Raw genomic sequence first — 62901 nt, 5'->3', positions numbered from 1 at the left:
ACGGTTTTCACGTTTTTGGCACGTTTAACACGTTTTTAACATAACTAACACGTTAACAATTTTTGATAAGTTTAACACGGTTTTCACGTTTTTGACACGTTTAACACGTTTTGATATGCTTCTGCGCAGTAGGGGACCAGCAGACGGACGCCTCCAACGACGTCAGCCCAGACGCGCGCGGACCACTCATCGCCAACGGAATTCCCAGCGTCCGCGCTTAGGCCCAAAACGTCGTCATTTTGGCCCTCTCTCGACGCTCACACGCAAAAGCTCGAAACAGAGTCATTTCACCCTACGTCTTCGTCTTCCTCGTGACGAAGAATAGATAAACATCCGCAACCATCTTTGATTTCTCAAATATGGAACTTTATCGTTTCTCCACCTTTTGACTTCGTTCAAAAGGTTAAATGATCACCTTACTCAGGTGATCATTTCCCTTACACTTAGGAGCATCATTTCTGCCTATACTGGCAACTGGCCGGAGAACAGCCAAAATTTCATTAATAGTTGTTTGACTTAATCCAGCCCACTTGGTCGATGAACCGACTTTGGGAGGCTATAAATAATCTCCTTGAGAAAACTGAAGGCAAGAGAGTTCTAAGTAAAATCCGCCATTAAAGCTTCAAGTTTTTTCTGAAAATCTGGAATTTTCGTGCAAGGCCTTAAGACTCTGATTAAGGATGAAACTTCCCTAAGAGAGCTAATGACTGTTCTCCAACTCCAAGTAAGTTTCCAATCACACTATAATTCAAATTACCAATTTGAATTGAATTTTTTTTAATTTTAGTTTACTAGTTTCATATACTGCTTTATTATTTGATTTCTTGATTGGGAAATAATCTTATGATCATTTGGAGCTTTCTGTTGAAGTAAAATCCGATCAATCAACCTAAATCAGAAACCTCTAAATTTGAATTTGAGAATTTTCAAAATTGGGTTTACTGTTTTTGAGTTCTTGCTCAAGAACAGCAGCCTAGTAAACTTTTCAACATATTTCTAATGATGTTGTGAATCTATTTGGACTAGTTCCAATCTATCCCAATCATGTTTGATCAAAAACTAATTTTTTATAAAATATAAAATGTTCAGTTCTTGATTTGATCCAAATGATCAATCAATTTAAATGTTTTAGTTTCATTCAATCGTATGAGGCCTAAGGAAGCTATTGATAAGCTCCTTACGCTTCATCAGAACCTCAAAACCAAAAATACGTTTTTTTGTACCAAAACTGTTTGGTTTAAATGAAACTTCTTCCCGATCAAATGATGCATCGGAAGATGTTATAAGAAGCTATGTGAAGCTCTCCATGCCCTTGGATCAAAGGTTTTGAGTCTCAAATGAAATAATCAAACCTGCAGTTTGATGTTCTTGAGGACCGAGAAACCTAGCCTAGGTTTAGCCAGGACAGAGTGTTCTTCATGAAAAGGAACGGTAAAAGTTATCCCAAGGCTAACCTAGGACAAATATTCTTCATGCCAAGGACCGAATAAAGTTAGCCCGAGGCTAACTTAGGACCGAGAATTTCCACACCTGGCTGATAATTCCTACACCCGACCAAGGGACTTCAGTCTTCAGCACCTCGACCGAGAATTCTGCATTCGGTTGAGGGACTTCAGCACCCCGACCGAGAATTCTCACATCCGACCGAGGGACTTCAGCACCCCAACCAAGAATTCTCGTACCTGATTGATGGACTTCAACAACCCGACCGAGAATTCTCGTATCCGACTAAGGGACTTCAACACCCCGACCGAGAATCCCCGCACCTCGACTGAGGGGTTCCGACCCAAGACCGAGAGTTTTAGCCCCTATCGATGGAAATCGCACCTAAGACCGAGAGCACCGGTCCTAGGGCCTGTTTGGTTCCATTTTTTAAATTCCAAAATTATTTTGGTAATTTTGGGATCTTAAACTATTTTCTAAAATCAAAAAAAAAAGATAGAAAATGATTTCAAAACATTTTTTTAGAATATTTTCAAAAAAATATATTTTGATAAGAACTTATTTGGGATTTATTTTTTAAACCCTAATGTCTTTAGCTGATATTCTTCAGGTACATTCCTCCCTAGTCGTCGTCATTAGCTAAATGTACCAGCATTTAAATATTGTTGTTACAATTTTTTTAAATACCAAGAAAAAACTTGTGTATGCCTAGGATGTGGAGAATAATTAGTTAAAATAAAAGTTATAAAATTAATTTTCAAAAGCCAAGATTTTATAAAGTAGAGACCGTTTTTAACGGGTATGGAGGATGTAGCGCGAAAACTTTTACCCAAATATTACCAAACTACGAATCAACAAAACTTTTATTAAAAGTATGTTTGTATACGTATATGTTTTATTGATTTTAAACTAAAAATCAATTTGTGATTTTTTATTAAATAAATAATATTTTAAATTAATTTAAGAAAAGATTTCTTTAATCAAATTTTTATTTGATTATTTTAAATAGATTATTTAAAATTGGATAAAAAATTAATTTTATTATAATTCATTTTAAAAAGTCAAAAATAATGTTTATTTAAAAAGATATCGCAAACATTTTCTTGGTTACAGTTATGAATCATTTTTGACTTTAACATTAATTTAAATGGTTAGTTAGTTTACCGATTGATCCCATAAATAGGGTTTACAATCTTAAAATATGACCAAACAAAATAATAATGAATACAAATTAACTAAAACTTTAGTACTAATATATATATAATAGTAGTATTCAATATCACAACTAAATGACCAGGAAATTTATAGCCAACCAGGGCACAAACTATATAGTTATTGTAACATGTTTATATATATAATTATATGTTATATATAAGTGATATGAGCTTTTGGGCAGTATATACAACATAATTCAATTACTGATGATTCTATATAGGAATTTAAACCCAGACTTGATTTACTCTAAGTATATATGTATGAATATATATATATATATATATATATAGCTCAATTTCTTCATATCCAAGATTGGATTGAATAGTTGCATTTGAGGGAGTTCACTCCGCTAATATGCGCAAAAATGTCTGAAGAATCCACCATGTCTTCCTCTTCTTTCACGGCTACCTGTCAAGGAAAACGATTACAAATGATTTTTTGTTTTTGTTTTATAAGAGGATCTTTTTTTGGCTCATACAAGTACCCTTTCTTTTTCTTTATAACATGGGAAAAAGAATGATTAGACCTTTATATGAGAATATCATGTCTGGAAATAATAGCTAGAATATTTTAGAGAATATAAAGTCACTTTTGAATAATTGAGTTTTCATTATAATGTTACTACCTTTTGAGTTTTTCTAGGCGGTTGGAGATGATCGCTGCCCAATTGGTTTGAGACGAAAGTTGAACCCTGAGAAGTCCCTACCGGCCATAGAAATGGGTCATCTTCGCCGCCCCCGCAGCTTGTGGCATGCTGAGTTCCTCAACAAGGGACACAACAATGGACATTTGTTAGATTAGTCATGAAATAGTTGATAACAAAACATTTCAATTATGTGCCCATTTTTTGAAATACTTTTTTCAATAGTGATCTAATGAGATACTAACAAAAAATACATGTTTTCAAATAAGCTTGTGTAGTGTTGTACATTGAAAAAGAAAAAAGACTTACATCATCACATGTGTCATCATCAAGACTCCCACAAGTTGCTCTTGAGACTTCCCCAAATTCATCGTTCTTAGCAAACCTTCCTCGGACTCTTGGCCTGCTGTCTGCTAACGTTTTGCGGCAAGCATACTGCGTCGGTTATCATAGTAGTATTTCCATTACATATGGGATGAAGAAACTAAGAGACAAAAGATAAAGATTCTACCTTTATTTTCTTGCTGAAATTCCTCTCATTTCTCTTCTTCATGTATCTATGAATCTTCTCCTTCCTCTGTTCTGCAGAAAGCTTCCCAACTTTGAATGTGGAATCATCTAAACTCGTTAGCTCTGATGCTAAACCACTTGAATTCCCAATTCCACTCACAAGATGTTGGCTCTCACTATTCATAGCCTTAATTTATGATCCAAATGTTAGAACAAGCATTAATGTATGAGCTGGATTGAGCTAGAGTTAATTACCTGCAACTCATTCGAGTTAAAAATCCGAGACAGGGGATCAGTGCAGAAGATTCCACCGTTTTCGCTATGAAAGTCCAAATCTTGATTATGCATATCATTACCACCCACAAACATGTTTCCATGGAACATTGCAGCATTCTCAGCAGACATTGTGGAACCCAAGTTGTTTTGAAGTTGATAAGAACCTGTTGACGCGTCGAGAAATGACCCTGAAGCCGAAGAACACGAAGGGTTGGACCGAATGTTATAAGGAGGCACGAGAGGGAGACAATCATCTTCGAAGACGGATGATAATGGTAGGCCTAACAGAGGAACAATGGATTGATCGGAATGATATTGTTGGACTTGGAGTTGATGATGTGATTGAAGAGAAGACGGGTCAAATTGGTTTTGTTGATGAGGATCTAAAGATGAAGGAAGATGGAATTGTGTGGCCGTGGAAAAATCTATTGAAGCTGAGATGTCGTTTTGGACTTCTTCCTCGGACGAATCAAATATTATCGAGACATCGTTGATGTTGTTGATGTCGAGGTTGTTGTTATTGTTATTGTTCTCGTCGTTGTTGTTGTTTTCCATGTTTGAAGGAATATTGGCGGTTGTTGTGGCTGTGGCTGAGACATCAGCAGCAAGTGTCATGCTATTGCTATCGGTAATACTTGGGAACCTTATGATGTCTGTGGGGGCAAATTCGAGATTTGACATGTAAGAGTTAGGGTTGTCGTTGTAACAACAATTAGGGCTAGAAGAGTCGTCGGAGTTTTGTAGAGCTCCTGAGAATAAATCGGGGTAGCATAGATCGAAGAAGTGGCCATTGAAAGGGCTTGATATGTCTTCCTGAAAAATAACATTGTTTAGATTATGCACATAAAAAATCATGCAACTTTTGTGTTTAATGTGGATGGTGAAAACAATATATTCAAATAAAATGTCATGAAAGACACAAATGAATTTCTCAAGATTTTCATGTTTATGAATCAAAACTAGCTTTCTTATTGGTCTTGATTAAAGATGCAATGCCTAGTTAAAAAGGAATACACTAAGAGTAAGGTAAAAAAAATGTTGCAAGTCCTCGAAAAGATATTAATGGGCGATGTTCGCTTAATATAAACGCACAAAGCAAGGTAAAATCAATTTGGTACGTAAAATCTTTACGAACCACGATAAAATCTTTCATTCCATGATATTGCTCCGTCGAATCATGGCGAGGAAGGGAAAGCACATGAATTTGTTTTAACTTTTACTTTATAAAGTAAGATTAGTAGTGTTTTTCCATATTTAGACAAGCAATGGGAACCCAATAGCACTTACAAATACCTCATTGTGTCAAAACATCATGTGAAGTGCTGCCCACTGAATTCAATTCCTCCTTCAATGGAATCACCACTTAGAAAGATCACAAAATATTTATGCACCCCTAGATTGTTTCCCATCGTTCTACTCTCGATTCTTAACAATAATTCGACCCTAATCTTTTTGCTTTTCATTTTTCAAAAACAATAAATTTACATTTGTTTAACAATATTAAAGGAAAGAGAGAGAGATTATACATCTATTTCAATCATAAATATTAGAAACATGATATATTAATGGAGCTAGCCAACACATAACATATGAAAGATGAATCATATATAAAGATTGGAAGGAGGAATTGACATATAGGTTTTTGAATGATGCATGAATGAAATCTGGTAAACTTTTGAAATAGAAACTTACCATGTTGTTAATTCCTGTTTGGATAGATGAATGCAGAAAGAGGAACACGGGTCAATAGCTGACCTACAAAGTACGAGGAACCAAACCTGTCGTTATATCTGAAACGATGAAGGTAGAAATCTCCATGGAAATTATAAAGATTTGTAGAGAGAGAAATAAAGAGAGAGAAAGAGAGTTGTTAGTCCTTTTTTGAGGAAATGCTTTACATAGATTTGTCCAAAATAACAAAGTTGGTTATATATATTTATAAGGTGGTTTGGACCTACGAACGCCACGTCACATGTCCGAGGTTTTTGCCTAACCATTCAATTCACTCTCTCTCTCCACGTGGCACCTAATTGGTCTACGTGGCAGAGGCATCCTATTGGCATTGTCACTGCTGGCTCATCTATTTAACTTAGGTTTGACTATTATTGGAACAATATTTTGGCATGTCACAGCAAATGTTGTAAAATGTGTTGACCATTTATCTGTTAATTGAAATATTTTTTTTTTTACCCCATTTAGATTACAATAATAGGGGTAATATAAGTAATTATATAATTTAATACAATAGAAAATTCATAAACATCATTTGCTTTAATTAAATAGATTTTGAGTTTTTTTGACCATTAATTGATTATCAAATTACAATAATATATATATATATAGGGCATAGGGTTGGTCAAGATTGGAATAGAAGTATTAGTAAATTAGAAAAGAAAATTATTTTATTTCTACTCTTCAATTATTTGGCATAAAATGAGCATAATTAGTTAGCAAGATTGACATAAAAGCTCTCATTGACAATTTTTTTATTCTATATTATATTCCTTTATGTTTTATTTATTTTTCCATAAAATGAAATTAGCTAGAAATGATAGATGAATATAGAAAATATGGTAAGATATTTTACAAATCTCTGAATTTATTTTGTCAACCTCAAAAAGAAAAATGGTATTATACAAAGAAGGTTAGTATAATCTACGATTTTTATTTTATTTAAAATGTTTTTAGTGGAAATCGATTAAAATATTAAAAAAAGTTAAGCAAAAAAAATTCAGTTGAATTACTCTTTTGTAAGTTAGCCACATATTCTTTTGTAAAGATATTTTGAGAAACTCTATCTATCTATATATATATATATATATATATATATATATATATATATATATATATAGTAACATGCATGATCTATAAAATTGTGAATTAATTTTGGCTAGGCTCTTTCCGATCCTCAAAATATAGCATCAAAATAAATGAGAAAATATGAGATTCAATAACTCAAACATAATTTCAATTTAGAAAGACTTAAGTTGAAAGGACTAAAACAACTAAAATAATTTATTGAAAATAGTTGAAATTATATTTTAATCAAAGTTTGGAGACAAATATGATCAAAAATAAATTATGGGTCGATTTGTCCCCCAATTTGTTTTATTTAAAAAAAAAGAAAGAATAAGCTAGGGATTAAATATGCTTCTTCTTCAATAGAAAATATATTTCATATAGATAATTAATAATTAAGCTTACCCGCGTGTGATGTTCAACGATGAAATTGATCGGCTTCTGGACCGTGTCTCGAACAAATCCGATGTGAGAAAGCTTCAAGAGAGGAAAAAGTGTAGGATCTTTTAGGAAATGACATACCAAAACCGAAAAACATTAGAGATAATGATCGACAAATGATTGATATAATTTTTTCGATTTTTTTATACATTTGGGCGATATAGAATTTGAAGAACCGCGATGAATTGAAGGCGGGGAGGGTTGTGGAAAGCTTCTAGGGTTGGCTTGTGTCGTGTTGGATACTTTTGACTAGAATGGGTATTGGTATTTACACTAGAAGAGAATGTTATACAAATTTGAATTTTTTTTGAATTTTGAGATTGTTTACAATTTCACATTTTGGTATATTTAACCATTCAATTGTATTTTAAAATGATTCGTGAATCTTTTCCTATCAATCCTAAAAGAAACGTGTTAAATGGATAAAACATAACAACACAAAAAAGAAGAAAAAAGACTTCTCTTAATATATATATAAAAAAAAAAATTCTTTATTTTGAAATTAAAACATGTTTTGATGAAGATTTGGATTAATTTATGGTGAGAACAAATTTATAAATGATAATGAATGAGAAAGAAATTTGCAACAATGCATTTTTTTTGTGATCAACATTGGCAAGGGGGTAAGTTTTTTTTAAATATTTTGTTTTGGTTTGCTAGTCCAATCAACGCTCTACATTATTAGAATTAAAAATAACGCAGATGATGGTGTGACGAGTTATCATGTGTTGAATGATTTTATAGAACGTGTGACGATGTTGGAGAGGCTTAGCGAGCTCTAGTGCGTTGCATCTGCATGGAACGCGAACAGCTGGGATCGCGCAAGTCGCAGCGTACTCGGGTGTGCGATCAGTCTTGAACGTGGATTGTCTTTGTATTATTATTTGTATTTTTGAAGTTTGTTTATTTATTTTTATTTTTTTGTTTGAACTTTGATTTCTACAATTATTAGACTACTGTTTAAAGTATGTGATTCAGAAATGTACCACTTAATCTTTTCCAAAAATAATTATGAAGAGTTAGAATTGTTTTTAATTAAATGATAAGTATTGTTTTCAGAAATTATATTGGCGAAATAAAAAATTAACAAAAATCTAACTAAAATTCGGTAAAAAAAATGAGTCTACTCATGATCTTATAAACTATCATATTTATAATATCAAGCTCTATCGCAACATTTACCTTGAATAAATTCAAATAATAAATAGATGAAATTACTATAACACTGATAATAAATGTACCTAAATTTGACAATTAAACCAAATAACCTAATTATTCTATCTTTTATAGATTTGTCGAGATAAGCCAGTTTCTTTTAATGAGATTGGACCAAAGAATGAGTTTAGGCACAATTTAAAAACAGTTTTTTTTTTATCTGAATTATTAGGATTTGGCTCAAAGAAAACATAGTTCAAACTAATCAAGGATAACAATGGTGCGGTTCTGGGTCGGGGGTGGTATCTCGGTCTCCGCCCCGATTCCCTTGAACTCTACCATCTCCCGTCTCCGTATAGATTCCTGATGAGAATTTTTTATTATACAACATTCATGTCCCGATCAGGACGGAGATTATCTGCGTTGCACCAATATTACAATGATATAAACAAATATTTACTAATACTTATTTTGAATAGCCCGGAAAAAAAAGAGATTCACTTTACTTTATTTGTTGAACTTATAAAATAAGACTAGGAAGAAGAGAAGAGATGAAGTATTTGTTTATTTACTTCTAGTTAAAAACTAGTTTGATCGGTTATGATATTTATTTTTATTAATTATGTTGATTAGGATTTAATTAGATTAAATTGAGCAAACTTTTATTTTACTTTTATCTTAAAAATTATAATACAAATATATTTATTCGTATAATAATAATATATCTAATGACATTATTATAATTTGGTGTATTCAAGGCGGGGAGAGTAGAATGAGCCTAAGAATTATCAACCCTAGTTCAAACCCTATATTATTAAATAAATATATTGGCTCATATGAATAATTCATGAGTTAACTCACAAACACGGTCCAATTCTATACAGATTATTTCTCTTAACTCGCTAGTCTTGGTTTTCTAGTTCACTCGAGAACGAGTCACTCTAAATCTCTAATATGATATAATTTGTTTGTCTCTCTTTTCCATTGCATTTATTTTCTTCTATAGATTGATTAGAGAATATTCAAAAGTTGAAATAATCAACCAAAATGAAATCACAAATTATATAAATATGATCATGGATGAACGAATTTGACAGTAATATAAAATTAAAGATAAACAATGATTAAATAATTCAAGAAAATGAAATCAAATCTTCAAAGACATAAATAATAACTCATGTGAACGTTAATGAATACATGCATGCAAATAATGATTTACCATTACAAGTGAACTCACTTGAGAAGAGAAATCCCCAGACAAATTCGAAGAATCCGAATCGAAAATTTCGATAGTTTCTTCTTATAAAATTCTCTCTAAAAATATGTCTCTCCTTTCCTCTATCTAAAATATTTTCTCCTTCTTAAAGGCCTCTTTCCTCCCTATTTATCTCAACATTATTCTTATATCTATTTATAGTCTAATTAGGGGTTAAAGCTATGCTGTTTAATCCAAAACAAGCGTGGGCATAGGATCGAACGAAGAGATCTTCTTAATTTCTCACTTTCATTTAATTTTATTCGATATTTTTAATAATTAATTCGATAAAATATTGATACGACGTCGGTATCGAATTATCTAATCAATAAAATGGTCATACAAAGACAATTTTTTTTGGTTTGAGTCTTTTAATTTTTTAATTTTTTTTAAAAAATAATTAAAAATACTTAAATTAAAAATGTCCAAAAAATAAAAAATGAAATAATATTTTGGTTGAGCAAAACATATTTAAAATTTTCAAACCAAATTAATCAATTAAATCGAAATGTTAATTATAAACTTTACATAAAATGAATCTATGTAGCTTGTGTTATAATGAATGTGGTTATTCTGATTTTGGCATAATACATGTTTTTTTTTTTGTTCTATTGAGTGATCAAGACTTTTCTTTAGGTGAGTGATGTTGTACACATTTGTTTAAATATTTCATTATGTATGTATGTTTGTTTAATTCTTGGAAAAAAAATCTTGCATTTCTTTCTTAGGAGATTTAGTTTGAGTTTTAAACATTATATATTGAGAAACAAATGAGTGTTTATATAATGTCTTGTCCTACTAGGGATGTTTAATATTTTGTCTGAACCGAACATCTAACCGAATTTAAATTTATTTTTGGTTTTAAATCGAATTTTAAATCGATACGAATTCAAATACGGTTTTCGATTTGATTTTCGAATTGTGTTTCAACTCGAAAACGAAACCGAGATCCGAATTCATTTTTTATTGTTTATTTTAATTATATATTATATAATTTGTTATATATATATATAATTAAATAATTATATATAATATATTAATAAAATCGAATTTGGTTCGGTATTCGATTTGACTAAAAAACAATTCGAAAAACATGAACCGAAGAACTCGAATAACCCGATAACCGAATCGATAAACACTCTTATGTCCGACAATGAGCTTATAGAAAAATATTTTTTAAATAAATTTGTTAGCTTAATATTAAAAATTCTAGTTTGATAATTAAAATGTGCATACCTATGAAATAATTATTTTTCTTCATATTTATTTTATTTTTTATTTTTTATTAAATTTAAATTTTAAATATAAAAAAAAATATATTTTAATAATTTATTTTAAACAAATCTCAATTTGTATTTTTATCCAACAAAGTTTATTTTATATAGAATTCTAAAAAACCCAAAATCAAACTAACACAGATTTAATATGATTTTTTTTTTTAGATTTTACCTGATTAAAAAAAAATTCTCAATCCATTATCTCGTTATCATTCTAATAATCAAATAACGTATTTTATCAACTAAAATGACTATACTTTAATTTTATTAATTTTAAATATCAAACAAATTAAAAACTCAAATTATTTTATTTTATTTTTACAAAAACTATAAACAAAAATCATCAAATAATTAAGATCAAACAAGCTCTTAGGGTTTGTTTGAGGAAAGAGTTTTTTTGGTTTTACCCGAGTTTTATCCTAAAATATTTGTTTGGTAAAATTAGGAAAAAACTGGTTTTTAAAATTTGAAGACTAATTACCCTTTGACTTTAGAGGATATGGTGTAGGTGAGAGAACGATGGTTTAGAGAGAGAATGATGGTTTAGAAAGGGGGATAAAATTAGAGAATAGTTTTAGTATTTAAATGATAAAATTATTTGATTTGATGATGGATAAGATGTTTGAATTTTAGAATAAAAACTGAATTTTATCTCAAAAACTCTTTAATCAAACGAGCTCTTGGAGTACACATGAACAGTACAGAATCAATCTGCACGTGCTGATGTGGGACAAAATTTTGCTCATGTTGATGCTGTTGAGGTCAAGAGTCGATCACCCAGAAAGGAAATTGCAATATCTCTCCTTTAATACTTGTTTTGGAACAAAATTCCATTCGAATTTCTTAATTGGAGTTTCCTATATTGTTACATGAGATTCTTAATTAAGGAACAAGCTTGGTTATTTAAATAATTTATATATAATTCTCTTATCTATCTTTTTATTATTAAATTAATTAATTTATCATTTTTTTTTATTAAATATTAATTAATATCCTTTACATTTTTCACCAATAACTCAACTTTTTATTAATTTTGTACACAACAAAATTATTTAAATAAATCAGATAAATTATTTAAATAATTCAAACAAGGCTTTAAAGACAGCTAAAATATCTACACTTGTTTTGGAATCGAAATATTATGTTCCAATCTTGGAGTGTTTAATTTTCCATGTTCTCTCTGGTGTTTTTGAAGAAAGAACATAAATTATTAATGTTGTGGGAACCGAATGTCAAATCATAACAAAATGAACACTAATATAAGGACTGAATTATGAATAGTGTTAATTTGGATATCAACTATTTTGATGTAAGTCCAATCTAATCAGCCTATTCTAATAGATTATGATTCTTTCAACATTAATATTCTTTATTATTTAGAGATAATTTTAGGGTACAACACAAATACACAATATATAAATATGGAGGAAACGAATGGGTAACGACATCCAAAGCCGACCCCGAGGTTTGGGCTGCCCAAGCTCTGGTAGAAAAATGTCGATATATGTTTTGTTGCCCTAGGTCTAGTTTAAAGAATTGTTAAAAACAATATATGTTTTTAGCAAGATTCGAACCCATAACCATATAAAAATTCTAATTTTTTAAATTAAACCACATCCATTTATATTTAAAAATATAATAAATGTAATAAAATGGTATATATTTTTAACAAATGGGACATCATTGTCAGTGGCGGACCTACAAGGAGGGCCTTGGGGGGCTCGGGCCTCCCCCAACCAGGGTAAAACTTTTAAGATATTATATATATATGTTTATCAAATAAGGCTTTGGCTCAGTGATTTTGGAGTTGAAATGTATAGTAGAGGTCAGGTGATCAAACCCTGCCTCTACTATAATTTTATTTTATACAAAAAAATATTTTCTAAAATACAATATTTATAATAATACATAAATTTTAGTTAATATATAAATAACATTTATTTATATAAGTTAAAATATAAAGAATTATATATAAAATAATGAAAATCATATAATATTATTATTTATTTTAAAACTACATTTATATTATAATTTAATTATATATATATTTTATTAATTTTAATATAATTAATAATACAAATTACTTATATTTATAAAGGTAAAATAACCATTTATATAAATATAGGAGTAAAATATTATTTTATATTTCTTAATTTTAAATTAATTTTAAATTATTTCAACAAATAAATGTATTTGTTAGATTTTATTTAGGGGTTGTGACACATATTTATTTTTAATCATTTATTTTATGTAGGATATAGAATAATGAAGATGTTCTATAAACGAATTTGTACTTCTACATCACATGACCAACATGAGTCTTCTCAATTAATTAATGAGTTTACTAATGAGTCTAATGTTACAAATATACATGGTTAGAATATAGCATATCAAAAGATGCATCATTTTGTTTTTGGTGTTATCTTTTCAAACCTTTAAATAGAGAAAACGTAGATGATACATTTATAGGAGATGAGTACAAAAATTGGAAAAGAGTATTAGAAAGATTCAATCGTCATATGAGAACTTCAAATAGTTGTCATAATGAAGCTAGAATTCAATTTGAATCATTTTAAGATCAAAGACATAACGTGAGAAACGTTTTACGTACACATGGTCGTGATATAGAAATAAATTATCACACATGTTTAACGACAATATTTGATGTAACACGCTTTCTACTGAGGCAAGGATTACCTTTTCGAGGACATGATGAGTCAAGTAGTTCATCAAATAAAGGAAATTTTCTTGAATTGATTGATTGGTATAATCAACGTAATGAAGATATTTGTCTTCTTTTGTACCGACTCATGGATAAGAATAATTTAGTAATTGTGCTTATTAGTATTTTTATGTAATTATCGAGTAAAATTTTAATTAAAAAATGCATTTATTTGATAGCCAAAAAATGCTACTTTATTATGTATTTGGCCCCCCCGAGAAAATATTTCTGGGTCCGCCACTGATCATTGTCGCCTTAGTCTACAACATCTTTGTCTAAAAATGAAACATACTAGATGCGTCATCTTTTAAAAATGAAGTTAAAGGAGTAATCTCAAGACGAATGTGGAAGTTTACCGACAATAGGACTTAGAGAATAAAATGGACACACCTCACGTATAAAAGGAATTTGTGCATATTTTTCAACACAAAATAATAATTTTATAACATTTTAAATGATTTTAAATATTTAGGGTATAAATTCAAACAAAAATAAATGTACAACAAACAAGATAATGTATAGGGATCTCCTCTTTAAACTTAACGACAATAAGAGTTCCTTAAGAGTTCATGTATTTGAGCCCGTCAGACGACAAGTTCTGTTCGCTTGATTAGTTTGTTAAGTGTATTTGCGGGTTATGTGCTTAACTCGCGGGAATTAATCGCATTTCGAAAAAGAACAAAAACCAATGTTGATAAAATTATATAATATAAAGATAAATAAATATACAATTAATATCATATATTTATTTAATTTTATTAGTATTTGAAGATGTTACATATACCAACTTCAATCTCAGTTTGAAAATAGCCAAAATGGATTATAATGTTGTAGGGTATCAAATGTCCAAATCCATGTAACTTGAAAACAAAAATACAACAATTGTATTATTAAAAAAAGAGAGGCATATTTAACATTGAAAACAACTAATTAAGAATTAATTAAATATGAAAAACAAAACGAACTCTCTGCTCCCCGAGCTTGTTCCATTGATTGATCCAACCCAGAATTTTTTGCCAATATCAGAAACATGTAATTAAAAAAAAACAATTCAAACAAGCCTAGAAAAAATTGACATTGGAAGCATAATTAGAGCTTAACACGTAAAACATAGAAGAAGACGTCACTTAGAAATATATATAAATATTCTGATTTGGATAATGAAATGACTAATCATAGTGGTTTAGTCAACCCTAGAGATGATTACTAGAAAATCAATCATTCGACCAGAAGATTATCTTCAACTACATCCTTTATTTTTAGAATACTTAGTTGACGAACATATCCACCCAAAAATCAAACATTGGATTAGATTAGACAATTCATAGATTGGGAGTTTCGTGTTTAAATTTGACCTACTCAAAACCACAAATCTTTCATAAAACAAGAGAGATCCCCACCAAAACATCCAAAGAAAACATAAAAAAAAAGGGGGCTGGATTATATTCATGTTTTTAATAAATTAAAAGTTAAGAAATCGTTCAAATATTTGGTAATGGTATTGGTTCTAAATTATTATTTTTTTATTTATATTAAAAATGATAATAATCGTTTAAGCACGTAACAAAAAAAAATGATATTAGAAAATAATAAAAATAAATAAAAGTCACAAAACATGAAAAATAATACAAACACGTTATTCAAAAGTTATCGAGTTTATAGATAAAAAAACGAATAACTCTCCAACCAACTCCATCGAATTTTCGGAACGAATATTAAAAAGCATTATAATAATAGAATTATGAATGATACGAATCAGACGACTACGATCATATAAAGTTCGATGATTTCTTTCCAACTAGATAGTCCACCATAAAATAATCGGAATATCATAATCTGGCTCATAATTCACTAATTTCTCATCGGATACATCGTGAATGAAAATTGATAATTCATTATTTTTAATTTTAGAATAAAGGAATATAATATGAATTGCTTGATTATATCTTCCACATATGACCAACATCCATTTTTACTTAATCAATCGTTTATTGTTCAGATAACAAATCCGAAATAAGATGGGTCGATGACCTCAACATTTGATACTACACCATCGGTAATATTTTACACGATCTTGTGACTAGAGTAGAGTCGTCCGAAATTACGTTCAAATCAGACTCGACAATGTAAAATGGGGACCCTTCTTGGTCCCTAGAAATCACTTGCATGCACTCCTTTTTTTTGATACCTTAAGTGGCATCATCACCTGAATGTTGTGAAGACGAATACTCTATGTCAGCCTCACAAAAATCTATTGACTCATTTATTCCCTCTCCAGCTTGCACGACAACCCACCTGCCCATATCAAATCTCTCCAAATTTATCATCTCAACAACTAGCATTTCAGTATCCACAAGGCCATCCATATAGATCCGATCAACATAAATTGGAGTTATCACATATTCTCTTGTTTGCCTAAATGAAGTCGATGACTCCAGCATAAGCGGATTTGATGTGTTTGTTCCTGATGAAGGAGACATGACAATAAACGGCCATATCATCACTTTATACACTTGTGTTCCATTATCAACACATATAAACTTTGGGTAACGAATATGTGAATTGGAGTGATGCACACTTATTCTAACCTGATCGGTCTCCTACAATAATTGAGTGATCTCATCGAACTCAATAAATTCCCCAAGATCATTACCCGTTCAACTAAAAAGATTATGATTTCACATATTTATTAGCATTTCAAACAATAAAAACAATATACTCTCCATATCTACGTGGGGTCTTATGATGTGTTTGGGTGCAACAACATGTGGATTATTAATATTAACCGACAAACAAGTTGTCGGATTCATTCCTCGACTAAGGATTTAACACACTTATAAATTGGCATGATATATGTTGTTTTAAATTTGTTACATAGAGTAACATATCTTTCTCAAGAATTAAAGCCATACTAAAATACGCCATGCCCTAATTAGGTCTGAGACGCCCTCAGTTCCAAGACAACGTCTGAAAATCCTGACATAATAGCTTTAATTAGTTTAAGTCTACCTCAATTGTTCTTCTTTTTTCGTTGAGATAACTATAACTCTGGGGCACGCTCCAATGTTTGAAATTCAAAAGATTTGGGTATAAAATGAATTGTATTTCTCTAGTCTACCCAAACAGTCCGCCTTTTGACGCCTACCACTACTGCAAATGTTTGAGCTTAGATCACACGAGTTTTCGAATGCACCACTCAGGACCTAGTTTGTTGCCTAAGTTGTGTCTACCAGAGACCTCTCTCTCATTTGGTTTTGGAACGGAGTCTAGTCGAGAACCAACCCCTTTTTGGAGCTCTCCATCTACCATTAATGACATAAATAGTACAACACATAACCTCCTTAAACTCGGACTCTTCTCATGAGGTGACCGTAGGGGTGCTGAGAAAGCCGATTGAAGACCGATGACCCTTTTACTCCCTTGACCCTCTCACAATTATATACGCTACTTGAATCACGTAAGCATAAAAAATAGAACTTCAATAACTAATTTGAGAGTGACTTTACACATTTCCTCCCTCATATTTTTATACAAATATTCAAGTTTTAATTCTGAAAGTAGATTCTAAATTGAATAGTAGTGAGTTACACGTGACTTTGTTGAAGCACGGTCTTCTTTCTTCTCTAGGGAAAAACTTATATTTTGAAAAAAAAAATTCCTTTTATTAATAATGAATAAAGATTTATACTTTTTTTTGTAATGACATGTTAATATGCTTAGTTCTCATTTAAAAATAATAAAAATGTAGTAATATACCTCATAGAATTTACAAATTGAATATCTAATCTAGCCTAATCAACTCATATATTTTATCAATTAATATTTAATCTAGTATAATGTATAGCTAAATTATCTAGACTGTTGAGTGTATCCAATAAAATGACAAATGGTATCAATATTGTTAGCCTGTCCTTTTCTCCACATGGTTGAGAAGTCAAATTCTCATTTACTTTTCTGATAGCTCATTGTGTAGTACATGGTAAGGGGCTGCTGGTGATGCCTGCTTCAGTTTCAAGTTTTGCGAGGCTCGATTGTGTCGGTTATGTTGGTGCAAGATGGTTTTGATAGCCCTTATAATGCACTACTCTTTTTGCCTTTTGAGTGTAAATGTTGTGTGGCCCCTTAGTTGTTTATTTTTGATGTGTTTGTTCTTGTGCAACAAACCCTAATACTCTATCAAAATGTGTCTCCATCCACAATTTGGATCTAATACAAGGCTTTAAACTATTGAAAAAGGACCAAAATAGTCCCACCTATCACATAAAGACCGACATCTCCTATTTCTACCAACAAAGCAACTAAATAATCGAGAAAATCCACAAAACTTATAGCTATTGCTAGTTGCATGAATAGATAAAATAGTATTGTAATTTTTTTTGGGTTGGTGGAGGACTTGAAGCATGTAACAAACAAAAATGAGGAAATAATACTTAGCTTTTGGGAAAGAGATTTTTCATTGGGGATTAAGAACTATTCCTTTTGTCTTTTAATGTGTTTGAGGGCCGATCAAAGTGCAAGCTTTATTACATTCCAAGATTCATCTTGCTTTTCCTTTTCTTCCTTGTCCTCTCTTTCAAAGAGAATTACATATATGCCCATTTTCTCAACTGAGTTGAGTCAACTTTCATGCAATATTCTTGCACCATTCAACACACTGTCTAAGTCTGTCTTTCCTTTCTGATGCATAATTCATGTGCATAAGCATCGGCTGGATATGGATAAGAAAAATATTGGAACAATACATGTGACTTGACATGCCTGTTACATGTCACATGTATCGAATGTATACAAAAGTTAAAGATACCAAGCCACGACTAATGCTGTGAGCTCATTTTGCTTCATAAAGTTATTAAATTTGTGTACAGATAACTTAAGAACATAACAAAAACTTAAGGGTAGTAATTTGATTCATTTTAAAAAGTTCATGCAAATTGAGAAAGCAAAATAAACTTCTATCAGAATAAATAGATCTTGTCCAATGATCATGACATAATCACACAATAACTTCTAAACTGTACTTGACTAGCAGAATCAAACAGTCATAGAGCTATAGTTGAATTAAAATTTGGTGAAAACAATCAAAAGATGACTCGAAGGAAGTTTGAGTTCTCTGATTTCTCATACGACTATTTTTTCTCGGGTATTTTCTTTGCATACTATTGAAAAGAGGAGTTTCTTTACTGAAAAGTCTTTCTAGTTGTTTACATTCTTGAAGATGAACTCAATTTCAAGATCAGTCAAGCATAGCACAAGGAAATAACATCAGATGATAACAGTTCATGAAATTGCAACCAGATTCAACATTTTCAGGGAAAGCCCTAATTAGAAGGTGAAAAAGAAACAATACCCCTATGGTTTTACACTCAATAAAATCATTTAGAAACAATCTTTCACACAAATTTCTCAAAAAAGGATGATGATTCACCCACCATTAACATACAATTGAAACAAAACAACTAAGAAGAAACAGGATCTATTCTCAATTTCAAAAACTTCATCAGATAAACAAGAAAAAATCATTGCCCAATTACAGACTTTTTGTTTGTTATAGCATGAAGATCAATCAATAGTCAGCAATGCAACTTACTATTCATATATTGTAAAGGGAAAACAAATTCAGCAATTAAAGAAACTAAGAAATTCGAATACATTTTAGGCAAAGTAAAAACCTGCACTAACAACATATTATCCTTATTTCAGAAAATGAAAACAACAAACCTCAACGCAAGCCCTCAATAGTATTACTTTTCATTAACATATATCATAAACCCTAAACCAAGAATCACATGGGTGACAGGCCTCATACCTCAAATTGAAAGAACCCAATCTGCATTTGAATAAAAGTAATCACTTTGGTGGACCTGGAGTACCAAGGAGACTGGCCTGTTGCAAATCGAGTTCGTTGAGCTGCTGTTCGCGGTCCATCTCGATAATGAGAGGCACGATCAAGATAAGGAAGGTCGTTCCGGCGATCCACGCAGCTTTTCCGGTGCTCATTAGGAGACGCTTGGCGACGTAACCGGCGTCCGAAGCTGCTTGCTTTCCACGGTAGACAATTGGAGATTGGGAAACAGCGCTTGAAACCCTAGAAAGGATTCCGCCTTCGCTATCGCTACTGCTGGATCTGCTGATTGAGAGTCGTTTCTTCCCGCCCTGAGACGCCATTGGAGAGGGAAAGGAAGAAGGAAAGAGGTAAGAACGGGAAGAAGAAGAAGAAATCGCGAGGGTTTCATTTGCTTTTATTGGGCCTTGAATTGGGTTTAATCTAAAGCCTGTTATTTTATTCGGGTCGGATTCATTATTCGGGTTGCTTACTATATTTAGGTTTTCACTAATTACATGCCTTTTTAATGGTTAGAAAAAAGAAAAATGATAAACTTAGTTAAATCAATTAAAATATGAGAGGAAGTAAGTCCACGAATTAACATGGAATTTTACGTTAGTAGGAAAGAGAAATTTTAAAAATGTTTTGAAATTCTTATTTCTGGTCCCGAAACGCACATGAGTAGAAGATAGAAAAATGAAAATGTCTTGAAACGATCATTTGGGGACAAAAAAAAATTGATCTCGAAATGAGTGTTTCGGGACGTGGGGCAACGAGGCAGGCCACGTCAGATTCGTGGTCTTATTTTCGTTGTCCCTTTCGCTGAGTCATTCCTCTAAAAAAAAGTAATAATAATCTGATTAAATTTGTTACAAGATTAGTTAGGCAAAAATACATAAGAAATACCATTAATGAAATTGTGAATACATAATCATGTATGAGGCCAGTTCCCCGATATTTGTGAAATGGGCGAAGTCATTTTAAGTTGGATTGTTAACTCAAAACTTAGTTTTTATTTATTTATTTTGAGAAGGTTGGGTCCGCTTCTCTATTGGAGTGCGATTAATCTCTGCGGCTTAAGTGCATAATCCGTTAATACACTTAACTATTTAATCAGACACAGAACTTATCGTCTGACGGGCTCAGACCCAAGACATCAGAGATGCTGGTATCGACTTCTTGTTGTTATCGCTATAAGTGGTTTCGTTATAGAAATAACTTTTCTAATTGAGATGGACTCTATAAATGTGAGGAATTCAAAGACAAGAAAAATCACTTTGACAAACTTATTAATGATTTTTGATCAATTTTATTTTCAAGTTTATTGAGAATGTTTTTACCTTATCACGACTCTTTGTTAAGCGAAAAGTTAGTCGATTCGGTGTGGCCGATCATTTCTTTAGACTTGCAATTATTATTTTTTTTTGCTTATGGTGTTTTTAAAGTAAAAAATAAATTCGAGATTTATTTCCACTATTAACATTTTAACTATCCTAAAACTATTTGGATATGGAGTTTTTCAATTGATTAGGACTCAAAAAAGAGAGAAGGTTAACATGTTTTATGAATTTGGGATTCTTTCTCGATTCTATTTTATATGTTTCGTGTTTACAGGGAAGGGACAAATCAATAAATATTATTTTTTAAAAATTTTAGAATTTGTGAAAGGAAACACATGGGGTTTTTATGATTGGAGATTCTAAAATTTTTGTGATAACTCTATTAATATTAATAAATAATAACACTCTTATATGCATATATAAAAGACAACCAACAACTAATCAAAGTTAATTTCATCTTGTAAATGGTTGGGCAAAAACCACACTTGCTTATTAATCTATTTTTCTTTTCAATATCAAAGAATTGAAAATATAAGAAAAACAATTAGTAAAATGAAGCAAATTTGACTAGTCTCATCTCCATTTCAGCATAAGCCCTTGACTTCCACAAGTATTTACAAAATAACTCCTCAACTTAATAATCTATTTATGCCAAGAGCCAAAAATTTCTATGGGTTTTTGTGTTGAGAATAAAGCCATTCTGGCCTTTCCTTTGAACTGCAACACAATTGCATCTGCTATTTTCAATTAAATATTCTGCTGTGTCTATTCCTCCTGTCCCTCTGAATGATCCATTTTTTCTTTGCCTGAAAAAAAAAAAACAATATTTTTTTTCAATATATAGGAGTGTTCTAATTTGAAAGTTTTAATTAAGCTTACCCTAATATAGCATTAGATAGACCTCTCCTTTGCCCGATGACAAGTAGATCTACCGAATGATATGTGCTATAGTGAAGGATTAAGTTAGGTTTATCTCTCGGATCCATCAACACAATTTTCTCGACTTGCACTTTGAGTTTCGGTTGAGCCTTCTCGCATACATGTTTTAACGCGTCAATGAAATCGACTTCTCCATCTCCTTCTCCTCCTCCTCCACCACCTCCACCACCTCCACCTCCACCTCCACCTCCACCTCCACCTCCACCTCCACCTCCACCTCCACCTCCAGTACCTCCACTTCCACCTCCACCTCCGCCGCCTCCTCCTCCTCCTCCTCTCCCCCCTCCTTTTCCTCCTCCTACCTTACCAATTTCCATCACAAGAGAGGTGGCTGCCACAAGCGAACCGGCTGCGGACGTGGAGGACGATCTTTTGAAAAGCGTAACAAGTGGATTCTTCCACATTGTAGGACCATCGAGGTGCAACAAAATTAACGTATCATCCTCGACCAAAACATGAGAAAGAGCGTATTGGAGAGCTGCCGACGACTCTCGCGTTGGATCCGCCACCACCATCACTTTCCGAGCCGTCGACGATGGAGGTAATTGTGCCATTTTGCATTCGGTTAATATTTGTGTTGAATATTAGGTATGTACCTTTGGTTTGGAAGAAATGGTTTTTCTTTTTGGAACAAAATGAGAAGGATATTTTTGACTTAATTTCCACCAAGAGCTGACCGAAACGTAAAACATCTTAATTTACAAAATGTTATAAATGTAATGCACCTAAATTGGAGGTTTATCCTTGTTTCACGCAAACCTTCCTTAATTTTGACCTTGTGATTTATGCTATAAATAGGATGCATATTTTAGAAAACCTAGAATGCATGCATGCATTGTTCTATATCTAAATATGAATAACAAATTAAAGATATATAGCGGGTTTTAACATTACATGAGATGGTCGGGCTTTAACGTTGGACGTCGGATATGACTGTTTAGGTTATTGCTAGTTACTTTCTCATGAAATAAATTAGAAAATGTTTTTGTTTAAATATTTTAACAAAAATATTATTTTTTCAAAATTTATACCTAACAAGATTAATATTCAATATATTATTTCAATAATCCTATACTGGACTAGGCCATAGAATGAAAAATTATAGTTGGATTTTGGATTACCTCGATTAAAGGTTTCAAATCGATGGTTGGCGTATTTCTCCTTTACCCAAGTCATTCTTTCTCTTAATGAAAAACAAAGAAGATATTAGAATCGCGGACATGTTTCTTTTTTTAATTTCAAATATTTTTTACAATTAATTTAACTCTCTAAGTCGGTAAATAAATAGTCATTAAAGCCATAAGTACGGGAATGATTTGAATGCAGGTTCGTATGGTTTTGTCGACGATAAATAAATATCGTCATTATATCACTTTGGTGTAAAGGCATACATTTGTTAATGTTGATAGTTATTTACCCAACGTATTAGTTTTTTTTTTCCTTTTTTAAAAAGGTTTATACGATAGGATATATATGAAAATCGTTTAAGTTTAACGACAAACTCAATACAAAAATTTGAATGCCCAAAGTGGTACCAAATATAAGGGATTAATCATTTGAGAAAAATAATGAAAATATAAGCTAAAATGCTCACTAACTAACAAAAAAAATAGCGTTAATTAAAAACTCGAAGATTTTTAAGAAGATTAATTTGTTGAAGGATTGCCTCCACCGATTTTTCCAGTTAAACCTTCTCTATCATCATTGTTAGATTAGGGTGACCCATATATGTTTTTGCCCAACACTTAAACATAGGCTTATTGTGCGATAATTGTTTGATATTTGGGCCCACTAAGTCCAATTATGCGACATATAAATATATGGTCTTAGTTAGGGTTTTATAAAACAACACATCAATAATTTTCCCTTTCTTTCTATAAGTTGTAATATTATATTGACAACACAATGAAAAGTTTTCTACTCTGCCCATGATTTTTTCTGTTTTGAGTTTCTACATAAATCTTGTGTTATTTATATAATTTCTTTATTATTACTCGCATCTTATTTATCTTGATTAGTCTCAGATCCATATATATCCATTTTTCAACAATTAGTTTCAGAGCCTTGATTTTTTTTTATTTTGAGACTATATTTATTTTTCGGAGATGCCGAGTATGAAGTACGATATTATGTTATTAGATCACAACACTAGATTTTCTATTGCAGGTAAAGATGCAAGCTACTCGCTTAGATAGATTTGGACAAAACTCTATTAGGATTTGATAAGATGCCCAGTTCGTAGACAATAGAAGAGAAAAAGAGGAAGGATCACAATGTTATGTCTCACATACATCTTCATCTATCAAACAATATTCTATAAGATGTTCTGAAGTAGACGAGTGTTGTTGGGTTATGATTGAAGCTAGAAAAACTATGTATGACAATAAGTTTTACTAGTAATTAAACTGCATATAAAACAACAATTATATTTTCATCGTATGACAAAAGACACGTCTCTACCAGAGCATTTATCAGCATTTAAAAAACAAATATTGATTTGAAAACCTTGGAATGCAAGTATGAGTATGGAGATTTAACTTTGATTCTACTTTGTTAGTTGCCCCATTGTACATCGCGTTTCGTGATACTATTTTATTTGGTCGTGATGTTATCAAAACTAATAATGTTTATGATCATTATTCTCTAAGAAAAAGATGAAATATCTTGTTAGTCATTTTGATGGTCCGGTAGAGGATCTTATTGCTCGAGGAAGACCCAATAAAAATGTTCAAATAGTGATTAGAGAGATAGATCAAAGTCAATAAAACATTGGTAGAATTGAAATAATTGCAAGAAAGCAAACCACATAAAATATGAGTTTTGGAAGTTTCAATATAAAATTAAGAAAGAGGATGATATTATGAATGAAAAGGAGACATAAAGTTTCTGCGAAACCAGTATTATTGAAGCCAAAGATAGTGGTTCTTCTCATTACTTCTATTTGCGATGTAGGATCATAAGATGACTGGATATTCGATTTTGCCTGTACATATCATATGTGTCCCAATCAGAATTGATTTTGAACATATGATACAGTTTCCAAAGGTGTTGTATTGATGGGAAATAGTTTATCTTGTGAGGTTGTGGGTATAAGAACAATAAAAATCAAGATATTTGATAGAACAGTTCGAACACTTGATGATGTAAGACATGTTCCTAACTTAAAGAGAAATCATATTTCTCTTAGTACCCTCGATTCAAAAGGGTACAAGTACACCTTTTAGTGTGGAGTTATGAAGGTTAGTAGAGGTGTACTAGTCTTGATGAAAGGTGAAAGAAAATATGACATGTTATATGTTCTGAGAAACATCAAAGTTGTAGACAATGTTGTTTTTGTTACCTCCTCGTTAACTGATAATGATGTCACAAAGTTTTGGCATATGCGACTTGGTCATATGAGTGATAATGACATGACCGAGTTAAGCAAGCAAAGACTTCTTGATGGGCAGAATATTAGTAAATAAAAATTTTGTGAGCATTGAATTCTCGATAAATAGAAAAGTGTTAAGTTCTCTAAAAATTCAAAACACTAAGGAAACACTTAATTATATTCACTTTAGTCCATGGGGTCGTCTAAAATAGCTTCTATATGAGGTGCTTATTATATGCTGACAATTATTGATGATTTTTTCAGAAAAATTAGAGATTTTTTTAATCAGAAGAGTGATGTATTCTATAAGTTTAAGGAGTGAAAGACTATTATTGAAAAACATACATTAAAACTAATTAAACGTTTGCGTACTGATAATGGTTTGAAGTTATGTTCTAAAAAGTTTAATACTCTATGTAGGAATGAAGGAATCACACGGTGTCCAAAAATTTAAAACAGAGTGGTGTGATAGAGATGATAAATGAGACTTTATTGGATAAGGTGAATTTTATGCTTCTTAATGTTGATATACCAAAGTTATTTTGGACGTCATGTGTAGCTTCGACATGTTTCACGTTCCTCATCTATTACAATTAATAAACAACCTCGGCAAGAAGTGTTGCATTATATTCCTTCTAGTTAATTCTGATTTGAGAATTTTTGGTTGTTCAGCGTATGCTTATGTTGATGAAGGAAAATTGGGGACTCGATCTATTAAGTGCATTTTCATCGCCTATAAGTTTGGTGTAAAAGGGTATAAGTTAGGGTGTCATGAAACAAACAAAAATTATCATTCAACATGTTATTTTTTATGAGACACCTATGTTAAAATCTACACTCCTTACATCTTCTTGCAATAAAATTGAATAAAAATATAACCCTTCTCGAGATAAAAATTCAACAAGAATTTAGCAAGTAGGTGGAGTTTGTGATCAAATTAGAATTTGAACATAAGACAATGTTGTTAACTAAACTAAAATTGTTAGATACTTCACTGTTTGCACCATGATATCATATTACTATAGATAAACTCATATATGAAATTAAACCTCCTTGAAGACTCGATGGGAAATGTTATAATCAAATTCCAAAGATTGATTTTATTGACGTGTTTTATTCGGTTGTGAAACATATTTTGATTTGAGCATTACTTTGCATCGTGGCGATGCATAGTTGGAGCTTGGGCAATTAGATTTGAAAACTGTGTTTCTACACCAAGTTTTAGATGAAGACATATGAATCAACCTAAAAGATTTACAGTATTAAGAGAAGATTGTTGTATTTATTATTTAAAGAAATTTCTTTATGGTATAAAGCAGTCGTCAATGTAGTGGTATAAAAGTTTCGACTCTTTTATGACCACTCATGAGTTCAAGAGAAGTGATAGTTGCGTCTATTTCAAAGTCCTTTATTTGTTCAACATTTTTTATACTAGTTTTATGAGTTCTCTATAAGCAACTCACTTTAAACTCTCTTCTACTATGTTACCTTAGTCTAATGAGGGTATCGACTATATGCCACTAGTTTCATATTCCGGTGCAGTTGGGTCACTTATGTATATAATAGTTTATACTCGACTAGATTTAGCATATTTAGTAAGTGTAGTTAGAGGATATCTTATAAATTCAGATAAAGAATATTATAGAGAAGTTTAGTGGATCTTATATTATTTGAATGGTTCAATGGATGTTCAACTACAATTTGAGATGATTAGAGATAGAGTTGTAAGTTATGTTGACTATAATTATGTTGACGATCTTGACTGAAAAAAATCGCTTACAAATTTTGTTTTCTGTATTGGCGGTTTGCAACGACTTAAATTTTGGAGGATTTATGTTTTTAGATTCATTGAAATGAATTATTATAAAATACAAAATTTTCTAAAATAGGTTGGTGCAAATAAAATTTGATCCTCAAATTCTTAATTCCATCTTTTAAAAGTTAAAATCAAAACAAGGGAATGAACAAAGAATTCAAAACCTGATACACATTTAAAGAAATTTGAAAGCCAAATCTATTATCCGACATTAGATATGCATTAACAAAAATCTTAGTTGTTTCGTTACTGTCTCATTTGAATCCTCCCGATTAAAATACTTGAAACCACTAATTCAACCAATTCTAGGACACACAGTTACGACAACTCAAAGGACACATTTAACCTAATCCACACTCGTATATTAAAGGTTTACCTCTTATTGGGACTCCTTGAAAGTTGTTCACAAAATTGACTTCGTTATCAAAACTACCATCAACACATCCACATCCAAATTTATCATCAACAAAGTGCGTTCTTGACGTACTCAACAAACCTAAGAACATAAGTTTATGTAGGAGCTTTATTTTTAATTGGAGCCAGTTGAAATTTGTCAAACAAAATATGGATCTTCTAATGAAGATCCAAATTCCGATTTCATTATTTCTACACCACGAATCGAACCCACCACCCTCTTATCACGATTTAGCTAGAAACCCTTGCTTCATCATCCAATATCCATTTGAATCAACACATGGGACTTGGGTGAAAAGGTAGTGTTGTTGAAAACATCTTCGTGTTCTTCTATATACACCATAATAAACAAATATTGTATCCATTATCATTACATTGCAGTTGAATCTTGGTATTGTTGGTAATAAGAAGAAAAATAAAATAAAAGTTGACAGGACTTTGTTCTCTTTAACCTCTCTATATTTCTTTTTGTTTATATCAAATGATTTGTTACAAGTTTTTATAGGAAAAGTATTTTTCTCTTCAAATGCCAAAATAATGCCAAAATAAGCTCATGATGTCTATTAAATAGGTCTATCACCCATATATCTTAGTTATCTCACTCACGCCTAAAACCATTAATATTATTCTAGGAAAACTAAGAAAAAAATAAACTTCTTAATTTATGTTTTTCAACAAATCTCCCCCTTAAACTTAAATACTCTTTTCATCTCTCATTTCAATTAGTCTTTTACAATTTTTTAATAGTGTGGTCAGTAGTGGCTTGGTCAATACGTCCGCGGCTTGAGCTCGACTTTCAACATGTTATATCTCGACATTTTCTTCTTTAACTTGTTCTCGGATGAAATGAAATTGGACGTCGATGTGCTTTCTCATTTAGTGATTAATCGAGTTCTTTGTCAACTTGATCACTAACTTGTTATCAACTCGGATCACAGTCCATTTTTCTCGGATCACTCTCAAATGCCTTAGTAAATTTGAAAGCTAGACTACATGACACACGCTACAAGAAGCCACCGCATACTCAACCTCGTAAATCGACAAAGTTACAATATGTTGCTTCTTTGACATCTAAGTAAAAGTCGTATTCCCAAGTAGAAATAGATAACCCAAAGTACTTTTCCGGTCATCAACATCACCACACTAATCGCTATTTGTGTAACCCACTAGTCGGTAGTAATCCAATTTTGAATAGAAAAAACCATGTGATAGGGTTCCTCGAATATATCTTATAATTATCTCCAAGGCCTTCTTATGTGTGTAGTTTGGATCCTCCATGAATATGCTTACTATCCACCACTCAACATTAGGTCGTGTCTCATACTTGTAAGGTACTTTAGGTTTCCAATTAAGCTTCGATATCTCCCAAAATCAGATGGTTCTCCTCCATCTAACTTTGAGAGTTTAGTGCTCGGTTTCATTGGAGTAGAAACCGGGTTGTTGTCCTCCATTGTAAACTTCTTTAAAATTTTAAGTGCGTACCTCTCTTGGGATATAAAAATTCTTTCCTCTGTCTTCTTCACTTCTAGGCCAATAAAATATTTCAGCAGGCCTAAGTTTGTCGCCTTGAACTCTTTATTCATTACTTTATTGAACTCCTTAATCAATTTTGCGTTACTTCCGGTGAATATGAGGTCGTTGACATAGAGAGCGACTACCATCATATCCTTTTTTGATTTATTTGTGTTTAAGGTATGCTAGTATGGACATTGCTCGTACCCATTTTTCTTGAAATATCAATCAATTCTCGTATTCCAAGCACGAAGAGCCTACTTCAGCCAATAAAGGACATTTCTCAATCTCAACATCTTCTTATCATCCCCTCTCTTCATGTACTCGAGTGGTTGCTCGACGTACACCTCATTTTTTATCACTCCATTTCACATTCATTTATAGAATTGGCCATTGGTTTTGAGTAGCTAACGATATCAGAAGTTGGATTGACTCCATTCTCGTGATAGGAGCAAATACTTCATCATAGTCGATTCCTCCTTTTGTCTATAGTCTTTCACCACAAGTTGAGCCTTATAACGCTTAACCTCTCCCTTATAACTCATCTTTTTTTGTACACCTATTTTACTACAACGGGTCGAGCTCCTTCAAGATGGTCGGTCAACTCCCATGTTATACGTTTTATTGCCCCAATTTCTTCCTTCATAGTTGATCTCCATTTCTCGTCTTGTACAAATGTCTTAAAATTCAAGTCTACTAAGCTGGACAGGAGACAGACAATATGAACTTTCATTTGTAGTGTTATATATCTCCTACAGACTTCTCATTATGATTGTTGATGCTCTAATTCATCTTTTAAAAGCTCGGTGGTTATTGATATCGAAGGTAAAGCAACCTTTGAGCTTGTTTCTTGCTTAATCGGGTTACTCCAATTCCATGACAATGATTCCTCCACGTGAACATATCAAACAATTTATATGCTTTAGATTTTTCATCATACCTAATATATATGTACTTCTTTCTCCGATCTTCTAATTTTGCCATGTACTGACTTGGTATATGCTAGGTCACACTACCAAACATTTTCAGATGAAAGACACTCGACTTCATACCACTCCAAATCTCTTGAGGCATCTTCTCTCATAGCTTTGCATGAGGGCATCTATTTTACACATAGACTGCGCACTATACCGCCTTTGTCCAAAACTTTTTCGGCGTATTCTTTCCTTTCAACATAGATTGAACCCTATCAAGAATAATTCGATTCTTTTTTTCCGCTACACCGTTTTATTGCGAAGAATATGACGCATTCAAGAAATGTTTGGTCCCATGTTCCTCGTAGTATTTGTTGAACTCAACAGTAGTGAACTTGTCTTCTCTATCAGATCGAACTACTTTGATGACTTTGTTTGTTTGTTTCTCCATCATCACTTTAAATTTATTGAGGGTTTCAAACACTTTTGACTTCTTCTTCAGAAAATAAATCCATGTCTTCATTGAGAAATCATCAATTAAAGAGACGAAGTATCTATTACCATGGAATGATTCTAGGGCTATCGACCCACACAAATCGGTATGGATCAGTCTGAATTGCTCTTTTTGCTCGGTATTCAGAATTTCTTGAAAAAAAAGTTCTCGTTTACTTTCCGATCACACATTCTATACCTAATCTCTTTTTCAAATTTCATATTAAAGAGTCCAAAAATCATCTTCTTTTTCACCCACTCATCAAACTTTGTGATTGTATCACTTATTTGTTAACGAGAATATTAAACTCAAATTGTAGACAAATACAAATTGTTTTATTTTATTATTATAATTATTTGATAGTACTAAAAAAAAAATAGTTTCATCTTTAAATGGTACTGTACGTAATCAATATGTTCATATCTCTAATTTATAAAAACTAAACCTCTATGATTTCAACACCAAAATGCAACATTATAATTGATAGAATACTTAAATAAAATTTATAAATAATCTATTTTATTAAATTGTCAAAATAAAATATTAGTTATATTTAATGATTAAAATTACATTACAAAGAATACTTAATATCATTTTTTAATAAATAATATAATATCATAAAATTATAAAAAAAAATAATATGTATTTTTGAACAAAATGAAATTATAATTTATTTTAATAAAGAGATAATGATAAAAAAAAATTTTAGCATAATCTAAATTAAGATGACGTGAATATATTATCATACAAAAAAATATTTATATTATATATAATATAAAAATATTTAATAATAATATAATATCATAAAACTATAAAAATAATAATTTGTTTTTAAACAAAAATAAATTTCAATTTATTATTTAAAGAGATAATGATAAAAAATAAATTAGCATAATCTAAATCAAGATTATGTGAATATATTATCATAAAAAAATATATTTATATTATAGTACTTTTCAACCCTATTCAAATGCTAAGTTCAAGATTTATAAAGTAATAATTCTTTTAATAATTCTTTTTTCATAATCTAAATGTTTTTATAATCATGATTTAATTTATTTAATTAACATGAGTATTTAAACATTAATAATTTGGGATGATTTTGAGTAAGTTGTTTGGTAAAAAAAATAAAAGTATTAATATATAATAATAAAATAAATTTTATTTTATTTTTTAAAATAAATATATTTTTAATATTTTTATTAATAAATAAAATGATATAAAAAAAAAGACAAATGATATGATATTTGATTACGTTAAAATATTCAAATAAAATAAACCAAATAAATTTGGACTGCATTTGTATTAAATATTTATAAATTTATTTACACTATAAATAAACTAACTTATTTATTCTATATCTAAAATACTTTTTTATTTTTGTTATATAATATAATATATTTTATTTATATTAACATTTAAAATAAATAAGTAATAAAACTTAAATTTTAATTTTATCAACATATATAAATTTTGTTTAACATATTAACATAAATTTCATTTTTTGATTAAAATCATTTATTTAAAAACATTTACTGAAAAAGAAGATTTACAGATCTGAAATAATATATATTGTATTATTAATATATGTCTCAAAATCAACTTATACAAACAATCTAAACAAAAGAAATGAAAAATTAAACAATTACAATGAATCAACTAAAAAACATTGCCTTTAATAATCAAGAAAAAACTTTCGAAAGAATGCCATGCAGATAGAAAACATTATGATGACTATACAATATTTTGTGTTAGCAAATCTAAGAATACAAAAATCCTGTAGTAGCTTGAAATCCGGATCTTCCAGTTTCCATTGAACACATAATTTTTTTCGGTTTCATGTCCTTCATACTTGAATCCTCGTATGACTCTGGTTTTCAATCCTTGTTGAAAACTTGTTTGAAGGGACAGATGTGCCGATGAAGATTTCTTTCAGTCTATATAAAACATCATAGGCATGAAGTGGTCGAATTCTGGTATCACTCTCGTCCTTGAGCAGAAATGGATTTCTGCTCTGGATTGAAAACCCTTTTCAATGATCATTTTCTCACCTTTCATCTTCTAATCGGAACTCAATCTGAGAATAAGATAGATAGAGAAAAAAAGTTAGATTAAAATTCAAGATTTCTAATCTGTATACAAAAATCTTTTCAAAGAAGAGATTCTCACCTATCATCTTCGATCAGAACTCCATTGATAATCACCTAATGAATTTTAATTCTCTAACATCTATGATTTTACTTGTGATAACAATCTATTTATAGATTTTGAAATGAAGCCGCCGCGGCTAACTAGAGAAAATGTTCCTAGGTTAAATTCCGACATTTCTTATGGGCCCGGTCGTTCGGCCCAGTTGTGTTTAGGGCAATTAGTTAGGTATAAATTATATTGAACTCCTAGATAAATTTAGATTTTAAAATTTAATCAATTATTTGTTAATGGATTAACATTCACCTCAAACTTATAATAAACAGGATATACAAATATTTGTTATATTGGGTTTGTCTAATCAAAAACAAAAACAAGGAAATTATTTTCAAATTAAAATTATTCATTTAGTTTCAAAAAAACATTTCTCTAATATATAAAATAAATATTTACGATTTCAAAATCGAAGCCTTTTATCATTGGAATTGCTTCTAAGTGTAGTAAAGTGTAATCTATAATATATCAAAATTTTTGATTTGAACTATATAATAATATTATTCTGCACCAGATTAAATGAAAAAAATAAGCTTCAATTACAATAGTATTTGTTATTTGTTAAGTCTGTAAGTTGTATAACACATCATCTATTGATATTCCAACCACTTGAGCAGTTAACAAAAACAAACATCAATGCATCCACGTCCAAATTAATATTAACATATAAAAAAATGATTTTTATAATATAAAATAAATGAAAAGAGATTGAAATTAGTCTTTCCTTGTCCATGGACTAATTTCAATTGTTAAGTATTGAGGTTCTTTCTAAATCTAAAAACATGGGTTCAAGTAGGAGCTTCGTTTTCAACTCGAACTAGTTGAAATTTGTAAACACAAAATAAAGATCTCCAATTGCCGAGCTAAACTTAATTTATTATGCATAAACCGTCAAATACATAAATTTTAGCGGTTTCACTCTCCACATATTTAAATCCTCATATAACCCTCATTTTCACTTCGTGTTGAAATCATTTTGAAAGGCGGGTTGGCACCTTCCATTCTCTAATAAGAGACTTTATTACCTTCTCCACTATAGATGATTTTCAAAATATTGATCGGCTTTGTATCCTTCGTTTACACACCGACTCTTCATTTGCGCTTTGATTAGCTAGAATGAAGTCAATCCAATCTTAAATGGGTCCAATGCAATCCCATTAATAAAAAATTATCATTCAAAAGAACACCTCCCTATTTCTAGGCAGAGAATTGAGAATTGAATTTGGGTTCTTATGACAATTTAACCAAAGGCCCTTATTTTTCATATTCACCCCAAATGTCAACAATTTGATTAGGACTATGTGAACACTATAATGATATCGAACTCATAATACAAATAATCTTTGATAGGATTATAGATTGGTTTAAGGAGAAGTTAGATAATTGTGGTTTAGATATGCCAAAATCCAAGAGATATAAACAATTGAAAATTTTAAACATATCTAGTTCAAAAAATAAATTTTGAAAAAAAAGAGACAACGTTGAACATCTTATAATTATTTTGATATATTTAAAAAATAATTTAAAGTCCATACTGAAAAAAATGGTCTGTATGAGAACCTATCCTCTCAAACTGTAAATTAAACTCAAATTTAAAACAAGTTTTTTCTTATTTTGTATAAATTTAAAAGGTTTCTTAAATTAAATTTACTTTTGAGCTTTTATAACATCATTTGTTTCAAATGATCTATAATAAGAAAGGATAAAGAATCGATTAAGCACAAATATTAAATGAGAAAAAAATCATTAAATTTAAAATAAGAAAATAATACAAACGCCCTTATTCAATAATAAACATATTATTGGGCTCGTACATTCTCGAGAAAATGATTAACTTTTCGATCGACTCTATCGACTTTTTGAAACAAATATCGAAAAACGTCATATAGCGGACCCCGAGTTTTGGGCTGCCCCACCCCGGTAGATGAAAAAAAATGACAATATATTTTTGTTGCCCTAGGTTTAGTTTAAAAAATTGATAAAAATAATTATTATTTTTTAAATTTGAACCCATAATCATATAAAAGTTCCAAAATTTTATCTTAAACCATTAAGCTACATCATTTTTGTTTAAAATTACAATACATTTAACTAAATAACTTAATAGTTTTAACAAATGGGGCTGCCTTGGGACTGGACTGCCCTAGCCCGAGGGCTTACCCTAGGTCGACCCTAAACGTCATAATAATAGTATTATAAATTATATGTATTGCACGACTACAATCATTAAAAGTTTGACAATTTTTTTCAACTATATAGTTCACCAAAACATAATTAGAACAATAATCCAAATATGTAAATCTATCATATCAGCCGTTTCAATACAAATTTATAACAACTACTCAAAATATTCTACAAAAGACTTCAGATACCAATCACCCATACTATGCAAAATTATGTGAGTCGCTGATCCTTATGACATATACGATAAAATATACTTGGCATAATACAATATTTTTCATTTATTTATCATCCGTAATAATTCCACCGTGAATAACGCTTCATTAAAAATGATAATTTTAATGAAAAATTAAGTTTTCATATTATCATTATTGAATTGATCATCTTTTCTAATCTAAGAGTACATTCATGAATTTATAAATAAAGTTCAAATATGTATATTATGAAAAGAAGATCTCAAAACAATCATTTTAATTCAAAATGATATAAAAACCGTGAAAAAAAATTATGACTAAAATGTGATAGCATTTTTAATTTCTCTCACATATATATCCAAATTAAGCACAACTCTCGACCCGACAATCTTAACATTTTGAAAATTAAGTATCATTATATATATAAATTAGTTAGTTAAAAAGTTGAACTATATTTTTACAACGTTCCGCGTTCATCAAATTTAGTATTGAATTTAAAATATAAAGTCTTATTAACCTAGTCAGTTAAAAAGTTGTACTTATTTTTGTTAAATTGCAAGTTCGAAACATACCAATAGCGTTTTTAATTTTATGTTAACTGTTTTAATTTTATAGACGGGTCAACCCATAATCCGACCCAAATATTCATTTATCTCACACATATATTCAAATTAACCACAGTTCTCGACCCGACAATTCGGACACTTTCAAAATTAAGCATCATTATATATATATAGATTAGTTAGTTAAAAAGTTTAACTTATATTGTTACAACGTCCCGCGTTCATCAAATTTAGTGTTGAAGTTAAAATGTAATGTTTTATTAATCTAGTTGGTTAAAAGGTTGTACTTATTTGGTTAGGTTGTAAGTTCGAAACATGCCTATAAACCCAAGACTCTCACATATATATATATATCTAAATTAACTACCACTCTCGACCCGCAATTCGGACACTTTCAAAATTAAACATTATATTATATATATATTATAGAAAAATTGAGTTAAAAAAATGTTTTTTTACACTAATTTAGAATTTGGAGAATTTAAGCTTTTAAATATATTCAAAATAATAAATGTATAATATAAATGAAATTCAAGGGTCTCCCTAAATAAATCCCCCATTCTTTCCACTTTTCGCCAAACAAGTTTTCATCGATTAAAAGATCTCGATTAATAGACATTTCCCGTGCTTGTGCACTCATGACCACCTCCCCTGCAAACTCACATACAAAATGACCCAATTTGATCAAATCTATAGACCGGACACCCCAACTGTCCGTCTCACTCGATTTAAATACTTGAAACTTCTTGTTCAACCCATTCTGGGATGCGCGGTTACGACAAGTCGTATGGGAAATTGCCACAATTATTCTAACAACATGAACAGTTGTCAAAACAACCATCAATACATCCACATCCAAATTCTTCATCGAGAGTGAGATTAACCATACTAGGAAAAATGGTTGTGGAGATGTACTTATAGTGCATTGGTCAACAATCATTGTCAAAATCATTAAAAAGAGATATTGGAAATAATCTTTCTTTACCCATCTAAATATCAAGGCTAAGAACACGTCTCACGGATTGAGGTGTGTTCTTGACGATCTCAGCAAACCTAAAAGCACGAGTTCCTGCATGTAGGAGCTTGATTTTCAACTCGATCGAGTTGAAATTTGTACACACCGGCCAAATCCAGATCTTCCAGTGTCAATCCAAATTTTGGTTATTAGTGTTGGGCCTTTGGGTCCAGCCCAGTCAGACAGAATTAAATGAGTAAAACCTAAGAATGATGCTCATTCTATCACTGTTAGGATTTGTATCTCCCAAATCCGACCAGCTTGAAACAATCTGTAAAAAACACAAGAAAGAAGAACACATAGATTTATAGTGGTTCACTTAAATTGAGCTACATCCACTTCAGCCACCACCAGATTTCACTATGAATAAGAAGAAGTAATACAGAGTTTTTGCCTCACACTTTATCTCTCTAGAATTCTCTCTTAACCATGTAAACCCTTAATAATCACATATTTATAGGGTAAACATTCAGGTAATAAACCTAAATGACTTTGGTCAGGCCCAAGCCCAAAACCAAAAAAAGAAAACCCAATAAACTTTAATTAACAATGTAGAGTTTATTATAAGTGTAGGCTCCATAACTCAACAATCTCCCACTTGGAGACTAACTTCATAATCTCTCGATCGGTAGTGGCTTTCCATTCGGTGTCTTAACTGAAGTTGCCATGTAATTTTTCTCCTCCTCTGTTGAAGGCGACTGATCTTTAGATAGTCTGAAGTGACTAGCTAAGGGGGTAGTAACTGGTTTTGCATCATACAAGTTAAACATGCTAAGAACTTTCTTCACATATTATTCTTGTGAAAGCTTGAGAACTTTTTCATCCCTGAAAATTCTCATCCCAAGGATTTGTTTAGCAGCACCCAAACTTTTCAGACAACTCTTTCTTAAGCTTGTTAATCTCATACAAGCTTGCTCCAGCAATCAACATGTCATCAACGTAGAGAAGAAGAATAATGTACGATTTATCAAACCTCTTGATATAACAACAATGATCAGCTTCACACCTCAAAAAATTGTTACTTTTCATGAAGCTATCAAACTTGTTGTATCATTGCCTTGGAGCCTGTTTCAAACCATACAGACTCTTCTGAAGCTTACACACAAGCTCATCTTTTCCTTTGATTTCAAATCCTTCTGGTTGTCGCATATAAATTTCTTCATCTAGATCATCATGAAGAAAAGCAGTTTTGACATCCATTTATTGAAGATGAAGGTCTTCTTTCACAACCAAACTCAAAATAGTTCTAATTGTCATCAATTTAACTACTGGAGAGAAGATTTCATTGTAGTCAATACCTTCTTTCTGTTGAAATCATTTCACAACCAACCTTGCCTTGTACCTCATGGTTTTATCATGTTCTTCTTTAATCCTGAAGATCCATTTGTTGTGAAGTGCTTTCTTTCCATTTGGTAGCTCAGTGAGCTCCCAAGTCTGATTCAACATCAAAGAGTCTATCTCATCTTTTAACGCAGACTCCCACTTAACCGATTCATCAGATTGTATTGCTTCCTCATAGCATTCAGGTTCACCTCTATCTGTCAACAAGATATAGTTTAGAGATGGAGACCACATCTCAACTGGTTTTCGATTCCTTGATGATCTTCTCAACTGTATAACTGGTGTTTGCTGATTTACCTCTAGGGCCACGTTCTCAACGATTTCATCTTCAACAACACATTGTTCTTCTTCGACAATCGGTATATATTCAACTGAAAATTCTCTCAAATCGACTGTATCAGTCTCTTCCAACTTGGAATCACCATCTGATGTATTCCCAACACAATCTTTGTAGAGAACCTGTTCATTGAAGATAACATTTCTGCTATGAATGATCTTCCGATTTTGATTATCCCAGAAACGATAACCAAACTCGATATCACCATAACTAATAAAAAAACATTTATTAGACTTTGGATCAAACTTGCTCCTATTACATTCATTAATATGAACATATGATAAACAACCAAACACTATCAAATAAGAAAGATTTACCTTTTTATTGCTCCAAGCTTCTTCAGGAATTCTGAATTCAAGAGGAACAGAGGGTCCCCTGTTTATCAAATAGGCAACAGTATTAATAGCTTCTGCCTAGAAGGTTTTAGGCAGCCCTGCATGCAATCTCATGCTTCTAGCACGCTCGTTCAATGTTCGATTCATTCGTTCAGCTACTCCATTCTCTTGAGGCGTTCGGGGAACAGTCTTCACCATACTGATCCCATTCACAGCACAATATTCTTTGAAATCTAGATTGATATATTCACCTCCATTGTCGGATCTCAAGCACTTAACCTTCTGATTTGTTTCATTTTCAACCAAAGCCTTCCACTTCTTGAAAATAAAAAATACTTCAGACTTGTGCTTCATAAAGTAAACCCATACTTTTCTTGTTGAATCATCTATAAAAGTCACATAGTAGTATGATCCGCCAATAGAAGAAAAAGGTGCAGGTCCCCACACATCAGTGTGTACCAACTCCAGTCTTTCTTTCTTGAGCTTCTTCCCAATCTTTAAGAAACTCACCCGTTTCTGTTTTCCAAGAATGCAGTTTTCACATAACTGATGTTCAACAAACTTCAGTTCTGGAATATGTTCATTCTTCAAAAGAATTTTCATCCCTTTTTCGCTCATATGGCCCAATCTGCAATGCCATAGCTCACTGTTCTTCGAGTCATCAATTACAGCAACAACTGTTTCTCTGCAAGTTGAAGTCGTGTATAACGTTCCAGTTTTGTGACCTCGAGCAACAACAATTTCTCATTTAGTCACCTTCCATGCACCATTTCCACAACTGAAATTGTGACCTTCTTCATCAAGTTGTGTAACAGAAATCAGATTGCGCATTAAACCTGGAATGTGTCTCACCTTATTAATCTTCCAAACATAACCATTTGCCATCTTCAATTTGATGTCCCCCATGCCAACAATATCCAGTGGCTCACCATCTGCGAGATAAACTTTTCCACAGTTTTCAGCCACATAATTCTCCATTAATTTTTGTGGGCAGTGGTGTGGAAAGACGCTCCCGAGTCCAAAACCCATGAATCTATCAACAGACAAAAGTAACGCATCAGTGACAGATTCTGTAACAACGTTGGCTGCATCATTTTTATCTTTACCATTTTTCTTCGGTGCTTTGCAGTTCCTCTTTAAATGACCCTGTTTACCGCAATTCTAACACTCAAATGTCCGCCCAGACTTGGACTGACTCCTCCTGCTCCTTGACATAGATCTGCTCTTACCTCGGTTGATATTTCTATCATTACCTCTTCCCCTGTTTTCCACATTCAGAGCAGAACCTTTGAATGTTTCACTAGAATCAATTTTACGAACCTCTTCAGCAAGAATACGATCTCTAACTTTAACAAATTTCAGTTTAGCATTTCCAACTGAATTACTAATTGCTGCCCTCATAGGTTCCCATCTATTTGGTAGAGATGCCAACAAAATCAGGGCACTAACTTCATCCCCAAAATCAATCTCAACAGATAGAAATTGATTCACAATTGTATTGAATTCATTCAAATGAGTAGTGACAGAAGTATCATCAACCATTCTTAAGTAAAAGAGTCTTTTCATTAAGTGTACCTTGTTGTTAACAGATGGTTTCTCATACATATCAGAAAGAGCTTTCATCAGACCCATGGTGGTCTTCTCCTTTGCTACATTGTGAGCAACTGTCTTGGCTAGCGTCAATCGGACAACTCCCAAAACATGTCTATTAAGGAGTTTCCATTCAGCTTCATCCATCTTCTCTGGTTTCTCACTCAAAGGAACATGAAGCTTCTTTCCATAGAGATAATCTTCAATCTGCATTCTCCAGAAGGCATAATCTGTCCCATCAAATCTTCCAATTCCATGTCCTATATTGTTCTCACTTGCCATTGTTTCCAATGCTTAGATCTAGACCAGCTGCTCTGGTACCAGTTGTTAGGATTTGTATCTCCCAAATCCGACCAGCTTGAAACAATCTGTAAAAAACACAAGAAAGAAGAACACACAGATTTATAGTGGTTCACTCAAATTGAGCTACATCCACTTCAGCCACCACCAGATTTCACTATGAATAAGAAGAATGAATACAGAGTTTTTGCCTCACACTTTATCTCTCTAGAATTCTCTTTTAACTATGTAAACCCTTAATAATCACATATTTATAGGGTAAACATTCAGGTAATAAACCTAAATGACTTTGGTCAGGCCCAAGTCCAAAACCAAAAAAAGAAAACCCAATAAACTCTAATTAACAATATAGAGTTTATTATAAGTGTAGGCTCCATAACTCAACAATCACTTCTAGAGAGAAAAGATTTTCTGAAAAGAAGAGAAGAAACATAAGAAGAAGAAGAAGAAGAAGAAGAAGAAGAAGAGAAGGAGACAATAGATCTCTTACTTTTTCACCTTCAGGTTCCAATTTCTTGTTGTCTTATATCTAGACTAGCTTGAGTTTGAATGAAATTGGTTTTCTCTGTTTGTATACCTCAACTTTTGGTTTAAAGTTGAGAAGAACATTTGTATCCGTTTTCTTGTTTATAGTGAAATTTGCTGGTTGGCCCCGTGGTTTTTTACCCTCCAGGTTGAGAGGATTTTCCACGTAAATCTGGTGTTATTTTGTTCTGTGTTTGATTTTCTGTTTTAAACTTAGATAACCTGTGCATTCACCCATCTCACATTGCTAGATTACAGTATAAAAGTATTCTTCGTTTCAAAATTCCCAGCAATTAGGTAATATAGGTATAGACCGTCGTACACGTAAATCTTTGCGGTTTCACTTCCTTTGTATTTGAATCCTCGTATGACCCTGATTTCCACTTCTTGTCAAAAACTTCTTTGAAGGGAGAGATTCCCATCTTCCATCCTCTAATGAGAGACTTGATTACCTTGACCACAATAGATGATCTTGTCTCCTAAATCTTAATCCTCTTTGAATCATTCCTTCACGATGATACTTGTTGCTACCGACTCCCCATTGGCGTTTTGGTTAGCTGGAATGAAGTCGATTCCAGCTTGAATTTGCCCATGCAATCGAATCACTTGAAGCTCTATCCTCGACATGAAAACATCCCCTGTTTCTATGCTGGGAATTGGTCCGACCACCCTCTTATGACGATTTAGCCAAAGACCCTTGTTTTTCATGGTGGAAGCTGCTTTTAAATTGTCAGGGATTCGACGACGCCCTTCTTCATTACCCCGTCTGAACAGCTTATCTTGCTCGGAACAAACTGAAATCCGCAGTGAATCAAAAAGCATTTCATCCTCCTCAATGCACGTCCTCCCGGAGATCCCTCTGTTCTTCTGGGATCAGGGGAGTAGAATCTCTGTTTCTGGAGAATTGAGGAGCTGAAAGGTTTCCTTCATGAAAGGTTTCTAGATTTGGTTCCATATTTGGAACAATGATGGGGGCTGGGCCGAATATGGTGGCAGGTTAAGGTCTTGAAATGGAATGGAGAAAGCCACGAAAGAAAGAAATATTTCTCAAAGGTGAAAAAAAAAACTAGAAATTGAATTGAGTATGTGAAATTAAACTGAAGAGAGGTCTACCCATGTTATTTTGCTGTTATTCATACATACATAACTTGTATTTCACTCATAAAATAACACTCATACATAAAAGTGAAATATCACGCTTTTTATTTGTTAATTTTATTTTTCTCACTGTGTGGCGATGCCTTAATAAATATACGCACTATCTATATGGGTAGCATCAAACTAACCCCATTTTATAGTCAAATCTTCCTCTTAAAGATATCTTTTGAATTATAATTTTAAATTATTTGCTTGTTAAATTACTCAAAATAAATAATTGGACTAATAAATTTGATAAATTATGCATATAATCTTGTAAAGTTTTAATTATATTTCTTATTTCAAAATTGATATTAAATGATTTTTATAAACAAATATAAGAATTGATTTACAATATTAATTCAAATTTCAATTTTAGTTCCAATTATACAAATTCAAACATATCATATTAGCATAATATGTAACTTTATTAATTATATTACCATTAATTAATTAAAGCATGATTGAATAAAGTTTTTAATAATTATTTCATGAATAATGGAGATTTATTTTAATTAATTTTTTACACATTTTTTGAAACTTACGCGCATAATCTAATCTTCCTAATCTAATATTTTAATTTGAATTAAAGGCGCTTAATTTACTTTTAATAGATAATGAAATAAAATCTTATTGAATTTGTAGTTATAAAAATAATTGTTCCCATAAAATATATGTTTGCAATTTTATTTAAACGTTAGTCACAATATTCTTTTTAATTGGTAGTCGTTGGTATTTGCGAAGGTAGTAAATACTATAGTAAAAAGATTTTAATAAGAGTTTAAGTTTTTAAAAGTGAAAATTATAAGGGGATTTCCTCATATAATCAACTACATTGCATAAATTTTCATTTCTATGCATGCAATCACTGTTGAATTATTAGATCTCGATTATGATAACTATATTTTATAGTTGTAGTAGAAAATAATTCAGTAAAAAAAATATCTACACAAAATTTTAAATACAAGGTGTGAACATATCTAATTTGCCACAACAAATTTTTTATTTAGTCAAATATCAAAACCAATCATGTTTTTGTTAGAAAAGGTTGATCAAAAACATTTTCTATAGATTAATCTAAAAATTAATTTTTATTCATTTTATAAAAATAATAATCTAATTAAATATTTTCATATCAAATATAAATAAAATCACTTCCACTTTTGATGTTCACAACTCATATAAAGGATCAATTTGCATTATAGATACTTGAAGTTATATAAAAAATAAATTAAGGACCATTTTAAAAAAAATAGCCAAAATGGGTAATGAATATTGCAAATATGTGTTGGCCGAAAGAGGGAGGCATTCAAACGCCAAATACATTTGCGAATGGCGTCCGGTTGGAGGAAAAAAGGCACGCATAATGAGAATATTTGTACGCCCGTTAGAGATGCTCTAAAGATAATGAGAATATTTGTACGCCCCCGTTAGAGATGCTCTAAAGATAAGGCAATTATATATATATATATATCAAAATATTTTGCTCGGATATGTTAACTTATTATTTAACCAACTAAACTATACTATTCTTAAGAATAATTCAAACTTATTATATTTATTTAATAAACATAATATATAACTACTAAAATAAAAAATAAATAAAAAATTATTTTCTTTCACTCAAATATCAAATATTGCAAGACACTACTTATTAGAGCTGAGTTTCATCCCGAGTGACAGCTAAAAAAATTTTAGTGTGGTAAGACAAGGTGAGTGGGCAAAGTTATTCACAACTGTCACCCAAAATGTTGATTTTCTAAATGTATTTAAGCCACTCTTCACATATACATTAATAATTATGCTTAGATGGTAATTGAATCCTTGAATCACTATTATGGAGGAAAACACGATTTTCACTTGGTATACAAAATTATTGAAGGAGAGTAGATCTTCAACTTTCATCCTCTAAAAATTTGACCATCTAAGGTTATATTGATAATCATATCAGATTTGTATTCTTAATGATGTTTGTGACAAATATTGAAAGATGAAGGCTTTGAGATAAGGTAGTTAGTAAAGTATATATGGGGTTTTCTTTTGAGGAGCTAGACATTCATAAGTCGGCTAAGAGACATACAATATGAACTTTAATTTGTAGTGTCATATATCTTACCAAATTTCTCATTATGGGTTGTTGATGCTCTGATTCATCTTCTAAAAGCTCGAATTTACACAATCATCAACAACACACCAAGTTAAAACCATAAAAAAAATTGAAATTGAATAACTGTTTTATGAAAATCAAATTAAATACCTAAAAAACTTAATAATCTAATTGAATGACAATTATCAAATTTAAAGGTCAAAGCATGTGGACTTTCAATTATTCAAAGAATATGAACATTCAACTTATTCATATTTTTCAACTCATTTAAATCATTTTAAAAATATTTTCAAAGACATTTTATTATTTGAAGTTCACCTAACTTCAAAGCAAATTCATTTCACAAGAGAATGTCAAATAAATAAAATATGGTTTTAAAACATTATTTACTTTAGGAAGTATGATTCTTAATGAAATACATAACTATTAATTTGATCCTAAGAATTATCAAGATATTAAGTTTACTTTATTTATTTTATGAGTATTAAAATGGTTAAGACTTATCAATGTCAACTGTAAGAGGAAATACAGTTATATTTATTACATTGTCTAAGTTTTTGAAAAAAAAAGAAACTGAAACAGTTTAAATATTAATGTTGAGGTAATATCATCTTAGTGACATCATAAATATAAATTAAGATAAGATGAAACTCAAATATCAACCCGTGAAATACTCAATCTTAGCATATTTACATATTAACATAGTGAATCTTATGAATATTCACAATGTTAAATTAAATATATAATTAGTAGGACAAGCCCTAGAGTAAACCTTACAAACCCTCGAGCTAAAATAGTCCATTTATTTTAGATATCTTACATAAAAAGTGTAGCTCAGTAGTTGAAGATAACAAATTAGAGTTTATTTGGTTATAAGTTCAAATTTAATCAAAAATATTTTTTTAAATAACTTTGTACAGGCCCGTCTCGTTATTTTTTGGGCCCTGCGATTTAAGATTTGGGATCTAAATTTTGAATTCAAAAACAATATTTAATAAAAAAAATATGATTCTTAAAATACCTAATTTTTTTTTTTATAATACTGCATAAAAAATTTTTTGGGCCTTCTTAATTTTGAGGCCTGGGCGCAGCGCATCTTGCCAACCCTACTAGTCGGCCCTGACTTTGTAAATTAGACTGACAAAAAATAATAGCTCAGGCCCGCTGATCATTAGTTAATGAATATTACATGTTAACATCGATTTTTAGATGTACTATTCATGTTAACATCGATTTTTAGATGAATTGGCCATATTCTTCATTTTCATCTGACACTTAACATCAGCAGATTTGATCTGAAAAAATGGCAAATCCAGACCAACCCGGAGGTACCAACTAGTCCAACACTGGATCAATCCAGATCGACTATACCGGTCAAGAAATACGGATTATCTTATCCGTCGCAATTGTCTCTTTGGATATTCTATCGGCAATCGCATTCTACCTCTATAAACACGAATATAGACATCAAATGGATCGAGATTTCAACAATGGCAGCCGAATTTTCTACAATATGTACAATATATAAGATTGGTTAACAAAGATTTTAATTTAAAGTTTGACATTAACTAGTAGAGTTGGTCGTAGCATATTTACATTCATTTGATTTTTATTATATTAAATAATTAAACATTATATACTTTTTTTGTGATAAAATATATTAAGAATGTTTACCTTGCTAAAATTTTAAACATAAATATTTTTTATATACATGTATATTAAAACTTGGCTCATTTAATATTAATATATATACATACATATATACATACATATATACATACATATATACATACATATATACATACATATGTACATACGTATATATACATACATATGTACATACATATACATACATATGGTACATACATACATATGTATATATGTACATACATATATATATACATACATGTACATACATATATATATATATATATACATACATGTACATACATACATGTACCTACATACATGTATATACATACATGTGTATACACATGTACGTACATACATGTATATACATACATGTGTATACACATGTACGTACATACATGTATATACATACATGTGTATATACATGTATGTATATACACATGTATGTATATACACATGTATATACATACATGTATATACATACATGTATATATATATATATATACATAAATAAATAAATAAATATATATATATAGATATAGACGCATCGATTTTAGCTGCAATGCAGGAGCTGTTGTCGGTATTTGCTCTATTATATTAGGTTAACCCGAACGAAAGTTTCTATGCACTTTGGAGTGGAGTATCCTAGCTCGCTTTCCTTTCCTTAGGCAGTAGCTTCGGGAGATAAAACAGATATTCGACTTTCAAACTTAGGATTGAGCCTTGGTATGGAAACCTACTAAGTGATAACTTTCAAATTCAGAGAAACCCTGGAATTAATAAAAATGGGCAATCCTGAGCCAAATCCTGTTTTTGGAAAACAAATCTAAATAAAGATTCCGAAACCAAAAATAGAAAAAGGATAGGTGCAGAGACTCAATGGAAGCTGTTCTAACAAATGGAGTTGACTGCGTTAGTAGAGAAATCCGTGGATCGAAACTTCAGAAAGTATGAAAGAAAAACATATATACATATGCATATATGCTGAAATACTATATCAATGGTATATCAAAATAAAATGAATGACGATCAAAAAGTGTATCCCTTTTTCCCAAAAAAAAGGGTTGTGAATCGATTCAATATATATATATATATGGGAAGAATGTCAATTTTATTTATAAAGTTGGAATGAGGTATCGAATTTATTTATAAAGTCGCAAAATTTTATTTTTGTATATAAAGTTGTCAAAAAGTGTAAAAAATAAATAAGATAACGGAAGGCATCTAACGGGGTTAGATTTGTATCCACGTGACATCCACGTATATATTTTTTATATATTTTTTAAAAGTGTTTTTTTTTTCATTTCAAACAAACTTAAACTCAATAAAATAAATAAATAAAATTATTTTTGTCTTTTTTTTACTAACCTCCATTCCTCGCTCAGCGGCCGTCGCCCACCTCTTCAACAACAAGTATCTCCGAAGACTGTCTCTCTGCACGAATTCTTCTGACGATATCTCCGACGACTGCCTCTCTACACGAATTCTTTCTTCCGACGATATCTCCGACAACTGTCCTCTACACGGTTCAGTTTCACCGGAGACTGCCTCCTCTCATCTTCAACCGTCGCTAGCGTCGGACAGACTTCTTCTTCTTCCTCCTTGTTCTTCTTCTACAACATTTAGACTTTGAGAGACAATGTCAATGTTCAAATTGTGCTACCTTTTCTTCTTCACAATTTCCGATCCTTTGGCTGAAGAGAAGGTGGGTTCTGTACTAAGAACGGTGGAATAGTAGTCAAGTGATTATCCGGTCCATACAATAGACAGATTGAGTCGGATATTGCAGATACAGTTGGTGACAAACTGGCAGTTGCGGTTATGGAGATTTTTGGCTGAATCTTAACAATTTCCCGAACTATCCGCCCCTTGATTTACCGTCACAGGAAACAACATTCTTCCCTTTATTAACAAGTCCCACACGCACTTCGTCCTCTATTCGCATATCGGGTATGTTTGATGAATTCAAAACTGTTGGATTCTATATTTGCAAAACAAAAGGAATATGCTCCTTTTGTAACTATACTAAATCGTCGCGACCAGCTCTAATTTGATGTCCATAAGGTGACTTTGGAATAGAGAGGGCCCAGAAAATCTACGAGACGAAGGTTGTTGGTGAAGAGGTGGCGACTGCTGGTGAAGAGGAAGAAGGTCGATGCGGCTGTGGTTGAGGGAGTTATTACCATATATAGCATGCCTTTACTAATTTTTTCATTTTTAACCTTTTGCCAAGGCAAAATGTCACTTTTGCCCTTTATTTTAAAAAAAAATAATAATTGATTTTCTTTTCCGTTTCCCTTTCCTTCTCCTTTCCCTCCCTCTCTCTCTTTTCAACTTCCCCTACCCCCGAAGACGATCGATCAAGACGGCGACGACGATGAAAAGCCCCAGAAACATCGACGACGTCCTCTCCTCCAAACCCCGACGAGCCCCCGACGACAAATAAGAGCCTCCGACGAGAATCAGAACTCCAAAACGACGAAGGTGAGTTTATCTTTCATGTTTTCTGTTTCTATCCGAGTTTTTCTGTTTTAGGTTTAGGGTTTTAGTGTTTATTTTTTAGGTTTAGGTTTATTGGCTGGCTGAATCGTTTTGGGTTTAAAATGCATATGTCGAAGGTTGTTGCAAGCTGTCGCAGACGAATGCCCATCTGTCGCAGATTATAGGGCACACAACAAATGGTTATGCGAATTATCGGTTATAGGGCACAACAAATGGTTCTCCCAAGAAAGTCATGAAAGAAATTGATCAACTAATGAGGAACTTCATTTGGGGTATTCAAGGACACATGCAAGAAGGTGAAATGGATGGATGTTTGTAAGTCAAAGGAGGTATTGGTATTAGGAATTGTGTTGATTGGAACAAAACCCTCACATATAAGCATTTTTGGGCATTAGAAAAGAAACAAGATTCACTTTGGGTTCGATGGGTGCATTCGAGATTCAAAAGGAAGGAGAAATACATTTGGACATGCAAAATTAAGATGAAAATGACGTGGTCTCTAAACAAGATTTTGAAACTCAAAGATAGTGCTAGTAAGATGCTCAAAATTCATATTGGAAATGAAATTGAAACTCTATTTAGACATGACCCTTGGTTCGAGGATCAACTGATTATATTTAATAGATATTTTGCTCTTACTTGAATCATTAGAAAATGTCGATTGACTATTATTCGTCAAATAAAGAACGAGGAATGGAAAAATCTTCCGAGTAGTATACCAGAAGGAACGAGGATTCTCGATTTTATATTTTCTTATCATTTCAGTGATCTTGAGGATTCTTGGGTTTGGAATGTTGAAAGCGAATGGCAGGTTTTCCTCGAGTCTAGTGTGGGACATTGTTCGTACTAAAGGAGAGCTAGCACCATGGTTTCATAAGGTGTGGTCCTCAAAAGTTATTCCTAAACATCAATTCATCTTATTGTTGGTGTTTCATGAAAGACTGAATACACGAGATTGAATCAAGAGGTACATGAAAATTCCAGATTCAAGTTGCTTTTAATGTGTAGAAAATAAGGAGACCATAGATCATCTTCTTGTGGGGTGCTCATTTGCTTCTTTGCTTTGGGATAAGTTTTCCAAATGTATGGGTCTTCTTAATTTTCTAAGAGATTGGATGGATATTAAAGAAGTGGCTCTCATCAAGGCTAAGGGTAAATATTTTAATTCAAACGTCCTTAAGTGTTTCTTTACTAATATTGTTTATCACATTTGGATGGAGTGAAATTTGAGAGTCTTTCAAAATTTGAGAGTCTTTCAAAATTTGAAATGATATTGAGCGTGTTTTGAGGGATATCATTTGTTATGATAACTCGCTTTTTCAAACATGGAGGCGAATTCCCACTTGTGAAAAAATTTGGTTGATTTGTCAAAAAGATTGAGCATTGCTTATGAGAACGTCACTAGTTTAAACAATTACAAAGTGACATAAATTTCATGTAATTGTGGTTGTTATTTGGATTGTTGTATTCCGTTATTCATTGTTGTCATCTTTTGTCTTTAAAAATTAAGTCTAGGGTTCGTCTAGCATTATTCAAATAACTCATCTCGGTTTATTCCCTTTTAGGGTCTTAATAAAATGACGTTAAGTCGTTTTCCGGAAAAAAAAAATGTAATTCATCTTCAAATTGCACCTAATCAATTTATAAAAAGGAACTTATATGATTTCAACACCAAAATGCAACATTTCATTACGATTCAACTAAATCATCATCATAGGTGATAGAATGTTAGAATAATATATCTTATAGGTATAATTTTCTATATACATATGATTATGTTTTAAATATTTTTGTTAAAATATTTCGACACTGCAGAACTTAACTCCAAATGTAAACAATTATTATTTCGATTAGGGATAACTAATTTAAAATCATCAATGCCTAAGATTCCTACTATGTTATGTTTATCAGATTTTGATTAGATCATAATTTTAACTAATCAAATAATTTCTTCATTCAAATCAAATTAAATTCATTCTCACTAAGGAGATAACCGTCTTTTAGGTGTAAGTGAGGTTTAGTCTAACAATTCAAATATATTACAGATTTTGTATTATAATATCATATTTTATATTTCGTAATCTCTATCATATTATTTACATTTTAACTATATGAATATCAAATATCTTCTTCTCCTTCAACACCAATATTATTCTTTATTTTATTTTTTAGAGATGATTTTGAAGGCACACCACAAACACACAATATTTAAATATGAAGGAGATGAATGAGTAACAACTTGGTTGTTGCCTTATTCTGCAACATCATTATATAAAAAATGAAATAGAGCATAAGCGTCGTTCTTTTAATATGAAATTTAAAAAGTCATCTTAGAACGAAGGTGAAAGTTTTGCCCGTAGTAGGACTTAAAAAACAAAAAAAACAAAAATAATATTTATAAGAGAAATTTGTGCATATTTTGAATACAAATTAACGACTTTATAACATTTTAAATTATTTTAAATATTAAGACATAAATTCAAATAATAAAAAATGTATAAAGAGAAAATTTAAACCAGATATGTATGTGTAAGCATAAAAATTTGACCTACCCTAATTTATAAATAATATTATTAATTTATAATAATATTAAGATAATATTTTGAATTTATGAATTCAAAATAACCCAAAAAGAGATTAAAAATGAAATTAGATTTAATTATTGTGATAATTAAGCCCTAATTAGAAAAATTAAATAAAACCAAAAAATAATTTGAATTTAAAATATTGTTTTTATTTTACCCAAATTAATCCTCAAAAGGGTTGAAATGATTTAATTATGATTTTAAACATAAATTATGTATAATTTATGGCTTTAAATAATAAAATAAATACACCAAAATACCCAATAATACAAAAAAAATAAAAATAATGAACATAATTTTTATTAGGTTTCTAAAAATATTTTTTTGTGAAACTTTTGGTGAAGAAAAATTGAAAGAAATGGTTAAAAATTCGTTTTCAAATAACCCTTCTATAAAAATAAAATTGATGATCGAGTGTGGCCGAAACTAGGAGAATTAGTTTCAGCAGGAGACGCATCCATTAGATGAACATCAGGTCTTCATCCAACGCGCTAGAATCATCCGCGCAGTCGGTTGTAACCAAGAGAACGCGCGCCCAAGGCCATAGGAGATCAACTAACGGGACGTCAACCCCATTAGCTAAAAATGCCCAGATGCGGACGGAACGCCAAAACGCCACATTTCGGTTAAACGAAACGACGTCGTTTTACTCTTCTTCTTCACCGATACAGGGTATCGCTAGAAATGTGATCGACATCGGCGTTTCTTTTAGAAACCTTAAATCCTCCTACAATCATCCTTAATCCTCCAAAAATTAACCATGTGCATGTCTTCTCCTCTCCATCATTTCCCCTAGGTCTAGAAGTCAAATCCTATATTAACTTAGGCTGCTAAGAACAAAAGAGAAACGGGGAAGAAGAGTTTCGATAGCCAAATCGAAGTTGAATTCGACATCAATTAACTGACCCAATTGAGTATAAATACTCCCTATGTGTTAAGCTTCCAATCAATCAAACAATCATCAAATATTATAGCTTAAATCAAATATCTTGAAAATTCTGGTGAACTGATTTTTGTAAAAATGTATCCGGCGATCAAAACTTTGATCCAGGATTTGGGAAAGCTTCCTACACATCATTGGAGTGTTCCCAATCGTTAGTAAGTTTTCAAACATGCTGCAATTCAATTTATGATTCAAAATTGGATTTTTCCAAGTTTGATCGGGTTGATCATGTGATTTGAAACCAATCCCTAAATGATTTATAAGCTTTATGACGAAAGAGATTCAATCAATTCAACCTAAATTAAAAATACCCAAATTTGATTTGAAAATCTGGAAATTATGAATTTTGTGTTATTGAGATTTTAGGTTTGAATTTTAATTCAAATAGTTTCCAAACATGTTAGGATGATTTCCAAATCATAATATCAACATCCTGATCATGTTTGATTCAACTGAAATTTTGAAAAAAAAATGGATTTGAATTTTAGTGTTAAAAATTGTTATAGAGTTTGATTGATGTTCTTGTTTTGGTTGTGTTCGACTATAATCAACATTTCAAAGTTGTTGGAACAATAATTATGCCATGAGATGGCCTAATTTAAAATATCCCAAAAATTTCCCTAAAAACGGTTTTGAAAAATTGATCATTATAAAGATTAATTGACCGAGATTAGGGTTAGGGGTTATGATTCTTACATCCATAAGAATTGCTTGCAGCTTACCGGTCATGATTTCATGGTCTGTATCAAAAGTTATAAGATCTGCCATCTTCATACCAAATGAAGAACACTCGGTCCTCTTGGACCAAGGCAAATGATCGAGGTTCTTAGCTTTGGACTGAAAGGTCATAAAATGATATACGAATATTTTTGGGACATTTTCCCAACATATATTTTGGCCAAGTCCCCGTTTGGAATTTATTTTTAAATTCTAATACTTTATCTGATATTTTTCAGGTTTTGTTTAATCTGTTATCAACGCAATTGCAAGTACGCCCTTCTAAATAATTTTGTATAATTATTTACGTAATCTAAATCAATCCTTGTTTAGGACCCCCGAACTACTAATAAATAAATTGTTATAAATAAATCTTTAATAGCCAGACTTATATAAAAATAAATAAAATCGTCATTTGACGCACACGAAGGGCATAGCGCAAAAACTATTTCTCGAGTGTAATCAAATAACGAACCCCTTGTAGAAAATTTGGTAAAAATATGTTTATACACATATATTATACTGATTTTTCTAAAATCATTTGGCGTGTTTTCAAATAAATAATCTCTTAAATTAATTATATTTAATTAATTTAAATCAGATTTTAAGTTAAATTGTCATTTTATACAATTAAATCTCTAAATTATTAACATTTGAATAAAATTAATTATTTTTAAATAATTGATTTTTAAAGATAAAAATATTTAAGTAATAAAATAATATTTTATTTTAAAAAGATGTTTAATATGCAAACCAATGTTCAAACGTATCGAACCTCGAGTCACTCCGGAGTCCATCCTCGTATTGCCACGTGTCTATAAACAAGTGCTAAGTTACGAGTGCAGAATCTCCGAGATTACAATAAAATATATTTAAAAAATAATTAAATGTATATCTTACTAATTATCTTTTCGCCATTAAAAAAAAGTATAAGAGACCTATTAGTAGTTCAATTTTTAATAAGAAGTCAAAAAATTGAAGTGCATGAACTTTATGAAAAAATGCAAATCAAATATTCAAGAATTAATTTTAATGAATGAATAACTGAATTATATTCATTAGTAACATATTTTTGTAATTTCCAATATTATTTAAAAAATCTTTTATAAAATTGTCTAAATAAAATATTAATTATATTTAATGATTAAAATTACATTATAAAGAATACTTAATATCAGTTTAAAAAAATAAATAATATAATATCATAAAACTATTAAAAAATAACTTTATTTTTAAACAAAAATAAATGATCATTTATTTTATTAAAGAGATAATCATCAAATAAAAAAGCTTAATATAAAATAAGATTGTGTGAATATATATTTATCATACAAATATGATAATATTTATATTATATTACTTTTCAACCAAAGTAATAATTATTTTCATAATCTAAATTGTGATTAAGGGAATACATCATCATAAAAAAAGAAATTTTTATGTTAATCCATGTCAACAACTTATAAGGTCAAAATTTATAAAGTAATAAATTTAATACATTAAATGAAATTTTAAATAATGGAAAAATAAAAATATATATTAAATTAAATCTTATATAATATAGAAAATAATATTAAAAAATTCGTTATACAGTATTCTCAGGAAATAAATTTCACTTTATATCAATATTTATTTTTAATTTTCATCTTATTTATAAAAAGTATTAAACAATAATTATTAATTTTCAACCAAATAAATTATCATTTATTTTAATGAAAATATAATAATAATAAAAACTAACATAATCTAAATTAAGATTATGTGAATATATTATTACAAAAAAGTTATTTATGTTAGTAATACTTTTCAACCATATTCAACATATAAATTTAAAATTTTATTAAATAATATTATTTTCATAATCTAAATTGAGATTAGTTGAATATATTATCATAAATAAAGAGATATTTGTTTGTTATTCCTTATACACAATATTCAAATTATAAGGTAAATATTTATAAAGCGATAAATTTAATATATTAAATAAAATATAAAAATATATACATTAGATGAAATCTTATATAATGTGGAAAATAAAAATTAAATATTAAAATATATATATATATATATATATATATATATATTATTTAATAGTGGTACAATATCAATGTCATATTATATATATTTATATATAATATTTTTCAATCATATTCAACTTATAATATCAAAGTTTATAAAGTGATACTTTTTTGAAATTCTAAATTAAGATTAAGGTAATATTTTATCATAAAAAGAAAATTTTTATTTTATTCCTAATCAACAATATTCAATCCATATTTAAAAAGTGATCAATTTTATATAATGAAAAAAATAAATATATATATAAATTAGATGAAATCTTATAAAAATTGTGGGAATTTTTTTTTAAATATTTAAATATTCCTATATATATTATTAAAAATTGTTACTACAATATAATTAGATTTATATATTTGTCAAAAGCAAAGATAAGGAAATAAACTTAATTATAGTTCTTTTTTAATTTTAAAAAAAATAATATTTTAACAGAATAACAATCATTTTTCATCTAATTATATGTTTTTTTAGACAATTGTGTAAATCTAGTTATAATAACCTCATAATAATTTTTTATATTTTATATAATATTCTTCCTCTTAATTATATAAGTATGTATAAAATAATATTATAAATTATATAAATAACTTGTTACTATACATATTTTCTTTTAATTTTTATTTTTCACTTATTTTTATTATAAATAAAGATTTATATAATATATAATAAACTTTTTATTTATTTATAAACTTTTAATTTTTATTAATTCACTATATTTAAGCTACATAAAATATAATTCATTTACTTATTTATTTATATTTATTTTTTAATTTAAAAACATTTAAATTAAATTATAATTGTGTTTTTGAGATAAATTTAATTACAATTTACGTGGCTTATATAATTATATTTAAGCCACATAAAATATAACTTATCCCTCATCATATATATCTATATTTTCTCTTTTCTCATTAATATTAATATTAATATTAATATTTATATATATAACAAATATAATATTTTCAATTATTTATAATTAACATGTGATGATAAATAAAATATCATTATTTAATATTTATTGATAGAGAATTATAAAAAAAAAAAGTATAAGTATAAATTAAATTTATCAATCCCTTTTAATATAAATAAAAGTGTGACAAAACATGTAAAAATGCACAAATAGAAAGTTTTAATTATAAATAATTATAAACTTATTTATTTTATATACAAATGTGTAAATATTCATTAATTCTAAATAAATATTTATTTTAAAATTAAATATAAAATTACTTATCTAAACTAAAAATTTATTCTCATTATATAATATAATAAATTTTATTTTTATTAACATGAAAACTAAACAAATAATAAGTCTTATAATAAAAAAAACATTTTATTTAATTTTTTAAATTTAATTTTTTTTAATTAAATTATATAATTGTGTTTATAAATAAATATAATATTTGTAATAAAAAATAAAAACTGTATTCTAGTTATAATTATAATCAAGAAGATTTATATCTGAAATATATATATATATATATATATATATATATATATATATATATATATAATGTATTATATAACTATTATACAAAATAAAGACTCAAAATTAGCTCATACAAACTATTAAACTATAGAATTAAACTATTACAAATGTCTTGTTAATTCTAAAAACAGTTTCTATGACCGTGATTTTCACTCTTTGTTGAAAACTTGTATGAAAGGCTAGACCTCCACCTTCCATCATTTGATGAGAAACTTGATCATCTTGTTCAGAACAAACTGAAATGGGTAGTAATCAAAAAGCATCTTCGTCCTCCTCACGTCCTCCCGGAGGACCCTCTGTTCTTCTGGGGTCAGATTGTTCATCCTCACCAATTGTGAGGACCGCCTATAGAAGACGCTTCGATCCTGATTTGGTTCCTGTGCTAGGGGTGCAGAATCTATGTTTCTTGAGAATTGAGGATCTGGAATGATCAACGGCATTCCTTCATGAAAGGTTTCTAGATTTGGTTCCATATTTGGAACAATGATGAGGGACTGGGTGAGGGATCTGGGACTGGTCGGATATGGGGGCAGGTTAAGGTCTTGAAATGGAATGGAGGAAGCCATGAAAGAAACAAAGATTTCTCAAAGGGTGAAAAAAAAGCTAGAAGTTGAATTGAGTATGTGAAATTAAACTGAAGAGGTCTACCCATTTTATAGTCAAATCTTCCTCCTTAAGGATATGTTTGGTAGGAATAGATTTTTAAACCATTTGTTTATTTAATTACTCATCATAAATAATTGGAAGATATGGGGGACTGGGTGTAGAGCCGGATATGGGGGAAGATCGCGTCTCCTAAATCTTGATACAACGGCCATGAAGACAGACTTTCTGTCACTCTATATAAATCATCATGGGCATGAACATTTACTGATACACTTACATTGTATTTGTATTTTCATATCACTCTCCTCCACCCTAGAGCAGAAATGGATTTCATCTTCTGGAGCTAGACAAAATAATATTGTTAGATTAAAATTCAGGATTTCTAATCTGTATAAAAAAAAAAATTTAAAGAAGAAATTCTCACCTTTCATCCTCCAACAGTCAAAGCTCCATTGATATCACCTAATCTTAATTCTCTGTATCAACTATTGTTTATTTGTGGTCTATTACTTGTGATAATAGATTATTTATAGATTTTCAAATGAAAAAGCGGCGGCTAGCTTGATAAAATTTTGCTAGGTTAAACTCCGGGCATTTCTTATGGGCCCGGACCATCCGGCCCAGTTTTGTTTAGGGCAATTGTGTAGGTATAAATTACATTAAAGTCCCTGAATAAATGTAGACTTTACAACTTTATCAATTACTTGTTATTGGATTAAGATTTAACTCAAATTTATAATAAAACAGAATATACAAATAAAATTGTATTTCCTTTCATTCAAAAACTGACCAAGAACATTCATTTAAGTAATAATAATAACATTTATGAAGAAAGTGGCTTGCAACCAAAAAACATATTGGAACAACAATGTCACTTCATTATTAACACATGGTACAAGAAATTGTGATAATTAAAAACAAGTTTTTCTCAAAATGAGGGATATTATCCAATTAAAAATTAAAAAAAGCATGTAAATAATTTTGAATGAAAAAGAATAAATCATACCAAAGTGACAGAAATGATCCCACCCCGGATGATTAGGATGCTCAAAAGTGTCATCTTCTTATATTGGATCTATTGGATACGTAATTTGAGAAAAAGATCTCAGACTTATCGAGGTAACATGCAATCCAGAACAATCTCCAAATAACCAGAAAATATCGCAAAGATGCTTGAAATTTCTATGAGTGGTTTGAATCAAACATAATGTATCGTCCACAAAAAGCATATGAGAAATGACAAATGAAGACCTCCTCATCCCACAACCAACTCCTATAATGAAACTAGCATGCTCGGCGAAAGCCAACATTCTTGAAAAAACATCAATGACAATGACAAACAGGAATGGGGAAAGATGTGTTGGATTTTGCAACAGCAAAACTACAGATCTTCTTATAAATTAAACATGCACTGCTCTCAAATAAAGAAGTGATTACACTAGGAATGATTAGAATACTCCACAATCAAAAGCTCCTCCAATCTTTCTCTCTAGATCAGCCAAAGAACAAGAAGGAAATTAGAAAACCCTAGATCTGTTCACTCTCTCTCAAACTTACTGTGCTTAGATAAAAATACTAAAAAATATATTTATATACTCTAACTCGTTTTCATAACAGGAAACCCTAACCCATTTATCCGGAATTTAAAACACGCCCACAATGGCAAGGAACACCTCAACAATTCTCCCCCTTCCGAGTCATGGGAGAATGTTGCTACAAACATTCATCACTATGACGCTCCTTCCAGAACCATTCCAGCTTTGCACAACATATCTCATGCTTGCCTCTTGGCAAGCCCTTTGTCATCATATCTGACCCGTTCTCATACACTTTCTCCTAGTATAACTACTTTTTCTCGAGCACTTCACGGATCCAATGGTACCTTCTTTGGATATGTTTTGACGTGAATGGAAACTTGGATTCATGTTCACATGTATAGCGCTTTGTGAGTCACTAAACACCATAAACATGTCTTGTGCAATGTCTATTTCTTTCAATAATTCTTTCATCCATCTCATTTCCTTACAACATTCAGTAATGCCAATATATTCATCTTCTATATTAGTAGACAAAGCAACACATTTCTGTAGACTAGACTTCCATGATACAACTCCTACTTTAAAGGTAAACAAATACCCTAAAGTTGATCTCATTGTGTCAATATCACCACTCATATCAACATATGACTTTCCAGTACCATAAGACAAAGCGTATTTGGAGGTCCCTCGAAGATATCTCATTAGCTACTTAACCGCTTCCTAGTGTGTTTTACCGAGATTTGAAAGAAAATGACTAACTACTCCAACCACATGAGTTATGTCTAGTCTTGTATAGACCATTACATACATTAGACTACCTATTGCTGAAGAATATGGAACACTGTGCATTTTTTGTCTTTCTGCTTCATCCTTGAGAGACTGTCTTATTTATTTTCAAGTGTGTAGCCAATGAACAAGCAATTGGCTTTGCCTTGTCCATATAGAATTGTTTTATAATCTTCTCAATATATCTCTCTTGAGACAACCATGGCATTTTCTTCATCCGATCACGAATGACCTGCATTCCAAGAATTTGTCTTGCTTGACACAAGTCTTTCATCTCAAAAGACTTAGCCAAATCTTTTTTCAACTTGGCAATCTTGAGCTTGTCTCTCCCTACAATCAGCATGTCATCAACATATAGGAGAAATATAATAATCATTAGAATCAAACTTTTACACAAAGACACAGTGATCTGTAGACGTTTATATGTACCCATGGATGGTCATGAACAATTCAAACTTAAGATACCACTGCCTTGGTGCTTGCTTCAAATTGTACAGACTTTTGACAAGTTTGCACACCTTGCTTTTCTCACCTTTCTTATTGTAACCTTCAGGTTGCTCCACATAAACATGTTCATCCAAATCACCGTGGAGAAATACAGTCTTAACATCAAATTGTTCAACCTCAAGATCCATACAAGAAGCTAGACCTAACACCACCCAGATGGAAGTCATCTTCACTACTGGTGAGAAAATCTCATCATAATCGATTCTATGTCTCTGACCAAACCTTTGACAACCAGTCTAGCCTTGTTTCTTGACTTGCTATCATCACATTATTGTTTGATCTTTCAACCAGTTCATGTGTTATTTTTCAACAATGACTTCATCTCTTCATTTATGGTAGCTAGTCATTCTTCCTTATGAGCATCCTCAAGAGCCTTCTTAGATAATATAGGCTCCCCACAATCAGTTAGAAGGACATACTCTATAGTAAGGTACTTAAAACTTGATCTTTTCTCTCTAGTAGACCTCCTAAGTACATTTGTTTGTTGATTTCCATCTTCTCATTGAACTTTAAAATCAACCTCAATATTATCACCAAGATCAGTTTCTGTATCATTTTCATGGCCTACAGCTTGACTTTGAGGAACATCATCATCACTATCTGAGTCTGAAGCTACATGTGGTCTTGTCTCCTCAACATTATAAGACAGCTCAAGACCAGAAACATCATGTATGTATGCATCGAGTTTTTCACCATCTTTAAAATTCTCAATAGTCTGATCTTCAAGAAATTCCACATCTCCACTTCTCAAAACCTTCTTGTCAACTGGGTCATAACACTTGTATCCCCACTTTTCATCACCATAACTCAAAAATATGCATTGCATGGTTTTTTTCATCTAGCTTAGACCTCTCATCTTTTGGAACATGCACAAAAGCTCTACAACTAAAAACATAGACATAATTAACATCTTTACCTAGACAGATGCTTTCTACATACTTATTACTACAGTACTCATGGCTTCAGCCAGAAATGCTTAGCCAACTTAGCATGGGAGAGCATACTCTTCATCTGTTCTAACATTATTTTGTTCATCCTCTCTACCACTCCATTTTGTTATGGAGTCTTGGAAACAGTCTGTTCATATTGAATACCTTGCTCTTTGCAATAATCATCAAATGAGCCTATGTACTCTCCCCCATTATCTGAATGCTCCCTCATTAATTTTCTTCATGTCTTTGTTTTAGCCAGCTTGTGAAAGACCTCAAACATTGCTGCAACATCATCCTTGGACTTTATATCATAGGCCCAAACCTTCCTAGATGTAGCGTCTATGAAAGTTACAAAATAAGAAGAACCACATATGGATTTAATCTTCATAGGACCACAAACATCTATATGGACCAGTTCAAGGACATTTTTTTTCAGTTCCACTTTTTCGATTTACTGAATGAGACTTTGTTCTTCTTACCTTTCAAACAATGCTCACAATTTTTAAGATGAGAATCTTTGAGAATTTAAAAGTCACTCCTCTTGATCAAAACATTTAGTCCATTTTCACTAATGTGACCTAGTCTCTTGTTCCATGACTCAGAGGATGACTCCATAACGACAGAATATGCTGCATCATAGACAATTTTCAAATTTGTCTTGTATAAGGAACAACATTTCTTATATTGTGCAACAACCAATGAACCATTGCTTAGCTTCCATGTTCCACCACTGAAAACGTTATGGTAGCCTCTATCATCGAGCTTACCTGCTGAAATCAAATTCATTCTCAAATCAGGAACATGTCTTACATCTCTCAATGTTAGGAAACAACCCATGTTTGTCTTGATTCTAACCTCATCAAGACCAATTATCTTGGACACACCATTGTTACCCATGCGAACCTCACCATAATCACCAACTTTGTAGGACTGGAAGTAACCTTTGTGTGGACTAATATGAAATGAGGCACCCGTGTCAACAATCCATGTTGTTTCATTTAAAAATGTGCTAAGACTAGAGTCTTGACAATTAGAAGCATATGTCAGTTCACCATCTGAAGCATAAGCAAAATGTATCTGCACTATGTTTTTTCTTTTCTCTATGCTTCACTATACCCTTTGCTTTATCATTTTTTAAATTTTCAGCACTCGTTTTCCCAATGACCCATTTTACCACAGTAATGGCAAGCACCATCCTTCTTTGGAGCTCTAGACTTACTTCTAGACTTGCCCCTATTCGAACCATTTCTAATATCCTTTGATCTTCCTCTATTAGTCACCAACATATCAGACTTAGAGGGTTTATCCCCCTTTCGATTCTCCTCATCAAGTAAGGAACTTGTGATAAATTCCATGTTGACTTTACCATTTGGTGCTATGTTGCTGAGAGTAATAATAAGTATCTCCCAACTTGTAGGCAAATATCCAAGGACTAAAAGTGTTTGCACCTCATCATCAAATTTTATCTTCATACTACTCAGCTGATTCAAAATATTTTGAAATTCATTCAAGTGCTCAGCAATTGATTTATTATCAATGTACTTTAGATTCACCAGCCTTCGTATCAGTGCTGCTTTATTCTCTACTGACCTCCCAGCGTAGAGAGCTTCAAGTTTGCTCCACACACCATACGTTATAGTCTCGTTCTCAACATGGTGCACAACATTTACACTAACCTAGGAACGAATAAAACTACACGCCTTTCTATCTGTCTTTTTCCAATCATCTTCTTTTGTACTCTCAAGTTTAACACCTTCATTTTCAATTGTTTCATTCAAATCATCTGAAACTAATAAATCACTAATCATCAGTTTTCATTACTTGTAGTTTGTACCATTCAAACTCACTATATTAGGTCAAGATTTCTACATTATTACTGCCTTAACAACTGACAAAACCCCCAACAAAGAAACCAGTTGATCTCCTCTTTGAATTTCGTCGGGTAACTAGTAGAGCACTATGCTCCAATGTTAAAATAGATAATCAATCAATACTACTTCGATACCACTGTTGGGTTTTGCAATAGCAAAACTATAGATCTTCTTAGAAATTAAACATGTTCTTCTCTCAAATAAAAGAAATGATTACACTAGAAATGATTGGAATACTTCATAATAAAAAACTCCATCAATCTTTCTCTCTAGATCAGCCAAATAACAAGAAAGAAACCAGAAAATCCTAGATGCGTTCACACTCTCTCAACCTTACTGTGTTATGAGAAAATACTAAAAATGTATTTATACTCTAACTCGTTTTCATAACAGAAAACTCTGACCCGTTTATCTAGAATTTAAAACCGTCTGCAATATCAAGGAACACCTCAACAAGATGATCACCCTACTGATTTCCCTAGAGCTTTCGAAAATCTTTAGAGGCTTCCATTCA

At 30.9% G+C, this 62901-nt stretch overlaps 3 protein-coding genes across 3 annotated transcripts; all 3 read right to left on the bottom strand.

Annotated features, from left to right (window-relative positions):
- Nucleotides 1-2907: 2907 nt before the first annotated feature.
- On the bottom strand, nucleotides 2908-4910 carry LOC124912472 (zinc finger protein HD1-like). The gene is made up of 4 exons (XM_047453097.1): nucleotides 4044-4910; nucleotides 3813-3987; nucleotides 3611-3736; nucleotides 2908-3066 (listed from the first exon to the last, which is right to left on the bottom strand). The coding sequence occupies exons 1-4, from the start codon at nucleotides 4766-4768 to the stop codon at nucleotides 2959-2961; spliced, it is 1134 nt and encodes a 377-aa protein (XP_047309053.1). The 5' UTR covers nucleotides 4769-4910; the 3' UTR covers nucleotides 2908-2958.
- Nucleotides 4911-19367: 14457 nt separating this feature from the next.
- LOC124912038 (mitochondrial import receptor subunit TOM9-2-like) lies at nucleotides 19368-19954 on the bottom strand. Its single transcript, XM_047452593.1, has one exon. It carries the CDS (start codon nucleotides 19899-19901, stop codon nucleotides 19584-19586), a length of 318 nt encoding a protein of 105 aa, XP_047308549.1. The 5' UTR covers nucleotides 19902-19954; the 3' UTR covers nucleotides 19368-19583.
- A 1711-nt stretch (nucleotides 19955-21665) lies between these two features.
- LOC124912859 (serine, glycine and glutamine-rich protein-like) lies at nucleotides 21666-22393 on the bottom strand. Its single transcript, XM_047453498.1, has 2 exons — nucleotides 22045-22393; nucleotides 21666-21706 (listed from the first exon to the last, which is right to left on the bottom strand). The coding sequence occupies exons 1-2, from the start codon at nucleotides 22391-22393 to the stop codon at nucleotides 21666-21668; spliced, it is 390 nt and encodes a 129-aa protein (XP_047309454.1).
- Nucleotides 22394-62901: the final 40508 nt, after the last annotated feature.

The sequence above is a fragment of the Impatiens glandulifera genome, chromosome 8, assembly GCF_907164915.1.
Source record: "Impatiens glandulifera chromosome 8, dImpGla2.1, whole genome shotgun sequence".
In the NCBI taxonomy this organism is placed as follows: domain Eukaryota; kingdom Viridiplantae; phylum Streptophyta; class Magnoliopsida; order Ericales; family Balsaminaceae; genus Impatiens; species Impatiens glandulifera.
The sequence above is the reverse complement of the archived record's forward strand: the minus strand, read 5'-3'. Positions and strand labels throughout refer to the sequence as shown.

What these genes read in the sequence shown, in the direction of transcription:
- LOC124912472 (XM_047453097.1), bottom strand. Translation starts at nt 4,768, where the DNA reads ATGTCAAATCTCGAATTTGCCCCCACAGACATCATAAGGTTCCCAAGT. An exon ending in ATTAACTCTAGCTCAATCCA is followed by an intron (nt 3,988 to 4,043) that starts GCTCATACATTA and finishes GGCTATGAATAG; the next exon opens with TGAGAGCCAACATCTTGTGA. An exon ending in ATGATGACACATGTGATGAT is followed by an intron (nt 3,067 to 3,610) that starts GTAAGTCTTTTT and finishes TTTCCTTGACAG; the next exon opens with GTAGCCGTGAAAGAAGAGGA.
- LOC124912038 (XM_047452593.1), bottom strand. Translation starts at nt 19,901, where the DNA reads ATGGCGTCTCAGGGCGGGAAGAAACGACTCTCAATCAGCAGATCCAGC.
- LOC124912859 (XM_047453498.1), bottom strand. Translation starts at nt 22,393, where the DNA reads ATGGCACAATTACCTCCATCGTCGACGGCTCGGAAAGTGATGGTGGTG. An exon ending in AGGTGGAGGTGGAGGTGGAG is followed by an intron (nt 21,707 to 22,044) that starts GTGGAGGTGGAG and finishes TTTTTTTTTCAG; the next exon opens with GCAAAGAAAAAATGGATCAT.